General features: G+C 40.1%; 4 protein-coding genes, 1 long non-coding RNA gene and 1 other non-coding gene across 7 annotated transcripts; 2 read left to right on the forward strand and 4 right to left on the reverse strand.

The window, feature by feature from the left end:
- Nucleotides 1–10487: 10487 nt before the first annotated feature.
- On the reverse strand, nucleotides 10488–16768 carry LOC144715672 (HAD-superfamily hydrolase, subfamily IG, 5'-nucleotidase). Of its 2 annotated transcripts, XM_078590626.1 has the most exons (18): nucleotides 16237–16768; nucleotides 16033–16130; nucleotides 15760–15879; nucleotides 15516–15605; nucleotides 15315–15430; nucleotides 15137–15236; nucleotides 14912–14983; nucleotides 14367–14414; nucleotides 14214–14291; nucleotides 14024–14143; nucleotides 13826–13931; nucleotides 13554–13717; nucleotides 12878–13012; nucleotides 12476–12606; nucleotides 12297–12359; nucleotides 12144–12222; nucleotides 11920–11990; nucleotides 10488–10671 (listed from the first exon to the last, which is right to left on the reverse strand). In XM_078590626.1, exons 1-17 carry the CDS (start codon nucleotides 16484–16486, stop codon nucleotides 11934–11936), a joined length of 1827 nt encoding a protein of 608 aa, XP_078446752.1. In that variant the 5' UTR covers nucleotides 16487–16768; the 3' UTR covers nucleotides 10488–10671; nucleotides 11920–11933. The 2 variants fall into 2 exon arrangements, with proteins under 2 accessions (XP_078446752.1, XP_078446751.1); XM_078590625.1 differs by lacking the exon at nucleotides 10488–10671 and having other exon boundaries at nucleotides 11796–11990; nucleotides 16237–16767.
- A 7968-nt stretch (nucleotides 16769–24736) lies between these two features.
- On the reverse strand, nucleotides 24737–26798 carry LOC144715846 (uncharacterized). The gene is made up of 3 exons (XR_013584749.1): nucleotides 26634–26798; nucleotides 26443–26524; nucleotides 24737–25009 (listed from the first exon to the last, which is right to left on the reverse strand). It is a non-coding gene; the product is annotated as an uncharacterized LOC144715846 (long non-coding RNA).
- A 989-nt stretch (nucleotides 26799–27787) lies between these two features.
- TRNAS-UGA (transfer RNA serine (anticodon UGA)) lies at nucleotides 27788–27874 on the reverse strand. Its single transcript has one exon. It is a non-coding gene; the product is annotated as a tRNA-Ser (tRNA).
- Nucleotides 27875–33562: 5688 nt separating this feature from the next.
- LOC144715496 (Sec23/Sec24 protein transport family protein) lies at nucleotides 33563–40540 on the forward strand. The gene is made up of 6 exons (XM_078590428.1): nucleotides 33563–33690; nucleotides 33913–34377; nucleotides 34463–36283; nucleotides 36871–36987; nucleotides 37985–38056; nucleotides 40165–40540. Exons 2-6 carry the CDS (start codon nucleotides 33931–33933, stop codon nucleotides 40300–40302), a joined length of 2595 nt encoding a protein of 864 aa, XP_078446554.1. The 5' UTR covers nucleotides 33563–33690; nucleotides 33913–33930; the 3' UTR covers nucleotides 40303–40540.
- Nucleotides 40541–43520: 2980 nt separating this feature from the next.
- LOC144715643 (pectin acetylesterase 6-like) lies at nucleotides 43521–52783 on the forward strand. The gene is made up of 12 exons (XM_078590601.1): nucleotides 43521–43858; nucleotides 43957–44039; nucleotides 44232–44361; nucleotides 44466–44539; nucleotides 50555–50641; nucleotides 51219–51343; nucleotides 51447–51507; nucleotides 51614–51667; nucleotides 51751–51828; nucleotides 51961–52066; nucleotides 52180–52325; nucleotides 52505–52783. The coding sequence occupies exons 1-12, from the start codon at nucleotides 43717–43719 to the stop codon at nucleotides 52604–52606; spliced, it is 1188 nt and encodes a 395-aa protein (XP_078446727.1). The 5' UTR covers nucleotides 43521–43716; the 3' UTR covers nucleotides 52607–52783.
- Nucleotides 52784–59341: 6558 nt separating this feature from the next.
- On the reverse strand, nucleotides 59342–61114 carry LOC144715695 (transcription factor MYB61-like). The gene is made up of 3 exons (XM_078590658.1): nucleotides 60208–61114; nucleotides 59999–60128; nucleotides 59342–59816 (listed from the first exon to the last, which is right to left on the reverse strand). Exons 1-3 carry the CDS (start codon nucleotides 60338–60340, stop codon nucleotides 59444–59446), a joined length of 636 nt encoding a protein of 211 aa, XP_078446784.1. The 5' UTR covers nucleotides 60341–61114; the 3' UTR covers nucleotides 59342–59443.
- Between the last annotated feature and the right edge of the window lie 9976 nt (nucleotides 61115–71090).

Genomic DNA, 71090 nt, shown 5'->3' on the forward strand with positions numbered 1-71090 from the left:
GACTGTGAAAGAAAATGAATAATTGCGCATGGCTAAGCTTTTTTCTGGCACAGAAGCTAATTATAGATATATCAGGGGATTATTGCACTCTTCATGCCCTCGGTGCCGAGCAGGCCAACCCAGGTGTTGTGCACATAGACCAATCTAATTATGCCCTGGGCGCCGCCCAGGAACATATTATAAATGTAAAATTGTCATATTCGGTAGAGTTTGCAGGCGTGGATTGAGGGTAATTTACAGACAGACCCACATGTTTGTCCCCTACTACCGAGGGAAATTAAAGTTGTTGTTTGGTTGAGAGTCAACACATAAGTTGATCTCATCCGGCGGTGAGCCGCTGCGTTGGCACTTCTAAGAGTGATAATCCGCTGACGTGGCAGATGATGTGTCACTTTTGCCCATTATTGACAAAATACCATTTCTCTTTTCCATTGTTGTCAAAGTGAAGTTGTTCTAAATTGTGGCATGCCACCTGTCAAAGATAATGGGTTTTCAATTTATTAAACATTAAATAGTGAATATTATTCAAATTGAGATTTAATGACTGCTGTCGTGGAGATCCAGTCAATTGGGTTGACCAGCCAGAGAGAGTTGACTGGCTTAAGTTCACCTTTTGAAATTTTAAAAAAAATTGGAGAAAAAATTGAAATTTTCTTGGCCACTAGTATTGAAGGGCACGTTGTTTTCATGATTCAAGGGCACATTACTTTCATGATTCAAGGATGCGTTATTTTCATTATTTAAGGACGCGTTATTTTCATGATTTATAAATGTAAAATAGTAGTATTTGGTAAAGTTTACAGGCGTGGATTGAGGGTAAATATCATAATTACACATGGACCCCGCATGGCTGCCGTCTGCTATCAGGGAAAATTAAAGTTGTTTTTCAGGTAAGAGTCAGCACTTAAGTTGATCTTATCCGGCGCCGAGCCGCTTTGTTGGCATTTTGAAGAGAACCAAGCCTCTGACATGGCAGATGACATGTCATTTTTGCCCATAATTAACAAAAAACCATTTTTCATTCTCATTGTTATCCAACTGAAATTATTAAACATTGAATAATGAGCACTTGTTCAATTTGGGGTTTAATGGCGGCTGTCGTGGAGATCCAGTCAATTGGGTTGACCGACCAGAGAGAGAGTTGATTGAGTTAAGTTCACCTTTTTGAAATTTAAAAAAAGAAATTGGAGAAAAAATTGAAAATTTCTTGGCCACGGGTTTTGGGGGGCACGTTATTTTCATGATTTATGTGTTCTTTTCAAGATTAATGTGGTAAAAGATAAATGAAATGTCGACTTCATCAAAGAAGATGAGGGGGGATCTTACATCTTAGATCACTCACGAGTTACTGGAAGAGTTAACGTCGTATTGAAGGCCCATGGGTTGTTTTCTGAGAGGGGTGCACATGGTTTAGAGAAGGACATGTTCCACAAAAAATAGGAAACCCGGTTTCGCGATCTCTCTCTCTCTTACTCTCACGCTCCATCTCTCTCTCTGTATATCTATCTCTTTCGCTCTCTCTATCGCTCTCTCCCTTTCTCTCTCTCTCTCTCTCGCTCTCTCTCTCTGTCCCTTTCTCTCTATCGCTCTCTCCCTTTCTCTCTATCTCTCTCGCTCTCTCCGTCTCTCTCTCTATATATCTATCTATCTCTCTCGCTCTCTCTCTCCCTTTCGCTCTCTCGCTCTCATCTCTCTCTCTTTATATATCTATCTATCTCTCGCGCTCTCTCTCTCTCTACGTTTCTCTCTATGTCTCTCTCTCTACCTTTCTCTCTATATATCACTCTCCCGTTCTCTCTATCCCACTCTCCCTTTCTGTCTATCTCTCTCTCGCTCTCTCTCTCTACCTTTCTCTCTATCTCTCTATCTCTCTCTCTCTAACGTTCTTACGCAATCTCTCTCTTTCGCTCTCATCTCTCTCTCTCACTATAACGCGCTCACGGTATCTCTCTCTCTCGCTCTCCTCGCTCTCTCACTCAAACGTGCTCACGCAATCTCTCTCTTTCAATCTAACGCGCTCACGCTATTTCTCTCTCACTCTAACGCTCTCACGCTATCTCTCTCTCTCGCTCTCCTCTCTCTCCCCTCTTTCCCACCCTCTTTCTTTCTCTCTCTCTCCTCAGTCCCCCCCTCTTTCTCTCTGTCGGCCTCTCTCTTCATCTATCTCCCTCTCACTGTCGCCCTCTCTCTCTCCCCTTCTTGCTCTCTCCCTCCGTTCTCTCTCTCTCCTCTATTTCTCTTTCTCCTCTCTGTCGCCCTCTTTCTCTCTCTTTCTCCCTCTTCGTTTCTCCCCTCTCTCACCCTCTTTCTCTTTCTCTCATCTCTCTCTCTTTCAATCGTCCCATATATGTTTATAGAGAAACATATATATATTATAATTCTCTATAAACCTATCTCTACACATTTGTATTATCTTTCTATCTATCTATCTCTATTCACAAATATATCTCCATCTATCTATATATATGTATCTCTATCTATTTATGTATGCATCTCTATCTCTCAAAATCTAATATATGTCTCCTCTTTCTCCCTCTATCTATATATACATATCTTTATAAATCTATCTCTCTCTATATATATATATAAATCCATCTACGAGTTTCTCTATCTATATCTATTTATTTATTTCTATCTGTGTCTCTCTATCTCGATCCATATATTTATATCTCTGCCTCTCTATCTCTATCTACAGATTTATATCTCTGTCTCTATCTAAATATCTCTCGATCTCTTTATATCTATCAGCCTATAGATTTATATCTCTGTCTCTATCTATTTAATATATATATATATATCTCTCTCTTCTTCAAAAAAAATCTATCTATCTGTCTTTCGATATATCTTTCTCTGTGTCTGTTTACCCGTTGAGTATATATATTTTTATCTATCCCTCGTAATATATCTAAATTCTCTTTCTATTACTCTCTCTGTGTAAATATCTACCCCTTCCTTTCAACAATTAAAACATCAACAATTTCCTTTAATACATTAATAGTATGATAGCCAAAATCTCCTCCAAAATAACGAATATTTGCAACTGGGTTCTCCAATAATGTGCCTTTTTCAATGTAAAATTTGTGTGAAATCAGAGTGGGACGAATAATCGAAGCCACACACGTAGTTCAAAGTGAGAATGCTGCTCAATATAGGTTAATATAAATATAGATTCCCTTGCCCTATCTAGTCTTGTTTGTTTATTATGTCTGATAAAGGGTAAAATATATTAGGCAAATCGTTGAAAAATAGAAAAATGAAAGGAAAAATGTGAGAGAGAGAGAGAGAGTGAGATGACCAAAAAAATTATTATTTTTTCTGGCTTAGTCCTTTCGGACTCGGATTTTCTAAATTCTTTTTCAATGAAATTATAATTGTTAGGGTTAATATCACGGTTCAGCCTAAAGTTTTCCGAAAATTCGAGTTACAGCCCTATCTTTTTTTTCGCCGCATCACAACCCGAAACGCCCATTTGGTCCGTCGCCGCAGCCCGGGCGTGACGTGGACTCGACGTGGCTGCCAGGTGGAATTCTGGCGGCGTCCACGTAAGCGGAATCCACCTGGCAGACACGTGGAGTCCACGTCACGCCCGGGCTGTGGCGGCGGACCAAATGGAATGTAAATAGGAACGATCAGTCACCTGGGAGTGAGTCACCTAGGAGAGAGCGCAGAAGGGTGGTGAAGGAGAAGGAGACGGTGGAGAAGGAGGAAGAAAGGGCGTCGGGGAGAAGGGGCTTTCGCGCTGATCAAGGACTTTGGCCACAATGGCGACCACACCCTTTCTTCCTCTTTCTCGCCGTCGCTCGGCTGAAGCGGCCACTCGACTCTGTCGCGCCGACGGTCCTCACCTGCAACACCGTCATCAACACCTGCGCCCGGGCCACAGAGGTGCCCTGGGAGAAAGAGGAGATGGGCAAGCTAAATTCATGCTCTTCCATACCCATTTGCCCATTTGCGCTTGCTGTTCTAGGGTTCTTAGAACAGGAGGATGTGGGCAGAGAAGATGTTCTACGGACGTGCCTGGTTATGTTGGGAGCGGTTGTTCTTGTTGTGGCTTTCTTGACCTTCTCCGTCAAGAAGATGATCGCCACTTATATCTTCGGTATCCTTGGAATCTCTGGGATTATGCTTCCGGATTGGGAGTATTTCGATCGTGATTACTCTTAGTGGCTGACTCCCATGCCTGCTGATAGCCACAGTGGCACCGTCGGCGCATTCGACCAGAGCTCCAGGTTTGATTGATCTTCAATTTGGGAAGTATGATATCACAATCTAAATATCGCAATCTATCTCAATTTCAATCTATCTTAATTCTACTAAATTTAACTTCCCAAGTGGAATGTAAATTTTTAACTACCTTGAATTTTGTGATAAAAATCTGAGAAAGTATTCCTTCCCAGGTTGTTATCAATCAGATTGGAGAGGCCCTCTCATCTGCAACTGAGGTTCTTGAATCGTTAGCTTTCCGAGTCTTATGTCTCTGCCAAAGGGTTTCTTTTTCACCAGATAAATCTCATCATTTACTGGGAAGCAGCAATTGGAAATTTAGTAGGCCCGTGTATAATTTTTCACCAGGTTGAAGGAATGCAGAGTGTTGCTTCTGATCTTGCTGAGGTGGTATGTGAAGAACGAGCACTTACTGAAGAGTGCGGAGAGCTCTTGGCCCTGACGCACGCACTGCAGGTAAGTGAGCTATCCACTAGTCAATAATTTCTTTTTTTGTAATATGAACGTTATTCTTAATAAGACATTTTTTTTGTTCATTCATAAGTACCAATTTCTGTTAGACAATAATTATATTTGCTTTTGTTAATCAGTTCAACCGACTTCCCATTCCACGAGAATCTTGGCGTGGGAGATGATCTTCCACCTTAAATTTTTTTCATAATTTAATGTCAAATTTATAGAATTGTAGGTGTCTTTAAATATAAGAAATCTGTAAATTGTTAACTTTAAATTTTCTTGTGCAGATGCGTTCAAACAAATAGAATGTTTGAGAAAAGTGATATTTACAGTTTTGGGGTCGTTCTGCTTGAGCTCGTTATTGGAAGGCCAGCAATTGATGTGGACAGAACCCACATTACTCAGAGAGTTCAAAAAAAACTGGAACAGGGAGATGTATGCAGTATTGTGGACCCAATAATATAAGGCGAATATGTATCCCCATGATAGGCCGTCCATAACTGATGTTGTTGTGCAACTGAAGGAATTTAAAGTTGTATCCCCACTTTCGCATGCTGACTTCTGGTTATTGCACTTAATGTTTAGTTTGGTTTATCGTTTTGGTTAATGAATTAATTGAGCAGGCCTGAGGAAATTAAGCAAATTACATTATAATGCTGATCTAGTGCCTAATGAAATTGTCTTCTAAATGTTTGAAATTATGCTACCTGAGGAAGCAAACACATACAAATTTCATGACGTTTTTAACAAGAATTATTGACACATCTATGTCGATAAAACCATTCACATTAAAAGCAACATCATAAACAGCGGTTTGAAATGTTATGACAATCATTACGACCACGATTGAAGGTAAATGTATATATTCTTTTCTTAAATGATTAGGCACAAATTTTAAATAAGCCCCCTTGAGTAGATCAACAGAAACTGAGAAGCCGAGACATAAATAGAAGTAGATCAACAGAAATATATAAAGAGGTAAAGATAAGGATAGAACCATAAATACGCATAGATCAATACAGACTTTGAGATAAAGATAGACATATATAAGGATATAGACGTGAATATGTAGAGAGGACATATCTACCAAACATATCTGATGAGATAGATATTAACATAAACGAAGAGAAACATATCAATTGTGATAGAGGACCACATAGACGGCCACATATATAGCGAATAGGGAAATTGTTCATATCATTAAATAACAAGTAAATCATGTTCTACAAATGTTCTGACAGTGCACGTGAATAATAAGGTCGAGCGCATTGAGGTTTCGTCAACCCATTGCAACTTCACCGACGATCCCTGCATTCTTTGATAATTGGCGGATATGTAGACCGCTGAGATCCCTGCATGATTGATCAAACAACTTTATTAGTTAACGTTGAAAAAACTCAAAGAAGCATGTAAACAAAGTTAGGCATAAAATTAAAACTGTACTTGGCCTCCAGCTTCTATTCTTCGTTCGGTACATGTCTTCTGATTATGGCCAACTTGGTGGCAGAGGGAGCACGTGATATGCACGCCTTTCTTCGATAGTCTTTGTACCATGGATTCTTTCTCACTGACGTCAATTTTTCTCTTCAGCTTGGGCCTTCCAGGTTGTCTCCTCACAAGAGGCGGGAAAAGATAGCTCCGTCAACCGCACCATAAGTTTTTTCCATTCATTGGCGGGATACCGTAACTATATGCTAGTTGGTAGACATCTTTCTTCAACCACTCACTGACAAAAATGACGGGGTCCTCCTTGATCCAATGAATGCAAGATATAGCATGGGGGCATGGAATGCCCCTTAACTCCCAATATCCGCAACTGCATGTTCTACGAAGTAGATCAACCACAAATCTGCTTCCCAAGTCTGTAACCTCGAATTGATACTTCCCCGCATGCCTAAGAGTGCATGTCCTTGACTTCTTCTTGTTCTCTTCGACCAACTCCCTTATCCGGGGGCATAATGTATCATTTCTGTTAGAAAACAACTCCCTTTTTTTTGCTACTCTCTGCAAGACTGCACCTCTAATTTCTTCCAGCATGTCTATGATAGGCTTAGATCTAGCATGTATGATGTAATTGTTGAAGCACTCACAAATGTTGTTGTCAATCACCTCACACTTTGTATCCCTACTAATGTACGCCCTGCAAAACTTCTTTATACCTATGTCTTGGAAGTCTTGCGCAGCTTGTGGATTCACTATGCTCATCTCCCTCATAATCCGTTGGATATATTCATGCGTTGTAGACTTCACAGCTCTCCAGAATAAGTTCTTCAAAATTTCTGTAGAATGCCCTTTCTTCTTCCAATTTGCATAGATAAGCCTAGCACAATTCCTATGCTCCGCATTGGGTAATAAATTCGCCACTGCATTTTCCAGTCCCTGCACGATGTTAGACAGGACCAATCTGTTAAAATACTACAGTTGTTGGACGATAAACATTAAGAGTTCAAAGAACTAAAAAACATATGTACCTTCTGCTGATCGCTAATAAGAGTCCAGCCATTTCCGTCAACCATTCCTAAATCATTCATCAGAAGCTGAATAAACCAAGTCCACGAAGATTGACTTTCACCTTCGACTACCGCTCAGGCAATGGGGAACATTTGATTATTCCCGTCCTTCCCAACAGCACTCAATAGTTGGCCTTTAAGTTGGGTCTTCAAAAAACATCCGTCCAATCCAATAACTCGTCTACAACCTTCAAGAAACCCTCTTGATATGGAATCAAAACATATGTAGAGGCGCTTAAACCTAACCAAAGAATCTGGAGTCGCTCTATCAAGAACCAGCTCAAAAGTACCATTCCTATTTACCTTTTTTAACTCGGCAACATATGCAGGAAGCATGTGATAATGGTCGTCCAAAGTTCCTCGAAGCTTCATGCGCGCCTCGGACCTAGCTCTATAACAGGTTTACTTTGAAACGGTGATTCCGAATAGTTCATTTATTTCCCGCATCATATCTGCCACCTTCAAATCCATATTCATCCGAATTTTCTCTAAAAAGTGTTTCGCAACCCAATGATAATCGGCTTGGCTGTTCCTCGGAGCTCTAGTACACGAATGAGTATCATTAAGCGTTTTCACTACAAACGCCTCTCTCGTTCTATCCCAACTAGCGTATATCCTCCACGGGCAACATCCCTTGCAAACAACTTCAACTTTTCGGTTACCGGACCTTGGAAAAGTGATGTTGAATCCGTTCCATATAGCATGGTCCTTTACAACTGCCCTAAACTGAGAAGCCGATTCAAATTTCATGCCCAATTGAAATATAAAACTCTTAGTGGGACAGCCTGGATCATACGTCTTCCGCCTGTATATACCTTCCATTTTCATCCTCATCATCGGTATCATTGGGGGTTAACATGTCACCCTCGGAATCATCATACTCGCTATGATATCCATCAACAAATGTTTGTTGTTGGACATGTTCGTTTCTAAGTCTGTGGCCGTCTTCCAATTCTTCATCCCATTCGTCACTCGAATATTCGTCGGGGGCACTTAAATACACTTCACTTTCCTCCTCTTCCCTACCTATATCATATTCAGAGTCATCATCGCTATCATAATCAGAACCAAACACCTTACACTCGTCATCAGCCCTGTATAAGAGATAGATGGAAAAGAGTAATTGATCATGCGTGCAAAATACTTAAATTACCAAGGAGATCTTACATTCTTCTATGACAAACAGATATCTGAAATTACATTGGAAATAATAAAAAATACAATATTTAAGTACAAAGGGAAAAATAAAGATAATAAAAACTTACATTACTTAAAGCCAAGCGTCCACCGTCAAATAATAGAAGAACGCCTAAAAACGCAAAAAAACAAAAGGATGTTCGCATTGAGCCGAGGAGTTAAGTCAATTAGAATTCCAAAACGTATGGGTTAAAAAGGAATTTTGCATCAAGGTAGATATGTACAAAGATAGAGAGCTACGTAGCTAGACAGAAAGACTGTAGATATGTACATTGGTAGGTAAGAAATCATGTAGAAAAAACACATTAATAAACTGACATAAAGATTGAGATATACAGTCCACAGATATCCTCTGCGGTTTAAAAAAACCAGCAGGTCACCACACGAGGAAACAGTCCACATATAGAAAGATGGTTATATCTAACAAATTATAAGATCATTTAAAATCCACCTATCCCAACAAAAGATCATTTAAAATCGACCTATCACAGAATGAACACGCGGATGAATGACTCAAACCATTCAATGTTAATCCATCGTCATTAAATTTTCATAAAATTTCAGCAACATGGGCCAGAAATTGCCGGCAATAACAAGAAATAGACAGTAGGATAGCTTCTACAGCCCAGGCAATGAATGTTTAAGGCAATTTTCAAAAGCCAGTACTGTCAATCAACGCACAATAAGATACATTCTTAGAAAATATACATGAAAAATCTGAGAAAAAACGAGGAGATGAACGATGACTCAGCAAATGAATATGCAGATGAATTAGTCGAACCATTCAATGCTTACTCATCATCATTAAATTTGCAAAAAATTTCAGCAATATGGGCCAGAAATTAGCGGTGATAAAAAAAATAGCCAAGAGAATTTTAGGACAATTTTCACACGCAAGAACTGTCGACCGACACGCAGCAGGATACATTCGTCGAAAATAAACATGAAAAATCCAAGAAAAAACTAGGAGATGACCCATGATTAAGTGAATGAACACGCGGAAGAATGACTCAAACCATTCAATGCTAATCCATCGTCATTAAATTTTCATTAGATTTCACCAATTTGGCCCACAAATTGGCGGCGATATCAAGAAATAGACGGTAGGATAGCTTCAAACTCTGTTGAATAGATGTTCGCTCTGGTTTTATACGACTTTCCTCAGATCAATATCACCTTGAGGAATTTAACATTACAGAGTTTGTGTTAAAAAAAAATCAATGTTACATAGGTATATCTTAGACCTCTAATTAGCAGATCAGTGGGCCTGAATGGCTACGAAAAGTGTTTTAGTTGAAGTGGCCTCTGATACGAACCTAGGTGTTCTATTCGGGAGAGAAAGGAAGAAGAGAAAACTAGCTCAATGTATTTGGGAATAGGAATATGCAGGTGGAATGTGCATAAAACGGTAAGACTGAAATGTATTTCCTCAAACTAAATGCCCTATAGATCGCCCAAGTGACACAGCAAAAAGGAACGATCTGCCTGATTAGAACCTTAGTAGGGACATAGAGCCAAGAACCCTACCTCGTGGAACGCCCGTAGACAAGAAGAAGCTCGCAACGAGCTCTCCTCTCCTCTCCAACGAAGCTCACGTAAAATGGAAGCCCCTTCTCCCCGACGCCCTTTCTTCCTCCTTCTCCACCGTCTCCTTCTCCTTCACCACCCTTCTGCGCTCTCTCCCAGGTGACTCACTCCCAGGTGACTAATCGTTCCTATTTCTCACTTTCTTCAAATCGCGTTATGACGTGGACTCCACGTGTCTGCCAGGTGGATTCCGCTTACGTGGACGCCACCAGAATTCCACCTGGCAGCCTCGTCGAGTCCACGTCACGCCCGGGCTGCGGCGGCGGACCAAATGGGCGTTTCGGGCTGTGACGTGGCGAAAAAAAAGATAGGGCTGTAACTCAAATTTTTGGAAAACTTTAGGCTGAACCGTGATAATAACCCTAATTGTTAACTTGTTAGATATCTTTTTACTGCACAAGTGGACAAATGACGTGTCACAGTTGTCCAAGTCACATTTATCTGAATTTTATTTTGGACGGGCCATTTATACCACGTCACATTATCTGGTCGAACATTCCTGTCTTCTTGAATATTCGATTAATAGTTAGAATTAAATACATGAGCAAACATTCAATGATAATGGATAATCACTGAATCCCACGTCTCACCCCATCCGAAACTGTCTCGTCCCACGTCCCATTTTTCGGATCTTAAAAACCATCCCATCCCTAAACCGTCCCATCCAAAACTGTCTCGTCTCAGAACTGGCCGGGCCCTGGCATCCAAATTCAGTCAGACATCAGGGATGGAAAGCGATAGAAGTTCTGAATCATAGAAGTTTCAAAATTCAAGAAAATAATCATAAAATGGAATTTTAGTACATTCATTTCCAAATGAAAAACCATCCCATATTTCACTGTGGGAACGAATTTCCATCTTGTTTCGTCAGCGGCACTGGACTGAACGGGACGGAAAGCGATAGAAGTTCTGAATCATAGAAGTTCCAAAATTCAAGAAAATAATCATAAAATGGAATTTTAGTACATTCGTTCCCAAATGAAAAGCCATCCCATATTTCACTGTGGGAACGAATTTCCATCTCGTTTCGTCAGCGGCTCTGGACTGAATGGGACGGAAAGCGATAGAAGTCTGAATCATAGAAGTTCCAAAATTCAAGAAAATAATCATAAAATGGAATTTTAGTACATTCGTTCCCAAATGAAAAGCCATCCCATATTTCATGGTGAGGACGAATTTCCATCTCGTTTCGTCAGCGGCTCTGGACTGAATGGGACAGAAAGCGATAGAAGTTCTGAATCATAGAAGTTCCAAAATTCAAGAAATTATTCATAAAATGGAATTTTAGTACATTCGTTCCCAAATGAAAAGCCATCCCATATTTCATGGTGAGGACGAATTTCCATCTCGTTTCGTCAGCGGCTCTGGACTGAATGGGACAGAAAGCGATAGAAGTTCTGAATCATAGAAGTTCCAAAATTCAAGAAATTATTCATAAAATGGAATTTTAGTACATTCGTTCCCAAACGAAAAACCATCCCATATTTAATGGTGAGGACGAATTTCCATCTTATTTCGTCAGCGGCTCTGGACTGGAAGGTTATTTCGATCCGGATTCGAAAACCTTAGACGTTTGAGGGAGAGAATCCAGTGAGTAGTCAATTCACGTTAAATTTATCCATTTTACTAACCAAAATTTGAATTTTCTTTCCCACAAGCAAGTGCAGACACGCCCGTTATTTTTAAATGAGCGTCTTTTCAACAATCGTACCAAAATCAGGACATAAATTTCTGTCGTGATATTTGATGTCCAAATAATTCAGAGGAATAAAAATAATTCATTTTCACCAAAAATCCATTTTTTATTATGCATGGATAATAAAGCCTCATAAAAAATATTAATCTTGGCAAAAAAATCGAGTCCGACAAAAATTCAAATGCATTGCATTTTCTCGGAGAAGAAAATGAAATCAAGGGAGGAATCTGTGATCTGGGGGGCACCGACATCGTTGACCTTGGTCAAAACTCTCCAAGATGAGTTGGAGAGCGATAAGAGTAAAGATCATGGGCCAGGCTCTGAAAAGAAAATATGAAACACGCATCAAATTTTGAAATAATATGGTTTTTTGACCATTTTGAGTTCTAGAATAAACTTTAAGAAACATTTCCTATATCAAAAGAAATATCGTACTCTAACAATACGATTATTAGTGTACAATTTTGAATTACCTGTTCTTGAGCTCTGAAGTACATGAAGGGTGTGTACTGCAGGAAATTAGACACTCTCGACGTATAGATATCAGCATACCTAATTTTTTTAAAAAAAAATCAGTAAAATGGAAACATAAATTCCTCTATGTTACTTAGTTCCTTATGACATACTTCTCTATTTGTCGCGTTAAGTGACTTTTGTCCCACAGGCCTGCCCGCGAGATATAACCCCACCTGCCAAATGAAAAGAACTTCTCGTTCTATAGATGTTTTGATTTCATAGCTGAATGAAAATAAAAAAATATCCAATTCTATTAATTATCATCCTGAAAGTTTATCTACTAACACACCTTTGATTGAAGTGCTCTCCATCTTCTTCGAGCATCGGGGCAATCTTACAGTCAAGTCTCTGCATGACAATCAGCAACTTCTGCATAGCCTCTGTAAGACTCTCACTGTCCATGTTGGTTGCGCTTAACGTCTGTAAAAAATATAAAATTAATAAATTCATGATTTTTCTGACCAAATAATTTAAAAAACTTCATTACTTTCCCTGCTCTTTTGCAAAAAAAAATCAAAGCCACCCTGTTTATTTTCACCCATCAGAAATCCTTGTTTCAAAGTAATATTTTAAATATCATACCTCCATCTTGTTTATTTTGAAGAAGGAAAAGCCAACTAGTAAGCATCTAGTATATAAAATATTATAATACCAGAAAGCTAGAAAAGCAAGAAATGTTTGGTCGGTTCACCTGGGCAGGACGTCCCTTTGTTCGTCGTTGCAAGGCAAGTCGCAGCTGATTGAACAAATCTCCCACGGTTTCTTTTTGGCGAATCAGCTGTATCAACTCTTTTCTATGGCTCCGACCATGTATCAAAGCATTGAACTGTCGACTCCACAAAATTTTTTTAGCGGAAGAGAATCAAGAAGGAAAGCCAAAAGCTATAAATATGCATATCCTGAAGAATTGGCGGTTTCTAAGAAATTAAATTTAAAGAATAAGAAAAGTTAATCACCCAGCAAATTGGCGGACATCTCAATGATTGAACTTAATCAATGCATAAAGAAAACAATAACGCCAATATTATTTTACTGTAAATCAACCGTTTTCCAAAAAACCTGGTGAATAGGAAGATCGCTTTTAAGGAGAGTTCACGGAAATGAGAAGAGAGAACAATAGAAAGGTAAACAGGAAGATGACGATAGCTACAGGCTTGGGTCGAGGCACATGCACCCATCAGAAGGATCTCGCTAGGTTTAAGAAGTTCCTGACTGGCCCCCTTCCTGGAGGGCAACACATGTTTCAAGGGGAAAAATACTCTGAAGGTAAAAGATAAAATACCCTATTAAGGGTTGGTATTGTATCAATTCGGAATAATATTCCTAACAACTTTGCATGACCGTTACTGATATAATCAAATACAAACCTCATCCTCCAGTTCTCTGCAAATCAGAGCCGTTCGCCAACGCAAATGAACTTTGGATTGGCTCACATCTGTATAAATATGATCCCCTACGTACAGTATTTCATCTCCATGGATATTCAGGCATTTCTCCACCATCTGAGCGCTTCCCCCAGAGTATAAACCTCCTACAAATAGAAGTTCAAAAATGACTCAGAAGATAAGAGAGAATATATTTATTTACAAAAAAATATGATAATAACGACCACAAAAATATAAAAAAGCAAGAAAAATACCAGGATGTGCCTCGAAGCATGGCCGCATCAGACCGTCGCTTGTCATGATCTCATAGAGCGGATTCGCCATTTGAAAGAACTCTGGTTTACGAGCCGAAACAATGACCTGGCAGGAAAAATGCTCGAACAATTCAATTGGATTGGGCAATAGAAAAACACTGAACATGAGCATTAGAAAATAAACCAAGTCATGGATACCATTTCAAAGAGGTCTCTCCATCCGATGTCATTAGGAAGGAACCTGTCAAACGCATGCTGCATCATCTTGTTTGTGTAGTGGTAATCTGAGTTGGTGATCAGTACCAACCGTTTACCCGCCTAAAAGGTATAAATTTATCAGTTATAATTAAAGGTTATCGTGTTATAAAATCATATGACGTGACCATGCCTCTTTTTGATCCAGAAGTGTGAGAGGAAGCTCAGGATCAGGCTCAACAAAACGTGCTGGATCAGCCATGATCTCGCTCTGCAGAGGAAAATACATATCTCAAACCCAAAATTATGGAGGGGGGTTTCTAAAAATTATTAGCAAAATCGTCACCTTCAGTTGTCCTTCAACGTGGGCTCTAAAGAGAGCTTTGGCGACAGACTGAAGAAACTGCCACTATCAGAAAACTGATGCATAGCGACAAGAGGACAAGAAACTAGGGTTCGGCATCCAGGATGACAATGACAAGTGAATGATGACAATGATAAATCCTCATGATGATCATCAGCATACATACAAATCATCTAATAATGAATTCATCATCGTCCCAGCATTTCATCATTACTTGTTTGTCATGATCTCATAATTGTCTTCTACAAAAAATGGAATGACGATTATGATGAAAAAATTGTCATCGTTTGCCTATTCTATGTGAAACAGTCAAAAGAAGAGTATTCAAAAAGCTTGAAGATGATGACGGCGAAGAGTAGTCATCCCATGCGTCCAAATCATATGATGACGAATTCTTGATTGTATCATCATCTTCTCATCATTTGTATCGTACCAAAAATGGATGACGACGACGATGATGATAATGAATCATCATCGTCTAAAAATCCAATGAGAAGCTGTTGATATAAGAATAGCCAAAATCTTGCCTTATATAATCTTCTATAGTCGAGCGGCCCAAGGCTTGCCGGCACTGCACCTTCATCGAGCCGATCAACCATCTGCCAAAGTTGGTCGAGTCAAATTCTCTACAGTTCTCTTACAAAGAATTAGGGATAAATTTTTGTCCCCGATTTCATTAAAGAGCCAAATTAGAGAAATATATATATATATATATATATATATATATATAAATACTGTGCCAGAAATTGGACCTGCATGAACATGACAGCTTCAGAGACAGAAAAGAAGGTGTTGAGGAACTCCCAGCGACTCTCCTTCCTCAGGTCAACCAATTCTCTCCCGTAAATCTCACTGTTATAATTTAAACATTTCCATGATTAGGATGATAAATTAATCTAGGATGAATATATAAACGGAATTTGACCAAACCTCACGGCCCGCGTCGACAACATGTGGGTTCCATGCATGGCCCTCTTCACATACCCAAATCTATCTGCCTTCACCAGATTTCCCCTCTCCTTGTCCATGATAAGCCCCCTGATGACCTGTAGAACGATGGTAGAATAATTTCATCAGATATATTTATTGCCAATCTAAGCTAAATAATTCTTAGTAAAAAAAGTAAATTACCAAATTAGGGTCAAAAGTCAACCCATCAACCGGAAAGCCCATGCCCTTCAGGTTGGCCATGCCATAGTCGTATGCCCGACCCTCCCAGGCCTGAATTAGGCCAATAATCATCACTTAAATACAATATTTTTCACCATTAAAATCCAATAGACATAGGATGAATAATTGCTTTTAGGAAATATTTTCTTGGAAAGATTCAATGAGCCGATAATTTAACAAAAGAATGATGCGGTTCCGTGTTCACCATGACATTGTAGTGGATCAAAGTATAATCCATGTCATAACCGATGGCACTGATCGACCGGAGATTTAACGTCCGGGTGCAAAAAATCCCACGAGGGGAATGCAACGACATCAGTGGATCCTGCTCATTAAACACCATCAGAAATTTCACAGCTCAACTGACAGACGATTGAAATGTATAAAGAAATTTTACTTTAAATGTACAGATGTACATTGAAAGTATAACCCAGATGAAGAAAAACTGGAATTAAAATGAATAATGAGGAATAACTACAGGAATATCAAGATGGGTCAGCAATCTCTTCGCTTCTTCGGCTTCGATTTTAGCAATCTCCTCAATCGGGCCCCCTAAAGCAGCCTCCCCATCAACCCCTGAGAAAGAAATCGACCATCCGAGATGAAAAAAACTTCAAATCCTCCCCACATTCCTTCAGATTAACCAAGAACAACTTAAAAAAAAAAGCCAAAAAAATTGTACCGAGAGCTTCAAGGCGCTCCGGGCTGACGTTCAAGTCTCCCTTGGTGCTCTCTCCGAGATAGTCCACGTCTGATCTGCTTGAAGAAGTAATGGAGAAGACCTCACCGCCGGCGTTGGCGGAGGTAATTGACCCGCGTCGCCCTGCCCAAACCGGCAGGCCCGCCAGTCTTCTACTCAAATCAGCTCTTAGAACAGGAACCAACGGTCTCTGCACTGCAACGCTGCCCAAATACTCCAAGAACTCCGCCATGGCCTTGATCTATAGCTTCTCCAGAGGCGCCTCTTCCGCCAAGTGTGTGAAGAAGATTTCTAGGATTGCGGAGGAAATCATTGATGGGTATTTCCCGATTGCTCCGGCATCTATCCTGGACGAGATTCGCTCAAAATCCCGAGGTGGGTCGCGCCCTTTAAGCCCTGCGGAGTCGCTGTTCTCTGGATATTTGCCGCCTTTTGGGTTCTCAATCATCGCGCCATGACTTCTTTTCTCGTTTCTGGATTCTGGGTAGGACCAAAGATGCGATCTTTAGAGGACGCTTAGCTGAATCGCACGCGCTAGCTGGTTAATGAGTTTTGGGCCTGGGATCGACTTGGAAGTACAAGTGAGATGATTAAATGGATTTTTTATTTGTTTGGAACTATAGTAATTATTATGTAACATATTAGATGTGGATAAGCCCAAAGGTGAGATATTTTACACCTCTGTTATGCATCTGATAGACACAGACTCCATGGAACAAGAGTAATTATTATGTAACAATATTGTTGTGGGTAAGCCCAAAGGTGAAATCTTTTACACCTCTTTTGTGCATCAGATAGACACAGACTCCATGGGACAATAGTAATTAGTATGTAACATTATAGTTGTGGGTAAGCCGAAATGTGAGATCTTTTCCACCTCTTTTATGCATCAGATAGACACGGACTCCATGGAACAATAGTAACTATTATGTAAAAAAATGTTAGGTGTGGGTAAGTCTAAAGGTGAGATCTTTTGCACTTATGCGTCACATAGAGACAGACTCCATGGTTAATGGGTCAAGCCTATTAGACTCAGTAGGGTTTGGCTTCCTGTTTTGAGAAAAAGATTAGCTTATAATTATGGATAGGTCAAATTAGGAGTTTTTAGATATCGGGTATATTGAAAGGTGTTGTCTTTCATGGCTACACTCGTATACACACAAATATATTTGTTAATGGACCAAGCCTATTAGGCAGAGTCGGGTAGGATTTTTTGTTTTAGGCCAGGGATTAAATATCAAAGAATGAATTGATAAAATGAAAGGGATTACTTCTCTTTAAACATGTGTTATACATAATCATATTTGTATGACACACAAGACATGCATCAAAATATCCATTAAATGATTGCATTGCCTACTCTTGTTCATATGATGAATATGATCGATTTTGACGCCCTGAGTGTGGAGACACCGAGGGCAGATTGAGGGTGCTCATTGAGGAAAGAGTTCATTAAATTGGTATATATTAATCCTTGTCTATCAGGTCGGTTCATGTCATGGTTGTGTGAGTTGTCCGTAAACCTAAGATACTAAAGTTACCTTATGAATGGGTGACTATGTTTTGATTATGAGCCACGAGTATCTAACAATGAGATCACCCTAGCTTGGATGCAACAATAAGTATACAAAGGTGATTGTGTGGTCATAATGGGATCTTTTGCCTTTGGTATAGGAGGATATCGACTCAATGAAGATGTAGTTAAATCCATACCTAGGGTAGTAAAAATATCATTGAAGATGTTCTTCAATGAATTATGACACACAACAATACTAACTAGAATAACTAATTAGGGTTTGAAAACTTACAATACCTTAAGTCATTTGAGAGTATTGTGATGATGGAGTATACGTATGCAACATCCATAGATAAGAAAGTTTCTATGAGAGAGTTGGAATACTGCTGTGTATCTTCTAGATAATGAGGTGAAGCTTTAAACCCAACACACCGATTACTAAACCTATCTGTTGGGTTTAATTGATCATTTATTAATTAATCTATACATAGATATATTTAATTAGTAGAGTTGGTCAATTAGTTTTTTAAGAGTTATTACCTATATTGATACATGGGCATAGAGGATCACAAGATTTATACTTTTAGAAGTCGGTGGGTATACTCAAATTTTAGAGATTTCTGTGAAATATCCCCAAGGATGGACTTTTAAAAAATGTTTTCTCAAGGATTTTATGATATTACCCCATATAGTACAAATAGAAGAGGACACCCATTTTTCTGATACCCTTTCTAGTCGTTATTGGGTGCCCTTCATTCTCTTCTCTTGCTCTCTCCAACTCCTGCTTCTAATGAGACCAGATTGCTGTGAAACAAATTACAAAAGCATAGTTTAACAAAATGACGAGGAGAACCAGTGATCTAAAGATTGCATGGATACATCTAGGAGTTAGACATTTCAAAAACTCATCTAAGGAACTAACTGATAGAAATATATGTGTATAGCAAGCCAAGGAATCATTCCACATCTAGTTTATTGTTCAATAAGATCAATTCCTTAGAATGCACCTATGATGCATATGATGAAGTCCATGAATACATTATCTGACTTAGTAAAATATGATAAGATCATATTACAAAGATCACTCCTCTCTAATCACGTGTTCTAAATATTATTATTTGAATGTGATGAAGGCAAATTAGGTATGTTAATTGAATTGTTGTTCTAATTTTTGTTGGTTTCGATGCCTTGGTTCGGCCATGGAAAACACGTTCCATGGATGCGGAAGCGTGTCGATCGATTCACAATTGATCTTTAAAATAAAATATTGCATGTACCTTTTAGGGAACTCGTTCCACCCTTGACTTTGCCGCTCTTAGATCGTTCTGAAGCCGTTCATGCATCCGACCTCTAGAAGTATCCACACGATCACTCGGCGCTTGAATCTCCACGTCTTCTTCTTCAACTCTTCATGAAAATCTAGAAGATCTCCTCACCATGAAGACACTCTTCTTTTGGATGAGTGGAGAAGAGAATGGAGAAAGGGAGGGGCTCAAATCAGGATTACATGGGTGCTTAAAATGAGACCCCTTTCCCTCTTTATATTTCACTTAAGGTTTTTCTCAAAAACCCTACAAAGTAAAATATATCTACCAATGCCCTTATGACCTTGTGCGTGTGACCCTCTAGGCCCATGTATCATTCTAGTTAATAACTTTAGTGGCCCAATAATATTTATTGACCGACCTTATTAATTAAGTATATCAACACATATATTAATTAAATAAGGATCGATTCAACCCAATCAATAGGTTAAGTTTCCAGCTCGTGGGGTGTCAAGCTACACTCTTGCTCTAGAAGATACCGAGTAGCGTTTGAACTCTCTCATGGAACCTTTACCATCATCGGTTACCGTATATGTATAACCCATCATTCGCGCGAGACTCTCAAACAACTTAGAGTATGATTGATCGTCAAACTCTAATTCATCATTTGATTAGTACTGATGCTTAACGGGGATCATTGTAGAAAGCCTTCTCCAATATCCTCACTACCCTAACCAAGGATTTTTCTGCATCATTTTCCTTGAGTCAATCTCCTCTTATACCAAGGGCGGATGATCCCATCTTGACCACTCAATCATCTCCGTAAGCTTCTTACTACATCCGATCTCTAACTTGTTTGAATCCCATGATTAGAGGCTTGTAAGTCATAGTCAAAACTTAGTCGTCCACTCACGAGATGTCCTTAGTGTCTCAGGTCAGTGGATCACTTATACAACCATGACTTGAATCAACCTGATTGACGTTTATGTATAATACCATTCAGGGGTTCGTACGGATCAATTCAGTGAACTCTTTCTCCAAAGAGCACCCAATATCTGTCCTTAGTGTCGCCACACTAATAGCCACATGATCAGCTATACTTATCGTATAAGTAGGATCAGCTAGTGCTATTCTATCAGGATAATTCGATGTCTGTATAGACTATCCATCGAATAGGAATATTTAGAATACATGTTTAAAAACTAGTAATCACTGTATTATGATCTCATCATAATTCACTAAGTCATTGCATGTATTCATGGACTTCATTATAAACATCACACGAAATAATAATGAATGCAAATATTTTATTCAATGAACTTAAATAAACATGGTAGTGTGAATGGCTTGACGGCCACATAATATCGATGAATTTTAATTTGTAGTTTGAGAAAATAAAAACTTACTCATATGTAAAGTAGGAGCGAGGTCTTCTCCACAGGGACTGGCCTTTAGAGGGGAGTTTAATATTTGAGTTATAGTTGAAGAGAAGCAAGAACAATAAGAAAGACAAAGAATATAGTAAGTAATAAGTAATTAGTAGGTGGAGGAAATATTAAATGGATGAGAGAACTAAGATAAGGTGTAATAGTAATGAAGGGTAAATGATGTTTGAGAGAACTAGAGACGAGAGAGAGAATATAAGATATTATTTATATATTTTTATAGATATTAGAGGTAGTAAAAAAGTAAAACACTTGAAATGGAGTCATGGTATTATAATTTTGGTTGATGTTAATGTAAGTGTGGAAGAAGTATAGAAGATTAGTGAGATAGATAGAATACTAAAATACTATAAATAGGAGATAGGAGGTTATTTATTTAATTAATAGTAAGTTATAAGTAAACTAGGAGATGAATGTAATGATGATGGATGTTAAGATTTAGTTTGATAGTGAGTAAGATTTTATGGTAATAAGGTTTAAGAAGTTAATTGATAGAAATATTTGATTTAGTAAAAGGTAAGAAGAAGAATGAAGAAGAGGGAAGTATTACATATGATAGGAGAAAGAAGGTATTATAACTTGAGTTATCAATTGGACTAGAGGAAAAGATATATATGTACGCTTAGATTTTAATACTAAGAAAAACACGTAGAAGTATAGGGATTATCTAATTAGCAAGTGAATTAAGCAGATAGATAGTAAGAATATTAAGATTGTCGACTTAACTAGAAAGATAGAGATATTCAATTTTTGGTTGATTTTAGAAGAACATAGGTAGAGGGAAAAATAACAAGAGGAGAGAAATAGTTGTACACATATATGGATGCTTTAGAATCTAACAGTAAGAAAGGTAAGTAATAGAATAGAGATTATCTAATTATAAGAAGGTATTTAATTAGATTAGGAGGGTCAATGTAAGTAGGTATTTTGATTATTATGTTTATACTTATCTTAGGATAATAGAAATATGATATTTATAGGAAGATATATTTACTATTTATTTTAAAATATTTTTATAAGGTAAAATAGGGAAGGAAATTAGATAAATCGTGGAATATCCTTGAACTTACACAAGGTGCTCGATAAAACGCCACAACAAAATCCTGATACTGAATCTCAACAAAATTGGTCTTGATAGGTGATTGAATTGAACTGAATCTACTGTCTTGTTTTGCTACTGATTCTCAACAAGGTTGAGCAGAGGAGAGATATCGGATCCACCCTGATTTGGGCGACCAAGAGTAAGGGCACCGATTACCACCCCCAAGTATCGGTGTGCGTTCTTGCTTGTCCTTCTCCGTGCTGGTGCAGATATGAGTCACCCTTTGCTCTCTTTGGAGTCATCCTAAGAAGCCATGGCTGTTGAAGAAGCATCACCCTTCTCCTCTCGCTCGTCCCACCGCCAAAATGAGTCTACTGCCGTTCTGCTTCTACTACAGTAAGAAGGATCTTAGTGCCTTCAAAATCACCCTTTAAAGGGTTAGAATTGATCCAAGGACTCTCCAGGAGCCATTTGTGGGCCCCTCGTCACCGGCCTATGCCGGCTGACCAACAAGAACAATGATCCATGGTAGAGAAGGACATGTCTACCCCCCTACTATCCGATCTGCCTTAAATGGGTTAATGGTTGTGATCAAATCACAACTATGGACCCATTCGTTAATGGTGTACCCCTTCCTATACTGGTCAATCGCTCCGTCAGCCACCCAATGAACAACTCGTGCTTTGATTCGGCCCCACCATCTATATCATCGATTCTAGCCAATCAAAAACCTGAATAGAAAAAGAAAGAGAACTAGAAATACAAAGTGGATCTCACCGTCCGATCGACCTAAAGAAAATTGGCTGAGATAATATCTACTTACTCAAAATGGCCTGATATGATACTTGCCTTGGGCCAGGTTGGCTCAAAGCCTGATCATAATTTTCTTTTTTATTTCTTAAAATTGCGGCCCAACGGGCCGCGATCCATTTCTTTGTTGTCGACCTGGGCCGATGTGTAAGTGTAGAGGATTGACATTGATAATCCCATATCAGAAAATTTGGAATATGTGTTGCTATATAATTATCGTTCTATTACATCCTTTGAATAAAAAATATACTTACCTTTTATGCGTGCATGCGTGGGCCTCTATGTGGGCCTTGTGTGGGTCATGTTGCTAGTGCGTCAGTTGCTTGCTGGCTATAAGGTGGGCTTGAGAACCCTTGAGCTTGCCCGCTTGTGGATGGCTTAAGCAATGATGTGGCACATCAAAGTATCGATTAGTATGGCCGAACTTATATTCATTAGTGTGGAGACACTAGGAGACATAGTGGGTGCCAAAAAGTTCATTGAATTGATATGTACAAATCCTTTAACAATATCATGCTAAACTATCAATGAGATTAATTTATGTTACAGTTGCAAAAGTAATATTTATATCTGAGACAGCAACAACAACTTGTGGATGGATGGTTGTACTTTGTCTATGATCTACAAGTTCATTTGTGGAATTTTAAAAAGTCTCAGTTTAAGTTCAGAAAAATCACGAAGATACTTGAGTGGTCAAGATGGGAATCATTCGCCCCATGAATAATAGGAGACTTATCACAGAATATGATGTGATGACGTCCTTGGCCAAGGCAGTAAAATATCATAGAGGAGATATCAAATCATTTCCACAAACATCAGTATTAACTCATATGACCTATTAGAGTTTGATAGTTTTCACACCCTAAGTCATCTTATGAGCATAAAGCATAAGTAATAATTCAGGTGATCAATTAAGGTTTGATAGTTTTGACACCCAAAGTCATCTTAAGAGTATAAAGCAGATTATGTATAATAAAAATATTCTATGAGTGACTTAATATGATCATTCACATCTTTTAAAGTATGAAGTATAGCTTGAGGAGGGAGAACCAACCAACTGATAAGGTTAAATTGATATCTCATTGATTAATATATATGATAACACAATTAATTAATTTGGAAGGCCAAAAATGATCATTCTGCCATTATAGCTTTTAATTGGACTAATACATGGGTCTATAGGGCCACAAGCAAATGGTATTTTTTACACCATAAGATATACTTAAATTTTAACATTTCTTATGAAGAATGTACACTTAGTATAAACAGGGAAAAGCCATGACCAAAACTCACCTAGACCTGAATTTTTAAGGACCCTTCCCCTTCTATTTTCCTTCTTCCCTTATCTCCTCTCCTAACTAATGAAGGCAAATTAAGTACATAATTTTTTGTGTCCTTGTAATTTTACTTTGCCTAAATAAAATAAATTTGATAAAAGATAAAACTCGCTTAAATGTATAGTTAGAGCAAGGTTGTCTTCATAGGGACCAGCCTTTAGCGGTGTATTTAATAGTTGAGAAGTTAAGGAGTAATGATAATAATAGTAATAATAAACATTGTGAATATAGTAAATTATAAGTAGTTAGTAAGTGAGAAAATATTAAGTGGATGAGAGGACTAGATATGAGGGAGGGAATACCATATATAATTTATAATAGTTATAGATATTAAAGATAGTAAGAAAGTAGGATAGTCATATTGATTAATAGTGTTAAAGTTAAGGATGATATTAGTATTAGTGGAAGATCTAGAGAATATTAATAAGGTATATAGAATAGTAAATATTATGAATAGGTGCTAGGAGTTTATTTATTTAATTAATAGTAAGTTATATCTGAACTAGGTATAATAATAATTAATAGTAAGACTTAATTGGATAGTGATGAGTAACTTTATCCTTAGTAAGATGAAAAGGGTTAATTAATAGATATAGCTATTGTAATAAGAGGTAATATAAAGAATGAAGGATGGGAGTAGAATTTTGATAGATAGGGAGAGATTATTTAATTAGGTATAGATTAGTGAGCTAGAGAAATATTTATATATGTTTATAGGTGAAGATTAAGAGAAATAGGTGTAAAATACACATTATCTAATTTATAAGAAATTATTTAACTAGATATGAAGAGAAATGACTAGAAAGGAGTTAGTTTTAGCTAGACTAATTAATAGTGGATATTTATAATATTATATATTTTTTAAATAGTTAATAATAGAAGCGTATGACTTAGATAGATGTAATACTTCATATATAATTTATATGTTTTTATATAGTTTTAACTATTTATATTTTTTTATAGGTTGAAATCGGTAAGAAAATCCTTCGATGAAGGGTAGATGTTTGATAAAATGCCTCAAAGAGGCCACGGTAACAAATCTCGACCAAACTCAATCAATCGCTAAGTTCAATAAAAATGACGCATCCAGAGTAGATAAACACATAGAAATCAACCTATGGAAATCAAAAGCTAACCTGAATTGTCCTGATTCAATTAGGTGGAGATTGGGGGTATCAATCGCCCCCCTAGTTTTGGTGTGCGTCTCCTCTCGCCTTCCACTGTGATGGCGTGAATCCATGCATTTCTAACCCTCCCAAGGCGCCATCATGGGTGTCCCAAGTATCAAGAGAGGTGTCACTCCTCTCCCATGCTCGTTTTGCCGTCGGATGGGTCTCTCGCTGCCCCAAGAAAATTTGATTAGAAGATGGTGTTAATTAGGGCTATGGAGCCCCTTTAAAGGCTTGGGAAGAACCTCCGATGGCCATCGATGCACTAGGAAGGCCTTGGGGGTCTTCCCAGGCCGTCAGATGGCCTTGATGGTCCCCCCCACCAGCCGAAAAACACTATCTGGCGAGAGCATCGACGGCTAGGGGCGGAGATGGACAGATCTGCCCCTAGTAGGGAACGACATTCGTCATTTGTCATGTCACAAGTCACTGTGACGGAAACATGACGGATGACGTGATGGTGACAGTGATGGAATTCAGAGGTAGTGACGGTGACGGTGACGCGTGACGAGTTTTACGTGACGGTGACGTCACGGTGATGGGGTGCCATGGACGTGTGACTATAGTTCAGGGACGAGGACAGGATGCTTTTTTCATTCCGGGATGAAAAAATCATCCTGTCCGTGGATATGGATGAATTTCGGGACAAAAATTCATCTCGGGGACCACCACACAGAACGGTTTTCGTCCCATGGGATGAAAAAACAGTCCGTCCGGAGGTCTCAGACGATGGACGAACGGATGAGGGCAAAAAGCCTCCGGATTCCCATCCGACGGTTGAGATCTTGCCATGTGGCCTCGCTATAACAATTTGCATTAAGGTCCATGTATTTTTTCACGTGTGCAAACTGACGCCGCTCAGAATTAATTGTACATGTCTATTTGCATTCTCTCTCCTCCATATTTCCCTTTAAAAATTTAGAAAAAATATATTAATATATTAAAAATATAAATGGGTTTTTTTCGTCCGGGACAAATTTTGGGACGAAAATTCATCCCGGGAGGATTGGACGGGACGAAGAACCATCCCAGAATGATTGGACGGGACAGTTTTTTAATCATCGGATGAAAAACTGTCCCGCCCTTCATTCCAGGACTAACTCTGGATGTCGAACGGAACGAAATTCATCCCGTCCCCTCCATCGTCCACGTCCGGGACGATCCGGATCTATACATGTGACGTGATGAAATGTCCATCACGGATGACGACTTAAATAATGAATTTAGTGACTGAAAATTATGAATTTAATGAATTTAATAAATTAGTATATTGATTGAAAAATTAAGGAATTAGTGTCTTTTGTTTTTACTATATTGAGATAATCAAATTATTGACGTAAATTTGTGAATGTAATTAATTTAATAATTGATTTCTTGATGGAAAAATTAAATATTTAGGGAGGTTTTTCTTGATGTAAAATCCACTACACTCAGAGATTTTGCAGATGTTAAAGACAGAGCGTTAACTTCTACCGCACATAAATCTACTTTGGGATTTCATTATCTCACACATCTGTTTATTTTGTGATAATCAAGCAGGTATTCAAATACTCACTAACTCCACTTTTCATGAACACAATAATGAAGTTTCATCAAATCCTCACCTCGTCCCCGAAACGACCATCCAAAGAGAGATAAAAATTCTTCTTGAAGCAACTATTTCCTGAGTTAATTTTCAAAATGATGCTGAAAACATTACATTCAATCAATCAACAATCTGAAAGCCCTTTGTAGAGCAGGTTGAGCTCCAGGCTAGAATCAAAAAATAAAAAAAACAGTGATTTGCACAACTCACCGAGAGAGCAAGGAAGAAGATTAATGTGAAGGAGAATTTCTGGAGTTCTCCTTCATGAATTGCCAGACGAATAGGAGAGAAATAGAAGCGTTCACCCTGGCTCCTTCACGAATTGCCAGAGAAATAGGAGCCTTGAAAAAGGGCTTTCAACTTCGACCTAACGGGGAATCCTTATTCCTCAGAGAACTTAGAAGTTCTAATGTAAAAAACATTGTAAAATAGTTATACTATTTCTGTCACTGGTGACGGTGACAGCATCACGGTGATGGTAACGTGACGGAATGATGAAATAGGGATGCGTGACAGGTACGTGATGGATTTTTCCAAACTCCTCAGATGTGTGACGAGACGGTGACATGACGAACTGTTCGTCATGTCACCGTTCGTCACCGATCGTCATCCGTCCGGTCATGTCTGGGGCGTCACGTCCGAGACATGCCGTTCCCTAGCCCCTGGTCGTCCAATCTCTATTATGATTTGTCCAACGGCTGTGATTCAATCCCAGCCGTGGATCCCTTCATATAATGTACCCTATCTGTCAATGTTGTGTCAATTGCCTCGTTAGTGCTTTTCTCCTTCGTGATTGGTTTATCGAAGGGCCCTGCCATCCTTGTCATTGGCTGCAGCCAATCAGAAAGCTGGAAATGGAAATGAAATAAAAAATTAATAAAAATAGGAAGATCTCGATGTCCGATCTTCCTTAAGACGATCTGACGGTTGAGATTCTATCAACATACATAAATCGACCTGTTATGATACGGGCTCTTGGCTGGGATGGCTCGAAGCCCGGTCATAATTTCTTTCTAAAGTACATTCATATCACGACCCGTTGGGCCACGATCTATCTTTAAACTTCTTGGGCCTACTTGTGTCTTTCTGAAAGATAGAAAACAGTCATTAATCCCAAATCGGAGTATTCTAAAATTTGGAACACTATGTAAAAAACTCCATCCGATGATATGGTGTGAAATAAATAAACCTTCCCTCTTATGTGCGTGCACGGGCCTTTATGGGCCTTACGTGGACCTAGACACCAAAGAGTCTTGAAAGCACCTACACAAGGCTATCGTCTAACCATTCCATCCATCATATCAGTCGAGTCGATCCGATTCGTTCTTATCTATAGATAACGCAAGAGAGAACTTATGACCTCGCGGATGGAGAGGGATTCGAACCCCCGGTATTCCTATCAATACTTCGGTTTTCAAGACTGACTCTTTCAACCACTCAGACATCCATCCCTTCGTGCTTCGCCCGTCCTATCTATCTGCGCGCCGGTAGGTAGGGGCAACTCTATGTGATTCGCTACGCTTGCTTACGCCCCACCCCGCTTATGTTAAAACATAACCTGCACTTGGGTAGTACGAATCGCAACACTTTGCTTGTTTCTATATGATAATATGCACCGTTCCTCGGCGTTCCCTGCAATAACAAGAGAGTGAAGAACGAACGATCCTCCAAGATGGAATCCGACTAAAGCGAGTGGGTGAAAGGTTCTGATTTCTCAGAATGAAATAAACGCTAATTCTCTTTCTCTCAAAGAAAAAAGATATATCTAAGGTTCTGTTAAGAAATCAATAGTTTAGTTCAGATTTTTCAAGTAAAAAAAGGGGGGGACTCTTTATTTCACAACCTGATCGAAGCATATCCAATGGTCATTGGTTCTGCAAGACTGCTTGGGCTTGTGCTAGGCGCACCACTTTCCTATGACGAGTGGGCTTGAGCGCTCTTCGTTGGCCCGCCTATAGCTGGCTTGAATGTTGCGCAAGGCCCAACCAAGCTGCTTACTTAGAACAAAATTTTCTATTATTTTATTCTGTATCTTTCTTTCTTTTATTTATTTCTTCAACTTTGACTTCATCCCTACAAAAACATAGATTGACATACTAGAGGGAGCCTTAATCTCATTAAATTTAATAATGTTTTTTTAACACATTTTTACTAAGAAATCCCTGGACTTGTAAAATATTTAAAAAATACATTAAAATAGATTGTCTTATCACTTTCTCCATTTACTACATGAGATGAAAATCTTTGTAATTTGATGATAGTACACATAAACTAATCCCAAAATTATTTTAAAATGTGTAGGATTGCATGCCATAGTTTGGGTTTATCACCCACCTGATACAATCAAAACATTATAAAAATGATGGCGGAGTGGTACGTTTCCTCAAGATGGAGGAAGAGATTCAATATTTCAGTAATAAGGTGGATACATGTCGAGGCTTGAAACATATACAACTCAAACCATATGGTTGGAGGAAACGAGAAATCACAGATTCAATCTGCACACATGATTTGATCGTCCTTTTGTAAGTGTCACTATGATTATGTTATTTCTCTTCTACTACACGAATTGATTGAGTTTCCTATCTGATGGAAATATATGTGCTCGATGGTCGATCCCGTAGCCATTAGTGCAGAGACACTAAGGATAAATAGTTGGTGCTCTTTAGCAGAAAGATTTCACTGAGTTGATCCGTGCAAATCCTTGAATGGTATTACATCAAACTATCAATCAGATTGATTCACATCATGATTGTGTAAGTGATCCTTAGACCTAAGACACGAAAGACGTATTGTCTAAGTCTTTATTCAGGTGCATCAAGAAGTTCACGAAGACAATTGAGCGGTCAAGATGGGATCATCCACCCTCGGCATAAGAGGAGACAACTCAAGGAAAATGATGAGATCAAGTCCTTGGCCAAGGCTGTGAAATACTGAAGAACAGTTCTCAGATGATTTCTGAATGCATGAATATTAACTCTGATGATTGAGTAGGGTTTGACTCTTGAACAAACCCTAAGTCATCCTAGGAATGTTAGTGGATGAGGGATTATATGTACACGGTAACTGATGACGTACATGTTCCATTAGCGAGTTGATACACACTCCTTTGTATCTTCTAGAGCACGAGGTGTAGCTTGGCACCCAACGTGTTGGAGACTCAACCTATAAATTGGTTTAAATCGAGCCGACATTAATTAATCTATATGATGATATAGTTAATTAATTTAGAAGGCCAATAAAGGTTATTGGGCCACCAGAGTTGTTAACTAGACTAATAAATGGGCCTAGAGGATCACACGCAAATCGTCTTTTGGACGTCAGAAGATGTACTTAAGTTTTGGGGGTTTTGATGAAAAATACCCACTTAGTATAAATAAGGGAACGCCCTAAATGAAATTCACCTAAGACAGAACTGTTTAGAGGCCTTGACATGGATGAAGAAATTAAAATAATTTGCCACGAAAGACATGTAATGGAATCGAACGACATCGATAAAATCATTGAAACGAAGAAAATGTGCACGGATTGCATCTGAGATTTCTTTGGTCGTAGAGTGAGACGAGTCGAACTGCTCAAGTGTGCAGTCTCTAGAAATATCCACGTGGTCCTCATCACATTGACTCTCCTCATTCTCATTGAGGAGCCCTGTTCAATCTCCGTCGTCGTCGTTATGCCAACCCGATCGCTTCGGGAGTGGAGAGGGGGCGTGGGGAGAAGGGAGAAGAAGGGAAAGGCCCCTGAACAATTTTTTCCTGGGTGAATTTCATTTAGGGCGTTCCCTTAAAAATAACCTGAAGTTGTTCTAGAGAGAGAGAGCAGACAAAAATAACGAGAAGTTAATTTTTCATGTTAATTTTGAATAGATCTATGAATCTAAGATAGTAACTGAGATGATAAAAATCAGAGAAAGATTTTTATGTTTTTCAAGGTTTATCTTGAATACAAAGAAGTGCTCTCAATACTAAAAGTCTTCTAAGGGCATGCATTTTTGCCAATGCCATGGCGTTTTGAAGACAATCAAGAAGGAAATCAAGAGAGCAAGAGGAAACTTACAACTTGAATCCAAGATGCAAGAAATTTGTTGACTTAAGCAGTTGTTGATACGTCCTTCCTAGCCAACTATTCTTGGTGTAGCATCCTTGGTAATCTTCTTTCTTTTCCCCATTTTTTTATCAATTCAACCTCATGCATGGATAGAGGGTTCAAAGGTGCGACTGCCCAATCTAACGGTTACATATCCAGACATCGCCATTTTCAAATGGCGTAATCTCCATCGTTGAATGAGATTTATTACTCTACCAATTGCCAGCTGGATCAGGATATCCATCTTGATTGTTCATGCATCTTTCATTATTTTCTTCAACAGTCAATGGCATGGCGCCATGAGCCCTACAAATGGTATGAGGAAGAACCATGATTGATTGATTAATCATGGTGTATTGTGTATCGAGAGGCATCTCATGAGAGCTCTGTATTTCTGAAATGCTCCATCTAGACAGGGTGATGAAAAGTAAAGTTGTTAGGGATAAGAGATATTTTATGATACATAATTTTGTGCTAATAATGTTTTTACAGTTAAAAGTTCCACATACATTTATGTCATTCCTATAAAAAAGGACCATATTTTCAGATCATCAATGATTTTTTATCTTCTATTTTATCTAATAAGCATGTTGTGATTTATAATCAATTTTTTTTAGTGTTTATTTGGGTTTTTAGGAAATTAGAAGCAATTATCACCAAAACCACAAATCATAAAGTACCTTTTTATATGGCTTGAAGAAATGGTAGGCGCTCAGTAGTACCTTGGCATGTCTTTCTAGCTAGATATCATTCCTTTTACATTTATCCTTCATAAATGTAACTCTCAGTTACCATTTTATGTATTGAATAAAATGATAACTATATGTATGCAAATTTCAGGGAGAGGAAATTAGGTTCAAAATGGAATTTTCTTGGATAAAAAGCTAAAATAGTGTGACCTCCCTAACCTCCTTATGTAAGTGAGAAATAATGTCCTAAAGCATCATTGAGAAAGTATACGTAAAGCTGAAGTCCTTGAGGGAAATGATTTGGTTTCAAGGTTACTTCTAGTACTTGTTGTTATGAATCTGATAAGGTTTACTTTGCGAAAATTTCTAGTCGAACCGATGAGCTTGAGAACTTTTTAGGGTCTTTATGATAATATTGGGAGTTACTTGAGTCTCAGTTTCACCAATCACTCTAACTCTACTAGTTGAATTTGGTGCATACCTGCCAGATTTAACAAATTTTAACGATTTTTTTTATTTTCTCTTCACATGTCTTTGCATATACTATTCTTTAGTGAAATTACAATCAAATGAGTGGGATTTTAATATGTTTTTTAGGCACCAATCATTCTATTCAAAAAATAACATTTAGTAGTCAGCGTGGTATTTGTTTTCTTGCTATTCTTTCCGGAACTCTGAAGGCAGTCTAAAGTATATATATATATTTCCGAAGATCTGATTTAAATCACTAAAGTTAAAGGAAATTTGAGATTCTTACAATGTTTTGGCATTACAGTCTACTCCCACCTAACATCCAGTTTTTTTTTAAGTGAGTCTTCTATTTGGTAAAATGTGTCAATTTGAAGTAAAATTTTCAGCATTTTTTGGTTAATAGCTAGGATCAAACCTTGTTGCCTTCATTAAAAAGTCCATAAACCTTTTTTTTCTCACCTTCTTCATAGAAGCAGTCAGATTGATCTTGAAGGTTGAATTTCATAGTAGAGAATGCACTAATCAATATTTGGCCATGAGATACCGTTTAAAGTTTTGCAAAAGAAAAGCTTAACCAAATTACTGTAGTACAGGAAACTTAATGTCATATTCATTTTCAACATAATTTCCTCTCCCTGAAATTTGCATGTAATAGTTAAAAAATGTTGTCTCATTGCCATGAATCTACCAAAGAGTAGGATCCTTTTGTGACAGCGATAACTTCATTGAGTCTTTCTCAGTGTTTCTATGCTTCTTTTATGTTGAAGTAGCTGGACAATGCCTAAGCGATTCTCTATTGGATGCGGCGCAGGGGATCGAATGGAATGAACCAAGGCAGGCTAGGAAGCCACATCCAACAAAACTTTTTATTTCCCAAGATGGATTTATATAGATTATTTCAGGATACATCAAACCGTGTTTGAAGCACAAGTTGATTTTTTTTATTTAGACTTTAACATTAACCGAACTTTAGGTAAGGTTCAGGTCTTTGCTAAAAACTGGGACGAGATGGGGACCATCCAACTATAGTGCATGGACGCAGACATAGACATGGTTGTTCTGTTCTGTTCGTTTTAAACGAACGAAAAATTCACACAAAAGAACTGCACATTGCCTTGTTCTTTGTTCTGTTTTTTTTTTCTTTTTAAAAAATGAACAAAATTCGCACATTCGCGCATTCGCACAAATTTGCACATTCGCACAAAACTGGAACAAAATTTGCGCAAAGCGAACAAAAGAACCACACACGGGTCTATGCGATGTTCTGTTCGAAATTGTTTTTGTTTTGTTCGGAAAACCTAACAGAATGAACAATTCGCACAAAAAGAACAGAATGACCATGTCTAGGTTGAAGTAGCTGGACAATGCCTAATCGATTCTCTATTGGATGAGGCGCGGGGGATCGAGACGGGACGATAATTTCATCCGTGGATGAAATTATCGTCCCTTCCCTGAGTTTAGACGATTGAGATTTAGCGTCTGTCGAGATACGCATGTCCGTGGACGACTGAGATTGAGTTCAGACGATTGAGACATAGTGCGGGTCCCGTACGGGACTATTGTTTTGTCCATGGACGAAATAACCGTCTCGTCCGGGGCCTTGGACGGTGGACGGGACGGTTTCTACATCCTGCGAGAGTCATGTAACGGCATGCGAGCTCCAGCTGGAATTCCACACGTGCTATGCCAAGTGTCAAATTCTGAGTGGCCTAATGTACTACTTCGTCCCGGACGAGGGACTGGACGGGGACGTAAATATTAGAGATGGGACGGACTCAGGACGGGACGATTGGGACGAAGTTCTAAAAATTTTTAAGCATGAAACTATATATTCAACCCTACTTTTAAGCATGAAACTATCGTTTTATCAAATCAAGAGGGCATTTAATACTAAATAACATTCAGTCAATACATTGAGATTTAGCCTCTGGTCTGCTTCTCCTTCCCCCACAAAGCTCAGCGCGAGATCCGCTGCGGCGGCGACGATTCGTCGAGCTTCGATTCCGGGTTGGGGATTCAAGGTTCGGTTTTAGAATTCTCATTGTTTCATGATTTCGCCGCAGAGATTACATCTATCTTGCTGAATTTTTCCTTTTTTTTTGGTTGAACCCTGGAATTTTCGTTTCCATTCGATCGGGTTTCTACCGGCGGGTGCTGTTTGAAGCATAGATCTAGGGGAGACTTGCAATATTTTGAAACTGTTTGATCGTTTGAAGAATGATCTCATGCTGCAAATTTGGCAGGGATTTGGGTGACCGGCGATGGCCGATCCGTCGCCGCCGAAGGGTTACGCCGCTCCGGTCACCGCCAGCGATCCGACTTCGACGCCAGGGCCAAGATTTCCACCATCTCCTGGGGAGACATCTCTCTCTGGAAGCCCAATTCCTTCTTTCAGTACGCCACCACCGAATGGAAGCCCAATTGGGCCAAAATTTGGCACTCCTCCAGGCTCTGCAGGCAGCCAAATTCCACACTTCAACACTCCGCCTGGGCCGCCGGTCTTCTCCTCTCCTCTTCGACCTGCAGCGGTACCCTTTCGCGCTTCTCCGGCATCTCCTCAGCCAGTTCCCTTCTCCTCCAGCTCGTCTCTTCCCACTTCAACTCCCCCTAAATTTGCAAATGGGTCTGCCGAGAGATTGCTGCCAATCTCATCGCCATTGGATGACACCACCTTCGAGTCCCCTTATGTTCTCTTCTCCGCTCACAAGGTAATCCTTGCACACCCACATTGGCCTGTGATTTCCATGTGATTGAATGATTTTTTTGGGTGTTTTTCCTTTTGTTTTTTATCAGGTTCTTAAGAGCAAAAATCTAGGGAACAACCCGAGCCTTGGATTTGGGGCCCTGGTTTCCCCTGGAAGGGAAATTTCATCAAGTCCACAGATTGTAGAACGCGAGCCCCACCGATGTGGGAACTGCGGCGCTTATGCAAACTTATACTGCAAGATTTTACTTGGATCTGGGCAGTGGCAGTGCGCAATTTGCAAGAAATTGAACAGCAGTGATGGCGAGTACATCGCCCCGAGTATTGAAGCAGTCCGTCAGTGGCCAGAACTCTCCTCACCCACCATTGATTATGTCAGAACTGGGAACAGGCATCCAGGGTTTGTTCCTGTGGGTGATTCCAGGACTTCAGCGCCCGTTGTCCTGGTCATAGATGAATGCTTGGATGAAGCTCACCTGCAACATTTGCAGGGTTCGCTTCACGCCTTTGTCGACTCCCTTCCTGCTACCACAAGATTGGGTATCATCACATATGGGAGAACTGTCTCGGTGTATGATTTCTCTGAAGGTTCAGCTGCATCAGCAGATGTGCTTCCAGGGGACAGATCACCAACAAAAGAGCTCCTCAAAGCCTTGATTTATGGCACTGGACTCTATTTAGCTCCTGTTCATGCTTCGCGTGCAGTTGCCCATACAATCTTCTCCTCTCTCAGACCGTATGCTCTCAGATTGCCCGAGGCAGTGCGGGACCGATGCCTCGGTGCTGCAGTAGAGGTTGCCCTAGCCATCATCCGAGGCCCATCTGCCGAGAGGACCCATGGGATAGTCAAGAGGCTCGGTGGCAATTGCAGAATCCTGGCCTGTGTTGCAGGGCCCAACTCATATGGCCCTGGCTCGGTCCCTCATTCCTTTGATCATCCAAACTACCCTTACATGGAGAAGACGGCTATCAAGTACATGGAAAATCTCGGTCATGAAGCCCATCAGCATAACATCGTGGTCGATGTTCTATGCGCTGGGACGTGCCCAGTGCGAGTTCCGGTTCTTCAGCCCCTTGCGAAGAGCTCTGGTGGCATGTTGGTTCTTCATGATGACTTTGGGGAGGCGTATGGTGTGAATCTTCAGAGGGCAGCTTCTAGGGAAGCGGGTTCTCATGGGTTGCTTGAGATTCGCTGCTCTGATGATATTGTGCTTACCCAAGTGATTGGGCCTGGAGAAGATGAACCACCTGATGCTGATGAAACGTTCAAGAACGATTCATCGACTCGTGTGATAATGCTCAGTGTTGAAGAGAATCAGAGCTTTGCACTATCTATGGAGGCTAAAAGCGATATCCAGAGCAATCACGTCTTCTTCCAATTTGCCATTCGATATTCTACTATATTCCAGGCTGAGGTTTCTCGAGTAATAACGGTTGGACTGCCAACTGTGAACAGTGTATCGTCCTACCTTGAGAGCATTCAAGAGGATGTGGTTTCGGTGCTCATAGCCAAGAGGACATTGCTGCATGCCAAAAATGCGTCAGAGGCCGTCGACATGAGGTTAGTTATTGACGAGAGACTGAAGGAGATTGCCAAGAGATTTGGCTCCCAAATGCCAAAATCAAAATTGTATCAGTTCCCCAAGGAATTGAGTTTGCTGCCTGAAAACTTATTCCATCTCAGAAGAGGTCCACTTCTAGGGAATATTGTCGGCCATGAGGACGAGAGATCTGTAATGAGAAATATTTTCCTGAATGCTTCCTTTGATTTGTCACTCCGCATGATGGCGCCTCGTTGCCTGATGCACCACGATGGTGGTAACTTTGAGGATCTGCCTGCATATGATCTTGCCATGCAATCTGATGCTGCCATTGTGCTTGATCATGGCACTGATGTCTTCATTTGGTTGGTAAGTTTGATTGTTAATGATAAAAAGAACTAGTATATTATGGGAAACATACATTTTTGTGAATGATTTACCAAGGGTTTTTGATTGGCTTTGCCTTCCGGCTAATGGTGATTCCCGACCTCTTCCATTTTGTCATTTGACAAAATTTAGGGGGACATTTCACAAATTTCAAAAATCCAACCTAAATGAGACCGTGTCTGTCTCTTTGCTTGTTAATGTCAGTTGAGACCCTCCTTTTTGTTACTCTAAGTCCTTGGTTTTATTTCTTAGATTTTTTGTAGGGGGAAGAGGGGAAAGATCACAACCATCTTTCTCTGAGTATGGGATTGATAAGTTAAAGTATTTGTGATGTGATTCTCATCAAACAATTTATGCTTTGTGATTGGAATAGATGACGGTTTAGTGGAACACTTGCGACCCGAATGAAATCATAGCACATTTTCTTTCGACATGACCCCTTGCAGTTATTGTTTATCTAAATGATGGAAATGCCTTTCTCTTCCTCACGTTTTTAGAATTCTTTGAGCCACTTATCCTTCCATCTTCTCACTTATAAGAGAACTTTTGATTTTTGATGAAATCTGAAGGGTATTGAGCTGGCAGCTCAGGAGGGAAAGAGCGCAGCTGCCCTTGCTGCATGCAAGACCCTGGCTGAAGAGCTGACTGAGCAGCGAGTTCCAGCTCCACGAATCCTCTCATTTAAAGTCAGTACCATTCAATGTTCTTTCTTCTTTTTATCCCTTTCATGAAACTCATATATTGTCTATTAAGTGTTCAAATGAAAGATAATCTGAGCGGCTTCTCAATGAGATATTTCTATCTGAAATAGCCATATGAATCAGCTTTCCTGTTGCTTAGAACATTTTGCTTATTTTTTATGGTGTTCTGGTATGCTTAGTAGGTTTTCATGTCAACGATTGTTCATATAGACCATGATTGTCATCATCATCAAGTTTCCAAGAGCTTCATTGTCGTCATCACTGTCATCCATCAGTTGATCGCGCATTTTCAACAAAGTGTCATCGTCTTCCAGTTTCCAAGAGAAATCATCGTTATTCATTGGTTTAGAAGCAAAGATAAGGTATATAATCATGTCATTGTCAATGACATCATCATCATCACAGTCATCCATCAGTTGGTGACGAATTCTACTCATCTTCCCATTTCTAAGATATATCATTATCACCATTTTGCGTTGTCATTCATTGGTTTCTGAACAAACATAGAGCATTTATTCATGTCATTGCCATCACTATCTTTCTCTCATCCATCTGCTAAAGACGAATGGTCATTATCATCTTCATCATCCTTATCCAAGCTAAGATGGATCATTTAATGATGTCTTCTTCGTCACTGTCATCCAACTATTGAATTTGTTGTCATCGTCATAATTGTTAGTCGTCCAAGTTAAATGGACAAGCTCGACAATGAAGATATTTAGGAATGATGATGACGCAACTACTTCCTCATCGTCTACTAACTCTGTTTCATGGCAACACCTTTTTGGCACTATCAGTTTGTTTTTTTTCTTTTCTTCCCGGAGCTGATCCTCCTGCATTTTATGTTTTTTTATTTTTCACATTACCTGAAGTTATTGTCCTGTTGCTTTTCTTTTTTTTTCTCTTTTTCTTTTTAATTCATGTGGGATTGAATTCGTTAATTGTTCTAATCACTCCTGGTTTTGTTGGTTGTCATTTTCAGGAGGGAAGTTCCCAAGCTCGTTATCTCGTCTCTCGGATGATTCCAGCCCACAGGGATCCTCCTTATGAGCAGGTGCGATATACTCTCTCTCTATGTCTCCATCTAAATATGTATCTCTCTATATTTCTCAATCTGTGTCTCTCTCAATCTCTATCTCTATCTCTATCTTAGTCTCAATCTTTCTCAATCTTAGTCTCCCTTTTTATTGCAATCTCTCTCTCCTTCTGTCTCACATTCTCTCTCAATCTCGATCTCTATATGTCTCTCAATCTCCCTCTCTATCTATTCTCTCAATCTATCCTCTCTATCTCCATCTCCATCTCTATCTCTATATGTGTTTCTATCTCTTTCTCCATCTCTATCTCTATCTGTGTTTCTATCTCGTTCTCCATCTCTATCTTTATCTCTATCTCTATCTCTATCTCTATCTGTGTTTCTCTATCTCTACCTTTAATTTCTATTTCAATCTCTATCTCTCTATCTCCATATCTATCTTTAATTTCTATCTCAATCTCCATCTCTCTCTCTCCATATCTATCTTTAACTTCTATCTCTATCTCCATATCTATCTTTAATTTCTATCTCAATCTCTGTCTCTCTCTCTCCATATCTATCTTTAATTTCTATCTCTATCTCTATCTCCATATCTATCTTTAATTTCTATCTCTATCTCTCTCTCTCTCCATATCTATCTTTAATTTCTATCTCAATCTCTATCTCTCTCTCCATATCTATATTTAATTTCTATCTCTATCTCTATCTCCATATCTATCTTTAATTTCTATCTCAATCTCTGTCTCTCTCTCTCTCTCCATATCTATGTTTAATTTCTATCTCTATCTCTATCTCCATATCTATCTTTAATTTCTATCTCTATCTCTCTCTCTCTCTCCATATCTATCTTTAATTTCTATCTCAATCTCTGTCTCTCTCTCTCCATATCTATCTTTAATTTCTATCTCTATCTCTATCTCCATATCTATCTTTAATTTCTATCTCTATCTCTATCTCCATATCTATCTTTAATTTTGTATCTCTATCTCTGTCTCTCTCTCTCCATATCTATCTTTAATTTCTATCTCTCTCTCTCTCCATATCTATCTTTAATTTCTATCTCAATCTCTGTCTCTCTCTCTCCATATCTATCTTTAATTTCTATCTCTATCTCTATCTCCATATCTATCTTTAATTTCTATCTCTATCTCTATCTCCATATCTATCTTTAATTTCTATCTCTATCTCTGTCTCTCTCTCTCCATATCTATCTTTAATTTCTATCTCTATCTCTATCTCCATATCTATCTTTAATTTCTATCTCTATCTCTATCTCCATATCTATCTTTAATTTCTATCTCAATCTCTGTCTCTCTCTCTCCATATCTATATTTAATTTCTATCTCTATCTCTATCTCCATATCTATCTTTAATTTCTATCTCTCTCTCTCTCTCCATATCTATATTTAATTTCTATCTCTATCTCTATCTCCATATCTATCTTTAATTTCTATCTCAATCTCTGTCTCTCTCTCTCTCCATATCTATATTTAATTTCTATCTCTATCTCTATCTCCATATCTATCTTTAATTTCTATCTCTATCTCTCTCTCTCTCTCCATATCTATCTTTAATTTCTATCTCAATCTCTGTCTCTCTCTCTCCATATCTATCTTTAATTTCTATCTCTATCTCTATCTCCATATCTATCTTTAATTTCTATCTCTATCTCTATCTCCATACCTATCTTTAATTTCTATCTCTATCTCTCTCTCTCTCTCCATATCTATCTTTAATTTCTATCTCTATCTCTCTCTCTCTCCATATCTATCTTTAATTTCTATCTCTATCTCTATCTCCATCTCCATCTCCATCTCCATCTCCATCTCCATCTCCATCTCCATCTCCATCTCCATCTCCATCTCCATCTCCATCTCCATCTCCATCTCCATCTCCATCTCCATCTCCATCTCCATCTCCATCTCCATCTCCATCTCCATCTCCATCTCCATCTCCATCTCTATCTCCTCTATCTTTCTCTCTATATCTATCTATATCTCAATCACTACTTCGATCTCCATCATCATCCCCCAAATCCATCCTTATCCAGATTTCTATCTCTATCTCTCTCTATCATTTTCGCCATCTTTCAATTGCGTTCCTTGACACGTGGGTGGGGTGTGCAGGAGGCAAGGTTTCCGCAGTTGACGACTCTGACAGCTGAGCAGAGGACAAGGTTGAAGAGTAGCTTCCTCCATTTCGATGATCTCAGCTTCTGTGAGTGGATGCGAAGCCTCAAGCTAGTCCCCCCAGAGCCCAGATGATAATCTTCTAGAGATAGAAAGAGACATAACCCAGATGGGGTAAATAGCTCACACTCTATCTCTCTCTCTAGAAAAAGAGGTCTAATATGGATGAAAGCTGGGTTTCTCTCTCCTCCCCTTGTGGGTATAGCTTTGTTTGTTCCCCTCTAGGTAGATTCTCTCCCCTCTTCCCTTCAATTCAAGCTCAACCATTTTAAACCCAGTCATCCCCACTTAATAAAAATTGAGTTTCCTATAATATGTTTTCCTCTGCTAGTTCATCCAATTCAATCCCTTTTATATTTTCCAGTTTTGATGCTTTACATGTGTGTGACGAGCTCCGAGACAGGCTTTGTTTCACTGAATGAACTATAAGACTGGCCAATTTGATTTGATTGTCGCGTTTGGTTGATTTAATTATGTTAGTTGGGGGTATTAACTACTGAAGATAATGCTACCAAAAATCTGATATTCTAATAATCTTATTTGGTTACCTTGAAATTAAATTTGGATGTTGGATAACTTTTATGACATGTAAAGAAATTCATTTCATTAAATTTAAAATTATGTAAGGTAACTTATTTGGATAAGGTAAAGCATATGATGCAATTAGATATTAGAGTGAGGGACACAGAGAGAGAGAGAGAGTGCAAGGGCGAGAGTTAGAGAGAGAAAAAGAGAGAGATAAGAGCGAGTGAGAGAGTAAACACATGAGATACAGAGAGAGGTGGAGTGAGCAGTCAAGAGTGAGAGAGGGAGAGTGAGGGAGTTATAAAAGCACACAGAGAGAGAAGAGATAGAGTGAGAGAGGCAGAGAGAGGGAGTTATAAAAGCACACAGAGAGGGAAGAGATAGAGAGAGAGAGAGAGAATGCTCAATCGAGGTAGTGAGAGAGATGTTTACAGCAGTAAGTTGACAGTGTCAGTCTCTATCAACAGTCATCACCATTTCCTCCGATGATGGTCGTCATCCTCGTAAATTGTGGTTGTTGTCCAATCAACGACGGTCACCATCCAAGTTGATGCTGATCATCATCCCCATCTATGATGGTCCTTGTCCCGGTCAAACACAGTATTATCCCCATTCACAAAGTTCTCGTCCATGTTCATGATGGTTATCATCCCCGTCGTCGATAATAATTATCGTCCGCCATCAATGATGTTCGTCGTCCCCATCTTTCATGGTCTTTGTCCTAGTGATCAACAATCATCATCTCCCTTGTCAATGGTTGTCGTCCCCATCTTTCATGGTCTTTGTCCTAGTGATCAACAATAGACATGGTTGTTCTGTTCTGTTTGTTTGAAACTAACAAAAAATTCGCAAAAAGAACCGCACAGGGCCTTGTTCTTTGTTTTGGTCTTTTCTTAAAAAAAACGAACAAAATTCGCACATTCGCACAAAGCTAGAACTAAATGCGCACAACGCGAACAAAAGAACCGCACACGGGTCTGTGCGATGTTCTGTTCGAATTCGTTTTTGTTCTGTTCGTAAAACCGAACAGAACAAACAATTTGCACAAATTCGCACAAAAAGAACAGAACGGCCATGTCTAATCAACAATCATCGTCTCCCTTGTCAACGGTCGTCGTCCCCATCTTTCATGGTCTTTGTCCAAGTGATCAACAATCATCGTATCCCTTGTCAACGGTCGTCGTCCCCCTGTTGGGGTTGGTCGTCCCAGTTGATTATGGTTGTCATCCCCTTGTTGACGGTCGTCATGCCCCTCATCGGCATTGGTTGGGTCTCTTTCAGTTTTCGGCCCAGTTTACATCCCAGGGAGACGACTTTTATCCCAGTTTTCGTCCAACCTCGCGAAGGGGACGAGTTTTCATCTTGGGACGAAAACACCGTCCTGTCCTCGTCCCTGCACTATACCCAAACCTCATCATTCATCCTCGTCATCAGTTCCGTAATTTTTGTGATCAGTCATCCATCATCTAAACCCCAGACGACGACTGACATCGGTCGCCCATCAGTCCAACAAACCTATTTATGGGTTTCACGGGTGTCCATGAATATGAGATTTAAGTTTTTCCCCTTAAGATTTGAGGACACTCCACCACCACGATAATGCATGTCACGGGAAGAGGGGTGAATCACGGATCTCTCTCTCATCCGGATGAACCACACATGAGCAGTGGATGCAAAAGAACTCAACTTTTACGTGGCTCAGAAACTTTGCTAAATTATTATTATTATTTTTTTTTCTTGGAGGGTTTTCTGGGATTTCCATGAAGAGTTGTGCTGTCGGTGAGGCGGTCATGGAGTAGGGGGGCTACTGAGATCCGTGCATTCCAGCCACCTTCCCACTCTGAAGGTTAACTCTCTCAATCATTTAGAGAGAGAAAAAAGTTGGTGAGAGAGAGGGAAAGATTTAGAAAGAGGGATAGGTGAGAGAGAGAGTGAGAGGGAGAGAGAGAGAAAGTGTGTGAGAGAGAAGGAAAGAGTGAGAAAGAGCGATAGGTGAGAGAGAGAGTGAGAGGGAGAGAGAGAGAAAGTGTGTGAGAGAGAAGGAAAGAGTGAGAAAGAGCGATAGGTGAGAGAGAGAGTGAGAGGGAGAGAGAGAGAAAGTGTGTGAGAGAGAGGGAAAGAGTGAGAAAGAGGGATATGAGTGTATGTGTGAGAGAGAGTGAAAGAGTTCGAGAGAGACAGTAAGAGGGAGAGAGAGAGAAAGGGTGTATGTGTGTGAGGGAGAAGAGTGAGAGAGACATGGAGAGAGAAAGAGAAAGGGTGTGTGCGTGAGAGAGAGAGAGCTCGAGAGAGAGATGGAGAGAGAGAGAGAAAGGGTGTGTGCGTGAGAGAGAGAGAGCGCGAGAGAGAGAGAGAGAGAGAGATAAAGAGAGAGAGAATGAGAGAGAGCTCGAGAGAGAGAGAGAGATAAAGAGAGAGAGAATGAGAGAGAGAGGAAGAAAGAGTAAAAGTGAGAGTGAGAGAGTGAAAGAGAGAGAAGGAGAGATGGAGAGAGAGAGAAAAGGTGTGTGTGTGAGAGAGAAAGAGAGAGAGAGATCGAGAGAGAGAGAGATAAAGAGAGAGAGAGGAAGAAAGAGTAAGAGTGAGAGTGAGAGAGTGAAAGAGAGAGAAGGAGAGATGGAGAGAGAAAGAGAGAGAAAGAGAGAGAAAAGAGAGAGAAGAGAGAGATACCACTTTCTCTCACTTGTGCTCTCGAGGCGAAATGGGTAGTGGGGACGGCAGGCAGGGACAGGGGGCGAAGTGGGTAGTGGGTATTTAGCTATCAGTGACAGGTACGATTGAGAAAAAGAAGAAGAAGACGAGAGAAGAGAAGCATCTCTCTCTCTCTTTCTCTCTCTCTCTCTCTAGCTTCCCCTTCTCACATTGATCGACCCATGAGTGAGCGGTTCCTCTGATCTACAAAGATCCGATCTTTCTCTCCACCCAGCTCTGCCATTGCGAGCTGTGAAGAGAGAGAAAGAACCCATGAGCACTCTCTCTCTCCTGCTTCTGCTCACCGCCCTGGTGACTGGAAGACCGGCCGAGGCACTCCGCTCGACTAACACGACCGCAGAGGGGGTGCTCGTCCCTCTCACTGTTATCGTCTCAGCCACCTCTAAAGGAGCCGGTCAGAAAACCAGAACTCCTCTTCCTTTTAATTATTTTTCTTTTTATTTTTTTAGTTTTATTTTTATTTTTTTGTTCTTGATTCGTTGCCGGCTGTAGTTTGCCTTGATGGGTCACCGCCGGCATATCATCTTCATCGTGGGTATGGTTCGGGCAGCAACAGCTGGCTTGTACAGCTCGAGGTGAGGAAGAAGAACCTACCTCCGTTCATGAGATTTCTGGAGAAAAGTCAGATTTCTTTTGGTTGATTTCTTTATTTTATCGGGTTTTCTATATTTAATAGTTCCCAATTAATGATTCAATTGAGACCTTCTTAATTTTATTATTTGATGATGAAACATTGCTTCTTTCTTTCTTTTTATTTATTCTTTCAGGGGGGAGGTTGGTGCAATAATGCGAGGACTTGCGTCTTCAGGAAGACGACCCATCATGGCTCGTCGAAGTATATGGAGAAGGAGCTGTCTTTCTCTGGCATCCTGAGCAACAAGGCTGATGAAAACCCAGGTACTGATTTTGTGTTTTTACTTAAGTATACATTTGACACAGGTCATTGCTTTCTAATGGGAAGATCGACGGATTGTTGAGTAATTGGAGCTAGTATTTTTCAGATTTCTACAACTGGAACCTAGTAAAGGTTCGGTACTGTGACGGTGGATCGTTCAGTGGCGAGGGCTATGATGAGGTATGGAAATTCTCTTTCCTGTTTAGAATTGAATTTTTCTGTTTTTTACTTCTTTTTAAATTTTTTTAACCCGTTGGTTTTGTGGGGTCAGTAATATTTTCTCAAGGACGTAGCTTACCGTTATTAAGAATTAGGCGGCGCAATATAGGATGATCCAGCATTTTTTCATCAGAAGCCATTTAGTCTGTCTTTTTGTAGGAATCAATAATCTCTAAGCCTGAAACACCAAGATGCGTGAAGAGTTCTGCCTGTTGTTCAAGTGAGCATGAATCTTCTCACAGATGATGTTGCAACCTACCTTGATGTTTAGCATTCCCTCATGAAAGGCTGGATTATTGGGATATGAATGATGGCATGACTCTCAGGGAATAGATACATTGGTGGCGATGACAAAAAACTAGTACAAGGAGAACACTCAGACTCACAGAAGCTGACTAGTAGTGTAAACCACTGCTCTATGTTCAGATTTTGTGCTGGCTTGGACGACAGATGCTTTCTAGCTCTCCGATGAGATAAGGCTATTGCCAAGGTGATAAGATCCTCTTAGGATCAATCAAGAACTTCACGAGATGCGGGGAGATCTGACAAGATTGTTCAGGCCGCAAATATAATATTGACGGATTAGATCTTGTCTCTCAGAATATCAATTGAATTGAAGGACTGAAGCACCAAACAATGTCAAGACAATAACTCCCAGTCTCAAGAAATGGTGGAGCAAATGCCTGGAAAATAACTTGAATGGAAAGAAGATGGAAGCGTGAAGGAAAAACACGTTGCAAGAAGAAGACCAGACCAGCACTTCTCCCTCTCCAGATCGGGAAAGATCCCCCGGCGTCCAGCCCTCTGAAGCAGCCATTGAATTCCTGATTATTCTGACCCACCTTCTCCCCTTATATAGGGCTCAAGATTCGGTCAAAGCTCCTTGATCAATGCTGTCAATACCAAGTCAAAGTTGTTAGAACTCAGATGTGGCCTCCTGTGTCTTCTTGGCTTGCTTCCTTTGATAGGACCTAGGGAGGTTCCTATCACAAGGAGCACACATTATCCAATGGCATATCGCCACTCTATATGAAACCCTGCCCACTTAAGGTTGAATAGCCATGGATCTCCAAGTGAGTCGAAGGCATATAAAGAAGTCCCTTTTCAGGCGATTGCTGTAATTACCAGATTGTGTGCTTCGCTGGTATCCAAGAATGGTCAGTCCGTACAGGTGGTAAACATGATGTCTAGTCAAGTCCGAGTTAAATAGTTGTCTTGACCTGCTAGTCAACGATACTAAGTAGATCCTGCAGTAAGACACCAGCATCATTTTTCAAGGTGAACTTAAGAGTTTATTGGTTTATCCAATGAATTTACATCCATTTGACCAGCATCCACCATCCAAAGGATGCTTCCTCTAACTAATGAGTGATCCTACGGTGGACTGAGCAACGTCAATGCCCAAAAATTACCACACATGAATGGGATCCTTTGTGGTCAACTTACTCTGAAGGCCTTAAACTAAGAAATACTATTCTCATCATCACCAGTCAAGACTATATCAACGGCGTTCATAGCCATAATACTATATATCCAGAGGAATATACAGTACACTGACGAATCCTGAATTACACGGCAATGTTGATAAATTGAGTGAACCTAGCCAGGGGGTTTCTCTATGTAAACTTCTCCCTTCAAAAATCTCTACAGACATATATTTTGTTATTTTGCTGAAAGATAGGATACAAAAGCAGACTACAAGAACCAAAATGTTGTACAGAAATGTGTTCTTGTCTGCTGTAGAAAAAATATCGAATTGATTCTCCTCATAAGTCTGGGCAAAAACACAAGTGATAAGTCAAGCCTTAAGCCAACCCAGTGATCCATTGGCCCCAACTTTGATAGTGTACTCTCAGTTTCAACCAACAATTGATTCATATTATTGATTCGTAACAAATGGCCAAGTCTGATTTTGGGTAAAGAGCCTACATCTCCGCCATAGGTATAGACCATCCAAGACCACCCAGTGCCTTGTACAGTAGAAGGTAAAGAATGTGAGAAAATCAGTTACAATAGTCAGAAAAATGGATAGAAAGATGAGAGCTTTAGCTGGAAATAAAGTCATCTGGGGATGACGAGAAAGATTGACCATCAGACGTTGACAGACCGTTATCACTTTAGATTGGAGGTGAGGAGGAAGACAGATCCTCAGATGTAGATAGATCTGTAGCTCACAGGAGAGCAGGTATTGCAATAAACAGATCAGCAGACTGTTTGCCAGTCGCGTCTGAAGTACTTAGTGGTCAACATGATCAGCTGAAGTGAATGTGAATTCTCAATGGCAGCAGCATGAGCACAAGAGAGATATCCGTGCCGACTGTAGCACGTCTTCCCTTTCCAGCCATCATAGGAACATGTCAGATGTGCGTGATCAGAGTCATGATATCCCCATCATGGTGACTGATTGATAGCCACTGCCCATCAGAGTCAAGAATGATCCCCATGGACACAGGTTCTTGGGTGATAGTGTTCCCCTGATACACTTCCCCAACACCTCAGGTGTACTTTTATCATTTGCATGAGGATAATTTTTGATAAATACATGTAGCACCCTTTGAATGAGGGGAGGCAAGAAGATGCGACTGCATGGTCAATTCAGTAGGAAGGGAGGAAGAGAAAGGGATCAGGAGATGCGGTGAATGGACCAGTTGGTTCGGAGATGCTCTCGATGAGAGAGCAAATACAGTAAGAGAGATGCCCCGAGAGGTGAACAGGCATTGATCCAGGTGTGTAGGCCCCAGTGTCACTCTGTGGTCTTTCATTTTCTCAATTATTATTTTATTTTTTTCGTCCAATAATCCTTTCCTCGAGAGAAACCTCCTCCCTGGCCAGATCACCTGCTATGTGATGTGCGCTTGTACGTCTTCAGGTATCCTGCATGAACCCCCATTGGAACATCAAGGAATTTTGGAGGTGGCACCACCAAACAGTCCTCAAATGCACTTGAAATCTGGTCCAAGCAAGGCTTGCATGCACTTCATCACATGAAATCCCAGGCCTAGAATAAGAAATTTGTGGCCGTGTGCTGATTTCATGTAACTAAGGAGTAGGGATGGTGTGATCACGGTTGTTGGATTGTTGTTGTGTAGTGTGGTTCCAAAGTTTGAAACCCCCTCTGCTTTCCAGCCTAGAGAGCATTCATCCAAACCAGGGGGGGTGTGGGGGAGAACTGGGGCAGAAAAAATGTGTGGTTTTCTTTGGTCATTTAAAAAAAAATATAAAAAATAAATATGGCTCATAGATGACTGGGTGATATCTATAATCAGTTGGACGTGGTTGTGAGGTTGAATCTAACATCAAACCTTTTCTGGTACCAACATTTTGTTAATTAAAGTCATCAGCAGGCACTCCCACATGGGGGACCTGCCCTGTCAAAGGTCCTGTGGCAGGACAATTTGGGGCAGTGGTCGGTTTGGATTTCTGCCAACGTCTTCTTTGCATGCCACCTCATGGGGTTGGGTCGGTTGAAATTCACCCACTTGGAACGAATTTCTGCACTGCTCTAAGTGCTCATCCCTGCTAAGTGAGAGTGAGCAATCTATCTCTTTGGGGATATAGTGTTGGCCTCAAAGCTGATGGGATTCAACTTTAGCATCCATTACTTGTGCTCCCTGAGGAACTTCAATCTCTCCAGGATGATGGGGACGTGGAAGGGAATGTGATATGATTCGTCAATGCATTAGGTTCGGAAGAAGCCGCAGCAGCGGCCCAGTTCAGAAGGCCAGTCCCAGCCCGTTGTTTGTCCCATTTAAACCCTCTTTCTTGGGAGAAGAGAGCAGGAAGTATCACTGTGAGTCTCTCCCCCCTCCTACCTCCTCCCTCTCCGTCCTCCCCTCTCCGGCAATCCTTTGCTATTCCTCATCATTGCTGTTCTTTCCCTTCTTCCCGGGGAATTTCTCACTTTCCTTGTTCCCCTCCTTCATCAAAAAAATTTCTCCTCTATTCTGTGGTTGAAGACAGCATTTGCTCAATTGAGAATTACAATTTACAGTTCAAAGGGGTTATTACAGAGTCGATCGATCCAGTCTCGACGCAGATCGTATCAGAATGAACATGAACTAGTGCTTTCACTGTAGCCATGTACTCCTGCTCAAAGGATGATTTCAGCTGGGCAATAGCAGAAAAGGTATGGCTGATTTTGGAGCTGAATCTCTCCTCCTGCAACAGCAGAGCATCCAGCCCCTCTTCTGACATGTACAACTCCACCATGAAGTCCGGAAGAGCCAGGATAGAGACAGATGCCATCGCTTTCATCAGTAGCAGAAAGGTTTATTGCGTCCCTCCCACCCATGCAAAAGCATCTTTCTTTGGCACCTGGGTTAAGGAATGCGCCAAAGCTGTCAAGAGGGCAATGAAGTAATGGTGTATCCCCGGTAGACTGAAGAACCCTCAGAAGTCCTTGATCGTCTTGGGAACCATCGACCCCACGACAGCCTCAATCTTCTCAGTGTCAGTACTGATGCCATCTGGAGATATAGAGCCCAAGGTACTTTTTGGGGTTGACATGGAGGTGATGATCCTTCAACATAGAGAACACTGGCCAAGTGTTCTTATGCTGTGCCTCGGTTTTGCTGTAAATGAGTATATCATTAAAGAAAGTCAAGATGAGCCTTTCCAAGCAAGGCCAAAAGATGTGGTTCAATAGGGCTTTGAAAATGGGTGGAACATTTCTCAATCCCGAATGGCATGACCACAAACTTGTGATGTCCGTTTATGGGCCTTGAATATTGTTGTCTGATACATTCCAACTCCAGGAGGTATCGTGAATGAATGCAGGGGAGGGTCTCTGTTAGGATCAACAATGCACTTGGGAAGGGGGACGAGGGCTGGAGGAGTGGATGTTGCCAAGACGGACAAGGGCAAGTGGAGTGGACATTGTTGGTGGAATCACTGATCATTGGGAGAGGAGACATTCATGTGCCACTCAAATATGTTGCCCTCCAATGTGGCGGGCTACATGTTTAAAAGGGCATGCAGGAGGGGAAATGAAAAGACAAAAGGTCCCTAGTGGGCTTACGATATGAGAGGGAACATATCATCTTCCTTGACCCAAATCTGGAAGTACCCAGATTTCAGGTCGAGCTTGGAGAAGAGTTGCATGCTATTGAGCTCCTCAAAGAATAAGAGCTCCTCAACTGGTGCTTGCTATCAGAGGTGCCACATCATTCACAGATTTTTCTCTACCTTGTTCAACTTCCACTCTGGCACTGGATGAGCTTTTGGTGTGCTAAGCAATAGAGTTTAGATTTCACTCTCTACTTTATCAGGGATTTTTATGTAAAATTGTTATTATATCTCTACCTATTTTAAGCAGATAAAATGGGAATGAAAGGGAGTTTTGCTACCGATTTTTCCAGGGTTTCTTTTATTGATCCAGGGCGGTGGCCTCCTCTCTTGCCCTGCCTCTGCTCTCTCACCTTTGAGCATTCCAAAAGCTAACAGGAGGAAGGCAGTGGCAGCCTGGTGGGAGACACAGCTGTAATCGTGACAGTGTGTAAGGTGGATTGATTACTGTTGATAAGGTCCCAAGGAGGGACCCTACCAGAGAGAGATTGAGAAGGGAGAGAAGACAAAGATAATGGTGGTTCTTCACCCTATCTGCTGTAGCAGAGTCTCCTAGCTGTATGCAGCTTGGGAGATCCAACAGTCATCCGAGCCCTACCAAATGGACCTAGACGTGCTCCTTAATGATCTGAAGGCTCCTATCAGATTGTACCATCAGGCCCTGCCCCAGAAGGCCAGATTGCACCATATCCCAGCCCCCCTGGCCATTGCAATGAGAGTTCTATCTTGCCTCTGGCTCTGCGTAGAATGCAGTTGACTTTCCCCTCCTGGTACATAGATGCAGGTAAGAATAAATAGATAAATAGATAGTAGAGAGAGAGAGGATTGATGAAGAGACAGAGAAAGAGGCACGATGAATTAATTTTACCTTGGGTACATAGTATCAAACTGTTATAACATTTTCTTTTGCAGGTACACGGCCTCTTCTTCCGAGGTCAACGCATTTGGTCAGCCGTGATGGAAGAGCTGTTGTCAAAGGGAATGCAATATGCTGACAGGGTACGAATCTTTTTTTCTGAAAAATGTTTTTTTTTCTATTGACTGATCATCAGGTTTCTAATATCTCAAAAAATTGTGTAAAGAAGTCATTTCATTACCAAACTGGGGCCGGTGCACTATTTTGGGTATTTGAAGTTCATTGTCAGCTTTCCCCTTCTCCCACTCCTGGTCTCCCTCTGTTTTCCTACCAGTATCTATCATATTGATTGTGAGAAGTTTTCTTTCTAACTCACATTAATTTTGTCTTGTCGTCATGCTCAATAATTGTCAACTATTCTGCGATGAATTGTTCTTTAATGATCAAGTGCACAAAACTTCATTTCTGATGGATATTTCTTCCTTCATTGTTTGTTATAATCTCTGCAATAGAAATGGTATTTTATGTCGATAAAATAACATAATTCATGCGGTTTCAAGACTATCAATCTTCTAATTTTCTCGTTCTGCCAGTGGGCTTTCCCAATAATAAGATGTTTCCTTTCTCCAATTCTCCATGGCAACAAGGATTAATCAGCATGTGAAATGGAACTTAACCTTGTAATCTTGCTATCAATCCCTTAACAAATTGCTTTTTCAGGCTCTTCTTTCTGGCTGTTCTGCCGGGGGTCTGTCCTCAATTCTGCACTGTGATGAGTTTAGAGCTCTTCTCCCATCAAAAACTCAGGTCAAGTGCCTCGCAGATGCGGGCATGTTTCTCGATGTGTACGTCTTTCAAAGAGACTTCTGATTCAGTTCCATAACGAGATTAATCTTTTTCTCTGCCTGTTAATTTTCCTTATCATCCCTTGATATCCCGTTTATGCAGAGCTGACGTTGCTGGCCAGCATGCGTTGAGATCCATGTTTGATGGGGTGGTTAACCTCCAGGTGTGCATGAAATCAAATTCATTGCCCATAATATATTAACCACAATCCAAATTTCGGTTTCTCTTGAATCATGTGGAACATTTTTCATCAATCTCTGTAATTGCAGGGAGTGGCCAAGAACCTGCCTTCTAGTTGCACGTCGCGGATGGATCCGACCTCGGTGAGTTCTAGGTTCCATAAGAAAAATTCTCTTAGAGAAAATATATTGTTTGTAATGATATTTATGTTCCATTTTCCTTTCAGTGCTTCTTTCCCCAGAACTTGATAAACCACATCCAGACCCCGATCTTCCTTTTGAATTCGGCCTACGACCTATGGCAGGTGCCCTCAATTTTCTATATGGACTCCCTCTCACTTATTTTTCTGTAGATTCAGCGAGTTTTGTGCTTCTCTGAATAGACAAAGTATCCTATAATTTGATCATCCTCATGAATTGCTTTGTCCTTTGTTCAGATTATGGAGAGCGTCGCTCCACCACCCGCTGATCCCTCTGGCAGCTGGATGTCATGCAAACGAAGCCATGCTACCTGTAACACACATCAATTCACTGTCCTGCAAGGTTCTCTCGCTCATCTATTTTTCTTTATCCCTCTCTCTTTCTCAACAGAGATAGGATTAAAGAGCCAGACAAATAAAATTGTTGGTGTTAATTGTTGATAATTGGGTTGGCAGGATTTAGGAACCAGATGCTGAACGCCATCAAGTCCTTCTCGACAGTGAGCCAAAATGGCCTCTTCATCAATTCTTGCTTTGTCCACTGTCAGACTGAGGAGCCAGAGACGTGGTTCTCAAGTGGCTCCCCCGCTCTGAAGAACAAGGTATCTTCATCATCATCATTATTCTCGTCGTTGTCTGTGCCATCATTGTCATCTTGATAGTTCTCCTGGTCTATTTTATCATCATTATTATCGCCATCAGTGTCAGTGTCATCGTCAGCAGTGACATCTCCATCATCGTCATCTTTATAGTTAGTGATTCATTCTTGGCTTGGGTGCAGAGAATTGCAGAGTCAGTCGGAGACTGGTTCTTCCAACGAAGCGGGTTCAAGGCGATCGATTGCGCTTATCCATGCGATAGTTCCTGCCGCAATCAGAACTGATGAAACTCTCTCATTTGCATCTCTTTCACCTTCATCATCATCACCATCTTCTCTCTCTGTCTCCTGTTCTTATTCTTCTTCTAGTCTATCCCTCTTCCCCATAATAACAGCAGCAGTGGATGTTGTATAAGTTGCTAAAGGATAGCAAGATCATCATTCGATATTTCTTTGTTATAAGGGATGTTCCAATCAGTAGTACAGGATGTTGTTTGAATTTTAAAACTGGCCTTCCTGCAGCCCATAGAGCATCTGTCCCGCACAGCCTGCAGGGCCTGAGGCAAGGTGGTGTGAGGTTCTGGGTTCAAATTTTTAAAAGTGAAAAACATGTACCAGCTCATCCCTTTCCCCCTAGTTCTACTCCTGTCCCTTCCACCCCACTCCACTCGGTTCCACTCCTTCCACCTTATTCCACCCATTTTCTTCTACCCATTCCATTCCAACCCTTTTCTTCTACCCGCTATCTGTTCCACCCTAGTCCACCCTCTCCTCCATTTGATCCCGTTTCATCTGTTACATCGTTTGCAATCGTTTTCAATTCTTTTTAGTATATTAGCAGAAATCTAATACCTACAAGACTTGAAATAATAAATTCAACGTTCAAAGTTTTTCTTAGTTATCGTCTAAGTTAACATCTATGTTTTGAGCAACAGGTGGTTTTTATTTTCACCTCAGACTTGTCCTGCTCACCATTGATAAAACAGAATTTGGGAAATTGGGATATTAAAACATGTCTTTATAAGCCTCTAGTATATGCAACAATATTTATAACAATTTTTTACTTTGTACAAGGTAAGAGTTAGAATCCACAAGGAGTACACAATGGCATATCAAATTTCAGTTACATCATATTTCATATAATTTTTAGATATTTTAAATATATTTATATGAGTGAAAATCATTGAAAAACCATACCAGTTAAAACTTATTTAACAAGTGTAGAAATATTAATTTTATTCTAAAACATCCTTGTATTTCAAACTATATTTTGTGGTATTTAGAGCATAAAATTAATTAAACTCATTTAAAATACCTTTGACAAAGCTTTGGGGGCCCTGGCCTATCGGGGAAAGTAAAGGAATGTGATGAGCCCAATTTTATGGTCTATGTATGGTTTTCTCTATCGTCCAATTTAGTTGACAGCCAGTTGGGCTTGACCATCTGAGTCAACTTAGATGCAACTGAGTCTATCCCATCAAATTGACCTACTGGGTGGATCTAGGCTGATTTTCTCAGTTGTCTATTGGTTTGCTGATGAGTTTTATTTTGCGGGATGACTGGGTGGTAGCTGGTGACTGTGATGTGCAGTAAGTTTAAACAAATGTAGTACCAGACTATAAGTGGAAGTTTTGGACGGGGTTGGTTAGAGCATGTTGTCTAGACTATCAATCATAATCTAACCTAGGGAAAAATGAGAGAAAAGTTTCATGAAAAATATCACAGATCTCATAGACGTCATTGTCACTTTCATAAGGGCTAAGTGGTATTTTTCTCCAAGAAGTTGCTTGAGCTTGAAATCCCTCTTACAATATTATCGAACAAAAAAGGATCAAAGAAATCTGATACACTAGGCCTCCAAAAATGTGTTAACCGGAGAAATCCAATATGAGATACCAAGAGCTGAAGAAATATATTAAATAGAATTGCCCTATATCTCCTCACCCTTGAGTTTAATTTTAGCACTTGGAGGACTAGGATGACTTCATCTGAAGCATGGGTACTCCTGCCTTATTCCCTACGTAGAAATAAAAATTTCAAATTTGAGTTATGGATTAGTTTTTCAATTCTTTCTTAATTTGACCCAACTCTTAAGAGGCCTTAATTGTGCTCGAAAAATGGTACTGTTGTGTATTGGACCTTTTTTTCATGTCCATCATATGCCTAGGGTTTTTCCTTATAGTCTAGGAAGTGGCTTGTGATATTTTTTCCCATTTTCATTTAGATCGCATCATTTAATTAACCTAAGTTTTGAATTTCAAATAAAACTATGTGGGGATGTGTGAAAATTGTTGGGTTATTTTACGTTGATTGGAGAGTAGAGAACTATTTTCAATGGAACGAAGGTTGTGATCGATTACAAATTGTTCTCCAAAACATCATACATTGCATTTACCTTTGGGGAACTTGTTTCGAACCTGGACTTACTCCCTTAGAGATTTTTTTGAAGCCGCTCATGTGATTGACCTCTAGAAGTGTCTAGGCAATCTAGTCGCTTGTGAATCTCCACTTCTTCTTCTCCAACTCTCCTTGAAGTTTTTGTAAATATTCTCACCATGAAGACCGTCTTCTTGGATGAGTGGAGAAAACTTAGAAGGAATCAATGTGGGGGTGCCCAGCTCTGACTTGCCTAGCTGCCTAAAATGTGTGCCCCTCTCCTATTTATATTTTACCAAAGATTTTTCCACCAAAACCTATTTAATAAAATATATCCACCAATGCCCCATATGAGTGTAACCCTCTAGGCCCATATATTGTTCTAGTTAATAAATTTAGTGACCAATAACCATTATCTGATAGCAACTCATAAATTAATTTATTTTGGATTTATTAATCAGATCAATAAGTTTAGTTTCCAGACTTTCGGGTGCCAGGCTACACTTAGTGCTGTAGAAGATACCAAGTATAATTCGAATTCTCTCATGGAACCTTTGCCATCATCGGTTACCATATATGTCCAATTCTTCATCCTTGCGAGACTCCTGAACTACTTATGATATGGTCAATCATCAAATCCTAATTCATAAATTGATTATTACTGATGCATAAAAAAGATGATTCGAGAAAGGCTTCTCCAATATCCATAATAACCTCACTAGGAAGTTAGCTGCATCATCTTCCTTGAGTGAATCTCATATGTGTGCTTCTTACTATATCTGAGCTAAGACTCGTTCAAAGCCCATGGTTATAGACTAGTGAGCCATAGTATCAACATAGTCATCCATCCAAGAAATTTCCTTGGTATCTCAGTCAAGGGATCACTTATACAACCGAGACAGCAATCAACTTGATTGACATTTAGGTATAATACCATTAATGGATCATTTTAGTGAACTTTTATTCCACCATCTATCCTTAGTGTTGTCACATTTATACTTACGGTATAAGTAGGATTAGATAGTATTATTCAATTATCATAATTTGATGTCTTTCTCAAATATCCATTGAATAGTAATATTTAGAACACACCTTTACAATGTAGTGATCATTGTATTATGATCTCATCATAGTTCACTAGGTCATCGCATGTATTCATGAACTTTATTATAAACACCACAGGAGAATAAAATCAACAAATATTTCATTCAATGAACTTCAATAAAACATTGTGGTGTGATTGGCCTAATGACAACATAATAGCCATAAAAAAATCCACCTTGACCAAAAGTCTAAAGTGGAGTTAGTCAGTTAAATCTATAAAACATAGAAACATAGGATTAAGAAACTAATTCAAGATGTTCAGTGTAACCTTAATTAGTGAATTATATATGTACAACCATGAAAATAAATGATAAAACCAAGTGTAAAAAGCACAATTTTATCGACTTAGTTTAATCTTATCAACAGCCAAGGAGTTTGGAGCTGATTGCACCAAACCCAAGTGGAGGAATTTTCGCACAAGGAGTTTGGATCATCCATTTTTGGAATATATAGATAGAAGAGAGAGAGGAAGGGAGAGGAAGGGAGAGGGAGAGAGAGAGGGAGAGGAAGAGAGAGACGGAGGGAGAGAGAGAGGGAGGGAGATAGAGGGGGAGAGAGAGAGAGAGGGAGGGAGAGAGAGGGAGAGGGAGATAGAGGGAGACAGAGAGGAAGGAAGAGAGAGGGAGGGAGAGGGAGGGAGAGGAGATAGAGGGAGACAAAGAGGAAGGAAGAGAGAGGAGGAGAGAGGAGGAGAGGGAGAGGGAGAAAGAGGGAGAGAGAGAGGGAGGAAGAGAGAGGGAGGGAGAGGGAGGGAGAGAGAGAGAGGGAGATAGAGGGAGAGAGAGAGGGAGGGAGAGAGAGGAGAGATAGAGGAGAGAGAGAGGAGGAGAGAGAGAGGGAGGGAGAGAGAAAGAGAGGGAGATAGAGGGAGAGAGAGAGGGAAGGAGAGAGAGAGAGGGAGAGAGAGAGAGAGAGAGAGAGGGGGAGAGGGAGAGAGGAGAGGAGATAGAGGGAGACAGAGAGGAAGGAAGAGAGAGGGAGAGAGGAGGAGAGAGAGAGAGAGAGGAGACAGAGAGGAAGGAAGAGAGAGGGAGGAGGAGAGAGAGGGAGGGAGAGAGAGAGGGAGGGAGAGAGGGGGAGGGTAAGGGAGGAAGAGAGAGGGAGGAGAGAGAAAGAGAGAGGAGATAGAGGAGAGAGAGAGGGAAGGAGAGAGAGCGAGGGAGAGAGAGAGGGAGAGAGAGAGAGAGAGAGAGAGAGAGAGAGAGAGAGAGAGAGAGAGAGAGAGAGAGAGAGAGAGAGAGAGAGAGAGAGAGAGAGAGAGAGAGAGAGAGAGAGAGAGAGAGAGAGAGAGACGGAGAGAGAGAGAGAGAGAGAGAGAGAGAGAGAGAGAGAGAGAGAGAGAGAGAGAGAGAGAGAGAGAGAGAGAGAGAGAGAGAGAGAGAGAGAGAGAGAGAGAGAGAGAGAGAGAGAGAGGATAACTTGGCCAAGTCAACATTGAAGACATGGGCCACTTGAAAGACTTGTTGACTTTTGCTCAGGAGGGTCTCGGTGGTAGGGTCCTTAGTTTGGCAAGATAGTGAAAAAAATCAACTTCAAAGTGACCTGGACTCGGGTCCTTGCACATCCACCATTCGTCACCGACACTCATCTTTTCTTTTAATCGACGGTAACTTTGCTTCTGAAGTTCTCTTCCCTGCATATCTCTCCCTCTGTTCATTGACTGGTGATGTCAACACTCCTTTAGTCTCATCTCTTCGCTCTCCTCCCCGTCTTTTCTTCTCTTTTCTTTGTCTTCTTCTATTCCTTCTTCGTCGGCTGATAAACTCAACAGTCAACAAGGTCATGTCTCCCATTCTCTCTCTCCCACATCGTCCATCTCTTTTTCTCTGTCTTCTTCTATTCCTTCTTCGTCGGCTGATGAATTCAACAGTCAATAGTCAAACACTTTCACTTCTATCTCTCTCTCTTTATTTCTCTTCCTCTATGTTATATCCCCTGTCTCTTCCCTCTCTCCTTATCTATTTTTCCCATCTGGAGGTCCCTCCCTCGTCAGCAGCTGTCTCAGTCGACTGACTGAGAGACGTTATAAACGATGGAAACCTGCCCATCTCTGCCAGCTACAACCAAGTCGAAAAAAACAAGAATACTCCTCCCCTGGGCTCTCCATCTCATTATCTCTCTATCTCTCTCACAATCACTCTATCTATCTCTATATATTTGTATCTTTCTCCATCTCTTTATCTTTCTATCTCTCTCTCTATTATTATCTCTCTCTCTCTATCTCTTTATCTCTTTTTCTTTCTCTACTATAATCTCTCTCTCTCTCTCTCTATCTCTTTATCTCTTTATCTCTTTTTCTCTCTATAGTTATTTTTATCTCTCTATATTACTCTATCTTTATGTTATTATCTCTCTCTCGATCTCTCTCTATCTCTTTTTCTCTCTAGATCTCTCTTTATCTCTTTTTCTCTCTATATCTATTTTTATCTCTCTATATTTTTCTATCTCTATGCTGTTATCTCTCTCTCGATCTCTCTCTATCTCTTTATCTCTTTTTCTCTCTAGATCTCTCTTTATCTCTCTATATCTCTCTATCTCTTTATCTCTTTATCTCTTTTTCTCTCTATAGCTATTTTTATCTCTCTATATTACTCTATCTTTATGTTATTATCTCTCTCTCGATCTCTCTCTATCTCTTTTTCTCTCTATAGCTATTTTTATCTCTCTATATTACTCTATCTTTATGTTATTATCTCTCTCTCGATCTCTCTCTATCTCTTTTTCTCTCTAGATCTCTCTTTATCTCTTTTTCTCTCTATATCTATTTTTATCTCTATGCTGTTATCTCTCTCTCTCGATCTCTCTCTATCTCTTTTTCTCTTTTTCTCTCTAGATCTCTCTTTATCTCTCTATATCTCTCTATCTCTTTATCTCTTTTTCTCTCTATAGCTATTTTTATCTCTCTATATTACTCTATCTTTATGTTATTATCTCTCTCTCGATCTCTCTCTATCTCTTTTTCTCTCTTGCTCTCTCTTCCTCTCTTCTTCTCTCTATCTCTTTTTCTCTCTCTCTATATTTCTCTATCTATATGCTGTTATCTCTCTCTCGATCTCTCTCTATCTCTTTTTCTCTTTTTCTCTCTAGATCTCTCTTTATCTCTCTATATCTCTCTATCTCTTTATCTCTTTTTCTCTCTATAGCTATTTTTATCTCTCTATATTACTCTATCTTTATGTTATTATCTCTCTCTCGATCTCTCTCTATCTCTTTTTCTCTTTTTCTCTCTAGATCTCTCTTTATCTCTTTTTCTCTCTATATCTATTTTTATCTCTCTATATTTCTCTATCTATATGCTGTTATCTCTCTCTCGATCTCTCTCTATCTCTTTTTCTCTTTTTCTCTCTAGATCTCTCTTTATCTCTCTATATCTCTCTATCTCTTTATCTCTTTATCTCTTTTTCTCTCTATAGTTTTTTTTTCTCTCTCTCTCTCTCTCTCTACATCTCTCTATGGCCCTTGATGTGCTTGCGGGACGTCCACGTCCGCATGAAACCTACTGAACGAGTACCCCAACTTCACACTGGGCGATAACCCCACTCAGATGGTAAGAATTCCCGCGTTAAGGATTATCTCGACGTGAGAAGCAGAGTTAGAGAGAGAAACAGAGAGAGCCCATGATTATTTCACCGTCTCTTCGAGCTAAATATGCTCAAAAGCAGCCGATAACTTCTGAACTTCATCGGTGAACGGCGGCGCCGCCAGGAGACCGCCGGGGAAATAATCCGCCCACGGCAGCTCGTCCACCCATCCGCCGTCCATTCCCGATCCAACGCCAGCCAGCGCGCCCATCCACTGTACCGGGCTCGAGCAGGCGAGCTCCTCTGCCGCCGTCGCCGCCGCAGCCGCCGGCGGCGGCGGCGGGGGCGGCGGCGGCGCGTTGACATCAGCGATAGGCTTGTGCGTGGCTGGGTCGATTCCCCGGCGACGGAGACGCTTCTTAATTGTGGAATTCCAGAAGTTCTTGATCTCGTTGTCCGTCCTCCCCGGCAACTGCGCCGCGATCTGCGCCCATCTGCCATCGTTTTCTCACCGGATTTTCAGCCCAAAAGAACGATCATCAGACCAACGATGACTACTGACTGGATAAATCATCTGATCGTGGAGTGATGGGCGGATGCGGGATCAGATCACAATCTCTTCGTGATCATGTTTATGATATTTGATGAAGATTTGATCGGTGAGGAGGATGGTTACCGGTTGCCGAGGAGAGCGTGGAGCTCGATGACGCGGTTCTCCTCGTCGGGGGAGAAGGCCCCGCGCTTGAGGTCGGGCCGGAGATAGTTCATCCACCGCAGCCTGCAGCTCTTTCCGCACCTCTGCAACCCTGAAGAGAGAGAGAGAAAGCGTGTTATTTGATGAAGATAGAGAGACATAGAGAGAGAGAGATAGAGAGAGAGAGAGACCGGCGAGCTTGGGGACGGCGCTCCAGCAGCCGTGGCCGTGGGCGAGGACGTGGCGGAGGAGCTTCTCGTCTTCTTCGGGGGACCAGAGGCCCTTGCGGAGCTTCTGCTTTGCGCTGCGGGGATGCACTCCCATGCTGGGCCTCGCGCGGAGAGAGAGAGAGATAGACTGGTAGAGAGAGGGAAGGGAGTGGAAGAGACGACTCTGCTACGGAGACTTAGAGAGAGAGAGAGATAAAGAGATGGGAAAGGGAGTAGAAAAGACGACTCTGCTACGGAGACTTAGAGAGAGAGAGAGATAAAGAGATGGGAAGGGAGTAGAAGAGACGACACTGCTACGGAGACTTAGAGAGAGAGAGAGATAAGGAGATGGGAAAGGGAGTAGAAGAGACGACTCTGCAACGGAGACTTAGAGAGAGAGATCAAGAGACGGGAAAGGGAGTATAATAGAAGTCTCTGTCAGGGAAACTCACAAGGAGATAGAGAGAGAGAGAGATGGGGAACGGAGTAGTAGAGAAGACTCTGCTACGGAGACAGAGAGAGGGAGAGATCAAGGTAAAGGGAGATGGGGAGTGGAAGGGATGGAGAGTCAGCGAGACGGAGAGAGAGGGAGAGGTTGGGAGACAATAGGCAGGCTAAGAGAATGTAGAATGTAGAGAAGAAGTACGAAATATTTGGAGGGAACGAGAGATAGAGAGAGAGGGGGGGAATCGAGGAGGAGGCTTTGTATTGACTTCTAAATGGGAGAGAGAGAGAGAGGGAAAGAGGAAATGGGACGGCTATGTGGATTCATAGATAGATATGTCGATAGATAGAAAGAGAAATAGATACCTAGAGAGAGAAAGATACTTAGAGAGAGATAGAGATAGATACATAGAGAGAGAGAGGAAGAAAGAGGAAGACGGATAGAGAGAGAGAGGAAGACGGATAGAGAGAGAGAGAGAGAGAGAGAGAGAGAGAGAGAGAGAGAGAGAGAGAGAGAGAGAGAGAGAGAGAGAGAGAGAGAGAGAGAGAGAGAGAGAGAGAGAGAGAGAGAGAGAGAGAGAGAGTTTACGAGGAGGCTGTGCAGGGTGATGCGAATTCCGAAAGAGAGAGATAAGGGAAGGAGAATGATTAATGAAGAGAGGGAATCACAGACTAACTAAAAAGAAGGGGAACGAGGGTGAAGGGTCAGTGTCGAGACGTCTGTTCATTTCTTGAAGGGGCTGACAATCTGAAAGAAATAGAAGATGATGTAAAGAATAAAACTCAGCCAGTATAGATACATAGAACGGATTCTCATAGGTTCTCATACAATACCAAGGAAGAACTGATCCTAACTGTAATGTTATTTTACAGAATTGGGGTCTTATTCTATACTGTATCGAAGCACGAACGTCTCTCATTTTTAAAACTCAACTTGCAAGAGAATTAGAGAACAGCAAAACGAGATGGGGGATCAAATGACATGGAAGAACTGTCTCATTTGCTCGTCATCCACTTGGTCGACCGAGGGAGGAAAATAGGAAGGGGTTGCGAATGAATTTGAACATACGAATGGCCACAATTAAATGCAAGGTCGATGATATAGTGATGGCATCACTAAATAGAATAAGATATTTTAATCATGATTTGATGAAGCCTTGCAGCCATAGCTGTTTCCAGCTTGAGACTGTAGGACCCATACGAGAGGCCCCAATCATCCGGAAGAAAATCCGCGCTGGCCCTGCGCGTCACTCTCGGTGCTTGTCTTCCCTTCCGTTGTAGACGTTTTCGCATGTGCAAAAATAAAGAGAGAATCGCCAGAGTTCTCGGCCACGATCAACTTAAGCTAGCCCTCTCTCTCTGTCTTTCTCTCTCTTTTTTTTCCCTCCCTCTTTCTTACTCCCTGTCTTTGTTTCTCTTTCCTTCTCATCCTCCCCCTCTCTCCCACTTCCTCTCCCACTACCTGTCTTTGCCTCTCCTTCTCTCTCTCTCTCTCTCTCAATCTGTCTTTGTCTCTCTTGTGTCACCCTCTTTCTCTCTTTCTCGCTCCCTCCCTCTCTCTCTCTCTCTCTCTTTCTCTTTGTTACTCTCTTTTTCTCTTTCTCTAGCCCTCCCTCTCTCTCTCACTCTCTGTTTATCTCTCTCTCTCTCACTCTCTTTCTCTTTCACACATTCTCTCTATCATAGTATCTTCAAGGACCAAGTTGAACGTTCTATTCCTTCAATTAATATGACAATAAATCCATTCAAAGCGACTGCGAATCCTTCTGTATCTCACTCTACGCATATATCTCTTCCTGAGTCTATGTCATACGCGCACTATCTCTCTCTCTCTCTACCCCTCTCTAAGCACCCATAGGCAGTACATCTCCGCACACTTTCCTTCTAGTGTTGCGCGTCTCACCATGTTGAGTTGTCAACATACGCTTACTTCTCTCTATACCTCCCCACTATCTCTCTATATATTCTAGCCAATTGTAATACAAAATATACTTCTCTCTATACATCTCTTCTCTCTCTACACTTCTCTCTATACCTCCCCCCTATCTCTCTCTCTCTCTCTATCCTAACCAATTGCAATACTAAGTATACTTCTCTCAATATATCTCTTCTCTCTCTCTAAACTTCCCTCAGAGACGTCAAAAGACAAAGTCGATCACCCATAATACTAAATATTAAATTCCAAAGCTAGTTCTTGGACCCACCTCGAGCATATTTCGATTCTCGGCTGCCTGGCTACTTCCTTGCGGAATTCCAGCTGGCCACGACGGCGACGGGCACCCAGTACATGGACTATCCCCATCTCTTTCTCTTCACACCTCTCACTTTCTCAATCTTCTTAATAAGAGATCTCCTTTGTTGTAGTTTCATCAACGCAACTGGACATGATCGTACAAACTTCCGAACCACGCCCACCGACGGTCTCCAACTCTCTCTCTCTCTCTCTCTCTCTCTCTCTCTCTCTTATTTCTCTCTCCTCCCAAGGAATTGTGCAACCTCCTGAACGCATGAGCCAAGCCTGTGCATTCCAAGGACCTCCATCTATCTCTCTCTTGTTATATATTACATATATCTCTCTCTTATTTCTTTCTCCTCCCAAGAAGGAATTGTACAACCCCCCCAACGCATGAGGCAAGCCTGCGCATCCGAAGGATATGGAGGTAATTGGGACGCACAGGCTTGGCTCTTGCGTTATGGGGGTTGTACATCCCTTCTTTGGGAGAAGAGAGGAATAATAAGGGAATAAGAGAGATATAATGTAGAACTAGAGAGGGATAGATGGAGGTCCTTGGAATCTACAAGCTTCCTTGGGAGGAGAGGGGAAATAATAGAGAAGTAGAGAGAGAGAGATCTAATATAGAACGAGAGAGAGAGAGAGAGATGGAGGTCGATGGAATGCTCAGGCTTGGTTCGTGCGTTCTGGGTATTGTACAATCCGTTCTTTCAAGAGGAGGGAAATAATAGAGCAGAACTAGACAGGGTCGTTCTGTTCACTTTGTGCGAATTGGAGCGAATTGTGCGTTCTGTTCGGATTTCCGAACAGAAAAAAAATCAAATTCGCACAGAACATCGCACAGACCCGTGTGCGGTTCGGTTGGTGCGAATTGTGTGAATTTTTTTTCGGATTGTGCGAATTTTGTTCGAATTGTGCAAATTTTTACCCATTGTGCGAATTTTGTTCGTATAGTGCGAATGTGCAAATTTGTGCGAATTTTGTTTGAATTGTGCGAATGTGTGAATTTGTGCAAATTTGTGGGAATTGTGCGAATTTTGTTCGGATCGTACGAATTGTTAGAACATCTGTTCTAATTTTTGCACAAAAAAGAACAGAACAACGAACAGACCCCTGTGCGGTTCTTTTGTGCGAATTTTTTGTTCGTTTGAAAAGAACAGAAAAAAACGACCATTTCGATGCAGAACTAGAGAGAGAGATAGAGGGAGGTGCTTGAGACGCACAGACTTGGCTCATGTGTGTGGGGGGGGGGGTTTGCACAACAATCTCTCTTTCGGAGAGGGAAATAATAGAGAAGTAGAGATAGAGATATAATGTAGAACTAGAGAGAGAGAGAGAGAGAGAGAGAGAGAGAGAGAGAGAGAGAGAGAGAGAGAGATGGATCTATATCTCTCTCTAGATCTTTATTACATCTCTCTCTCTCTCTGCTTCTCTATTGTTACCCTCTCCTCTCAAGGAGAGATTTCACAACCCTCCGAACGCATGAGCCAGCCTGTGCATCCCAAGGATATATATATATATATATACCCTATTCCTCTTATTTCTCTCTCCTCCCGAGCAGGGATTGTACAACCCCCCAACGCATGAGCTAAGCCTGAGCATCCCAAGGACCTCCATCTATCTCTCTCTCTACTTCTATACTTTATCTCTCTTATTTCTCTGTCCTCCAAAGGACAGGTTGTACAACCCCTCACGCATGATCCAAGCCTGTGCATCCCAGCGACATCCATCTCTCTCTCTCTCCCTAGTTCTATATTAGATCTCTCTCTACTTCTCTGTTATATCCCTCTCCTCCCAAGGAAGCTTGTAGATTCCAAGGACCTCCATCTATCTCTCTCTCTATTTCTACATTATATCTCTCTTATTTCCCTATTATTCCCCTCTTCTCCCAAGGAAGGGTTGTACAACCCCCAGAACGCAAGAGCCAAGCCTGTGCATCCCAAGGACCTCCATCCATATTATTTCCCTCTCTCTATAGTTCTACATTATATCGCTCTTATTTCCCTACTATTCCCCTCGTCTCCCAAGGAAGGGATGTACTGCCCCCCCAACGCATGAGCCAAGCCTGTGCATCTCTCTCTCTCTCTTAACAAGAGGGTTCGTGGGTCACCTCTTATCGTTGTCCGTTTCATTCCATAAACAAACCTAGGCGAGAAAAGGTATCTACGGAGTGCATGTGAGCTCTACGTGTAGAGACGATTAAAAAAGATGAAACGGCCGCGGCGATGAAATCAAATTACTGTTTATAAATTTTATATTCGATCAATCGCCCGTTGACTCTTTTAACAGCAAAGAAACATTTAACTCCCATCTATGTTCCCAAAGTCCTATTAGTCTTATTATTCTGCTCATCATTGTTCTCCTCTTCTACCCTTATTCTGTTTATTGAGTTTATTCTCTTCTTCATCTTATTCCCTTCTTATTCCGTTGATTGTTGTTGTTCTTCTTCTCTTATTATTAATTATCGTCATCTCCTTCAGGTTATTATTACTGTCCTTCTTTTCTTCCTATTTATTATTATTCGCTTATACTTTATTTTCATTCTGCTTTTTAATATTCTTCTAATTGTTTATAATTTATCTTTACCACTTATTAATATTATCCTTCCCCTATTATTTATTATTACACTTAGTTGTAGTAAGTATTAATGTTTTCGCCCTCTGCTTCTTCTTCTTATTGTTATTATCATGTTTTTCAAGCATTATTTCTCTTTGTCTCCTGTGGTGGGTAAATTGCATTGGCTTTGAAGTCCCAAGTTATTCTCGTTCAAATCTCTTCATCTTTCTTCATCGCCCATTCATCAACCGTTTTCTCTTGATCGGGTATTTTAATCTGGACGTTAAGTTTGGTGTTCTTTCTATCATTTAATCTATATGCTTCGTTCTTCGACGATAAACGAAGTTGAAGTTATTTTCGTTCTGTCTTCTTGCTCTTTCCTCTACGAGTCGTCTGTTCTTGTTAAGAGTCTTCTTCTTTTCATGAGGACTCTAACGGCTCCAGTCATCTACTCGTTGCAGAGAGCAAACAGAAATCAAATTTGTAAATTTAAGAATATATTTCATAACAGAAATGGGTGTTAGGGGAAAAGGAAAAAAATTAAAGACAGTTCCCGCACACTTCGGCTGAATCATAATAAATAAAATATATATTTGAAAAGAGCGAGTGCAAAAGGATAGTGAAATCTCTTCGTGAATTTCAACAATTCCCAGCTTCGGGCACCATTTTTATTCCATGAGCTCTTCATTGCTCTCTGGGACGTCTGCTGTCTTCTCTCTCCATGTTTATTTTCATTTCCCTATTTCTAATACTCTTTCAGACTTAGAAGTCCATGCAAAACTCCTTACTTTTTATTCTCTCTCTCTCTCTCTCTCCAATTTCTGTACATGGCCAGCATTCTTTTCAATTTCTCTCTACAATTTCAAAATTTTCTCTCTCTAGGAATTGGAAGAAGCTCCCCGCTAACATTGCTAATCCCTGAAGACGGGAGAAGGATTAGGTCGAATCCAAGCCTGCTCACGGAATCTGCATCTTCACTTAAACAAATCAATGGTTACTTGTGATCATACAAAACCAAATGCAAAAAATCTTCTTCAACCGACAGGCAGAGGTCGCATTCTTTGAATTTGTCACATATTCCGCTTCTGTGATCAAGGCAAATGGTTAATATATCTTGGTTCACCCCTTCAAACATTGTTAAGGCGCTTTGAGCCAATGGAACCTATCAAAACCCACTTATTTGAACCTCTTTGGGTTGCACTTTTAGAAAGAAGAATATGGGCTTAGAGGAGAAACAAAGCAGGGGAAGAAGCGCCAGTTTTTTAAGCTTAAGGTCAGTAAAGTTTTTTCCTCTTGTTTGGGAGCTCTCCAGGGGCTTATTCTCTATTTCCCCTCAGTTTTTTATCTTCCTCAGTCTAAATTGAATCTTGGCCTCTCAAACCGTAGTTTCTTTCTCTGATCAGTTTAAGAATTTGCTTAAAGAACTCTCACTCACTATATTCTTGGTGGATCTTGATCTGAGCTGAATACGTATTTTTGGAAACCTTTGCGTAACTTTTCAATTGATAACAGAACGTCTTCCAAGGTTCAACTAAAGTTTGGTTGAATATTGAACTTTGGTGTGAATGCCACTTTAACTCATCAAGGTCTCTTTGACTCATCCAATTTTGTGACAACAAATAGAAGCTTTTGAAGAAGGAAATCACGGATAAAATACATCTTTCTTCAGTCGTACTGTGATTGTCAAATGAGATTTTTAGAGAGGTTTCCCTAGATTGTGTCCTTTCACTAATGCCCCCAGAACTACAAAATGATGGGCGTTGGAATCATCCAGTACGCATCACCTCACTCCATATAGAGATTTCTTCTCAAGTTCTGTGGATAGAAGTGGGGATGATGTCCCATACAACATTTTTGGTGTGAATTAGTCCAGATCAGTAGTTCCAAAGGTTCTACAACAACTCTGAAAGGGGTGAGATATTTTTGCAATCAGAAGAAGAACATTATTCTCTTGGTAATGCTTGATGCCAATGGCTATCAATATTTTCCTAAAGGTTGAGTTTTGAAGGCAAGTTGGACAGGAACATTTTTACTCTTTTGGCCGCTACTTCTATTGGGGAAGGTGCTACTGCATTGTCTTCTACGGCAAAGGAGGAGGACATCACATGACTGTGGCATACAAGCCATGGACATAAAAACCAGAGGGTCTTGAGAATTTAAGCAAGATAGCCTCTCTTTGTGATCATCATATCAGGAAAGTGAAGTTTTGTGAGAACTAATTATAATTCTAGAGAGGATAAACATGCTAGCTTCAACATATACTGCAGAGAACTTTTGGGGCTCTTGACTTTTCTGTTACCTCTCGTCTCCTCTCAGAAAATTATGTAAATTATCACATCTCTTTTATTGATTCTAAGATTTTATTTGAGCTATAGTTAGATAATCCTCCTTACAATCCAAACTCAAACGATATCCCATTAGCTGATTATCTAGTCTATATTATACCGTTGCATTATCTACCACCAAGGGAAGTTTACAACTAGTATTGATGCTGTCAAGGAAACTATACAGGTTGACAAGCCAATGGAATATTGTATGGTTTGATTTGGACATCTATTTATCATGATAATAGTATAAAATTGCCAAAAGTTTATTCAACTTTATGTGCATTCTATGAGGTTTTGGATTCATAAGAATATTATGAAAACTGTGCTGGCTGTTGATTTTGATTCATCAGAATATTAAGAAAATTATGGATTTACATGTTAAAAACTGTGCTAGCTGGAATGGATTGCAAGACTGCGTATGATGGAATGGTATGTTTTGTAAATTCAAGTCTATTTGAGAATTATTTAAAATTATTGTTTCATGAAAGTATGTTTTTATTAATATATGATGATAAGATAAGATATTTTTATGTAGAAAAATAATTAAATAAAATAAAAATACATAATAGAATATTTATCATGTGATCAATCATGTTCCATTTATTATTTTCCCCCATATCATTACTCTCTGTCCACCCATCTTATGATAATCTATACCTAGAAGCATTGATAAACTCAAAATTATGATAAATTTATGTCAATTGATAAACTAAAAATTAGCGTAAACTTACATCATTTTTGGATTTGAGATTAGTGAATAAAATTTAGAAACCAATACTCAGGTAAATGTACACAATAGTAGATGACTACAAGTTGTCTCCATTGGGAATAGACCTTAGAAAATAACTCTCTCAACATGGTGATTTTATGAGGAAAAGAAGGGATATGTATTTTGTAAGAGGTACAGTTGTGATGGAATTGGTGAGATGAGAGGAGAGGCGTTAGGTGTTGGATGAAAACATCCCTGTCAATGTAGAATAAGACGTTAGGTGACATGAATAGAGTGGATGAAAAAGAGGGAGGTAGATGGACATAAACTTAAGGAGAAGATGGTGGATGTATGTTATGAGTGAGGAAAGAGATGGAGGAAGATAATGGTTTAGGGTTTATGAGGAAAATAGAGAGGAAAACATGGGACAAGATCACGACAGCATAGATGATATGCTGCATACATGGTAGATGATGATGGATGATAGTGGATTGTGATGATGAAATGGATATGATTTACCTAAAAAGATGGATCAATATAAGGCAAGAGAGTAAATTTTATATCCCTTTGTTACCCTTGAGATCAAGAGATTTTCCTGGTGCACATCAGCCTCTCCAATAAAAAAAATCCCTAATAACCTTCTCCAAGCAATCATGACACCAAGAACACCCACAATGGACCTTCAAAAACTTACTCTCTTTCAATCTGCCTCTTTAAAAGGAAGTGCCTTTAAAGATGCTTTTCACCAAGATGGGAAACTCAGTTTATAGATCCAACCATAAAGATGTATAGAAGAGATAAATATGAATCTACCTTGAAAATTTCAGCTTGATCAACCTTTTGAATCATTAAATATCGAGGCTTAAAGTTGGATGATTCTTCAGCGTTGATTTAATCCAAATATTTCTCTCTCCTCATCCTCTTTAGCACAATTATGTCATTTTTAGAGTTTTTTCTTCATCACGGCATCAAATGCAGTCATCGGATTGGATTAGCAAACTTCGTCTTTAATAGACGGGTCCCATCATGCCTTGTGTCCCTATAGGACAAAGACAAAAATGCGAATAACTGTATATTTTAAAAATAATAAATAACAAGGAGGGAACATGACATGGCAACATGTCAGCATAAGCCATGTCCACACATTTTTAATGTAGGCAAGTTCGCATGCCATGTATACACTGTCTTGTGACACATCAGCCAACGCCAACATTGTCGATAAATCAAACGAGGGACTATTATAATTAGTAATTAATGTCATTATGGTGTCACTAATTGTGATACCATAACCGTTTCATTTTAATGATTTATCAATAATCATCAATTGTTAGTTTGACAAATCGAATGACTATTTGTGGCACAGCTAAAAAAATATAAATTATATCAATAATGCATTTAAAAATAAATATAAATCCCAAAATATAGATTAGAATATATTCTGACTTAGAAGAATCAATTCTTTATCAATTTAATGTCAAAAGGAAGAAAAAAGATAGTCCAACTCAAAAAATTATTATTATTTAAAATATGATGTAAAAAATCACTAAAAAAGTAAACAAATTCACAATATTCAAAACCTCATTATAAAAATGGAGTTATTCATTTTATTCTGAAACACACATATCTAACCAGTTCAATGTGAATAAACATGTAAATATTATCAGATTAACCTATTAATAATGCATGTTATTAAATCCCCCCCCCCAACCCCAACTGAAATCATTGCTAATTCGTTATCAATTGCCACCAGAATCCGTTATATTATTTATTCACATTGTGAAGGAATCAACATGAGCATGAAGTGATCACGATATCAAGTGCACCTCAAAGTATGAATATACCCATGTAGTGCTCGAGCGCACATGATAGACTTGGTGGTCATAAGGAGTGAAGTCTACTCTTTGTTGGGTATGATACTATAATCTAGGTGATTGATAAGTCCAAATTTAGGGGTTTTATGTCGTTGTTTTGATTCAGACTTAACCAACAATATTTATGAAAATTTTCCATTGAAATACTCTATAATTTATTCAGGGCAAGTACGGGGTCGATCCGCAAAGAGGAAAAAATTAATTTCAGAATTTTGTCAAGCTTGGAATGAAGGAAATGAGTATAAAAGTGAGAAATATAATATTTGAGTTTTTTATGGATATGTAGTCAATTTATATGATTTCCTATGATCTAAATTGAAGCAGAAATACAAATAAAAAATGCTAAAAATATTTTAGACTAATTTTCATAATTTTATTTAACACTATAAATATAAAATAAATACTTTTAAATATTTATGGAATTTAATTAACACCAAAAACCACTAGAAATATAAAAAATGAGAGTTGAATATTTTTTAGATGTCAAAAACACTGAAAATTGATTATATTAATTTTAGGATTTTTCTGATTTATTTGGAATTTAAATGCATAAAATAAGGAAAATACCTTTTCTGGCGATCGATGCCAGCGGCGGCGGTGGAGCGGTGGCCACGGCGAGGGCTGACTGGATGGGCCGGCAGGCCTTGTGTGACCCTTATAGGGCGGGCCTTAGAAGGTCATCCCACAAGGTTCAGCCCAATTCGGCTAAGTCAAGACTTAGCCAA

The sequence above is a fragment of the Wolffia australiana genome, chromosome 19 (assembly GCF_029677425.1).
Source record: "Wolffia australiana isolate 7733 chromosome 19, ASM2967742v1".
In the NCBI taxonomy this organism is placed as follows: domain Eukaryota; kingdom Viridiplantae; phylum Streptophyta; class Magnoliopsida; order Alismatales; family Araceae; genus Wolffia; species Wolffia australiana.

Bases quoted from the DNA above. Each gene is read 5' to 3' on its own strand.
- LOC144715695 (XM_078590658.1), bottom strand. From the start codon at position 60,340: ATGGGAGTGCATCCCCGCAGCGCAAAGCAGAAGCTCCGCAAGGGCCTC. The intron at 60,129-60,207 runs GTCTCTCTCTCT...CTCTCTCTTCAG, and splicing joins CGCCGTCCCCAAGCTCGCCG to GGTTGCAGAGGTGCGGAAAG. The intron at 59,817-59,998 runs GTAACCATCCTC...AAACGATGGCAG, and splicing joins CACGCTCTCCTCGGCAACCG to ATGGGCGCAGATCGCGGCGC.
- LOC144715496 (XM_078590428.1), top strand. From the start codon at position 33,931: ATGGCCGATCCGTCGCCGCCGAAGGGTTACGCCGCTCCGGTCACCGCC. The intron at 36,988-37,984 runs GTCAGTACCATT...TGTCATTTTCAG, and splicing joins CACGAATCCTCTCATTTAAA to GAGGGAAGTTCCCAAGCTCG. The intron at 38,057-40,164 runs GTGCGATATACT...TGGGGTGTGCAG, and splicing joins GGGATCCTCCTTATGAGCAG to GAGGCAAGGTTTCCGCAGTT.
- LOC144715672 (XM_078590626.1), bottom strand. From the start codon at position 16,486: ATGGCGGAGTTCTTGGAGTATTTGGGCAGCGTTGCAGTGCAGAGACCG. The intron at 15,431-15,515 runs GTAATTTACTTT...ATCGTTCTACAG, and splicing joins TGACTTTTGACCCTAATTTG to GTCATCAGGGGGCTTATCAT. The intron at 14,415-14,911 runs GCAAGATTTTGG...CAGTTTCTTCAG, and splicing joins ACTATAGAAGATTATATAAG to TCTGTCGCCAAAGCTCTCTT.
- LOC144715643 (XM_078590601.1), top strand. From the start codon at position 43,717: ATGAGCACTCTCTCTCTCCTGCTTCTGCTCACCGCCCTGGTGACTGGA. The intron at 44,540-50,554 runs GTATGGAAATTC...TTTCTTTTGCAG, and splicing joins GTGGCGAGGGCTATGATGAG to GTACACGGCCTCTTCTTCCG. The intron at 51,829-51,960 runs GTGCCCTCAATT...TCCTTTGTTCAG, and splicing joins CGGCCTACGACCTATGGCAG to ATTATGGAGAGCGTCGCTCC.